The following is a 72,089-nucleotide window of genomic DNA, read 5'->3' as shown; positions in this document are numbered from 1 at the left end:
CCAGCTCTCCAGTCCAGCTCACCCTACATGAGACTCTGGTTAGAAAAAGGAAGTACTTATCCTCGCATCCGCGTACACAGGGTTTTAACGCCCACATAGCTAGACTAATCTCGTTAGAGATGATGCCCTACCGGTTAGTTGAAAGCGAAGCTTTCAAAGCCCTGATGGAGTACGCTGAACCACGATACGAGCTTTCCAGTCGACACTTTTTTTCCAGAAAAGCCATCCCAGCCCTGCACCAGCATGTTAAACAGCGCATCGTCCATGCACTCAGGCAATCTGTGAGTACAAAGGTGCACCTGACTACAGATGCATGGACCAGTAGGCATGGCCAGGGACGTTATGTGTCCATCACAGCACACTGGGTGAATGTGGTGGATGCAGGGTCCACAGGGGACATCAATTTCGGGACAGTTGTGCCTAGCCCACGGTCTAGGAAACAGTTGGCTGTAGGCGTTTGCACCCCCTCCTCCTCCTCCTCGTCCTCCTGCAGAAGCGATAGCTCTTCCACAGACCACAGTCGGCCAACCACTCCATCGGCAGATGATACTGTTGCACACCAGTTGTCCCATTATGGGCCAGCTACTGGCAAGCGTCAGCAGGCTGTATTGGCTATGAAGTGTTTGGGCGACAACAGACACACCGCGGAAGTTCTGTCCGAGTTCTTGCAACAAGAAACGCAGTCGTGGCTGGGCACAGTAGATCATGAGGCAGGCAAGGTAGTGAGTGATAACGGAAGGAATTTCATGGCTGCCATCTCCCTTTCCAAACTGAAACACATTCCTTGCCTGGCTCACACCTTAAACCTGGTGGTGCAGTGCTTATTGAAAACTTATCCTGGGTTCTCCGACCTGCTCCTCAAAGTGCGTGGACTTTGCTCACATATCCGACGTTCGCCTGTACACTTCAGCCATATGCAGACCTATCAGCGGTCTTTGAACCTTCCCCAGCATCGCCTAATCATAGACGTTGCAACAAGGTGGAACTCAACACTGCACATGCTTCAGAGACTGTGCGAACAGAGGTGTGCTGTTATGTTTTTGTGGGAGGATACACATACACGGGCAGGCAGTAGGATGGCAGACATGGAGTTGTCTGGTGTGCAGTGGTCGAAGATACAAGACATGTGTCAAGTCCTTCAGTGTTTTGAGGAATGCACACGGCTGGTTAGTGCAGACAACGCCATAATAAGCATGAGCATCCCCCTAATGTGTCTGCTGATGCAAAGTTTGTTGCACATAAAGGATCAGGCGTCTGCACCAGAGGAAGAGGAAAGCCTAGATGACAGTCAGCCATTGTCTGGTCAGGGCAGTGTACAGGACGAGGTAGCGGGCGAAGAGGAGGTGGAGGACGAGGAGGATGATGGGGATGAGTATATTTTTAATGAGGAAGCTTTCCCGGGGACACTAGAAATTGGTTGCGTGGCAAGGCCGGGTTCTGGTTTTTTGAGGGACACAAGGGACGTAGATTTGCCTGAAACTGCCCCTCAACCAATCACAACCGGAGATTTGACAACTGGAACTTTGGCCCACATGGCGGATTATGCCTTACGTATCCTAAAAAGGGACACACGCATTACGAAAATGATGAACGATGACGATTACTGGTTGGCCTGCCTCCTTGATCCACGCTATAAAGGCAAATTGCAAAATATTATGCCACATGAGAACTTGGAACTAATATTAGCAACCAAACAATCAACTCTTGTTGACCGTTTGCTTCAGGCATTCCCAGCACACAGCGCACGTGATCGTTCTCACACGAGCTCAAGGGGCCAGCAGACTAGGAGTGTTAGGGGTGCACACATCAGAAGTGGCGTTGGACAGAGGGGTTTTCTGACCAGGTTGTGGAGTGATTTTGCTATGACCGCAGACAGGACAGGTACTGCTGCATCAATTGAAAGTGACAGGAGACAACATTTGTCCAGTATGGTTACTAACTATTTTTCATCCCTTATCGATGTTCTCCCTCAACCGTCATTCCCATTTGATTACTGGGCATCAAAATTAGACACTTGGCCAGAATTGGCAGAATATGCATTGCAGGAGCTTGCTTGCCCGGCAGCTAGTGTCCTATCAGAAAGAGTATTCAGTGCTGCAGGTTCAATATTAACCGAAAAAAGGACTCGTCTGGCTACCCAAAATGTTGATGATCTAACATTCATTAAAATGAACCACAAGTGGATTTCGAAATCTTTTGCCCCACCTTGCCCGGCCGACACCTAGCTTTCCTATGAAAAGCTCTTGCCTGTGGACTACTGTGAATTACTTTTCTAATGTCTAATTTGCTGCAGCTGATTGTCCAGCATACGACATGTTTACACCTCCCTAAATGGCCAAACTCCCCACACGGGGCCGTGGTATCGCGACTTGGCGCAAGCACCCGTGAGACTGCTGTTTGTCTGAAGAGGTGGGTGTGCTCGCTTTTGGTCGACAGCATTGCTACTGGGTCCCTCATAGTACAATAAAGTGTCTCTGGCGGTGGTGGTGCGCACCCAACGTCAGACACACTGTTGTAACATGAGGGGCCCTGGGCCTGTACCGCCGGCCACAAGAGAGTTCACCCACCCCCAGGTCAAACATTGCTCTACCACTTCCACAGTTATCTCTCACACTTCCACCAATGTTTAGTCTATGCGCTGACATCCTTCCATACCTGCCACTGACAATACCATTGTGTTGACATGTATGATGGTACTTAACATAGTCATGGGCAGTGTCCTCTATTTACCACAGTAAATACTTTGCGCTCAATTAGTAGGTCTGAAACAACGCAGAGGATCCCACCCCTGAACCTAATGATTGCACCCTTTAGTGTTTTTGTTTTGTTTTAATGCGAGACATTCACATTTATTTGTTGTTTTGGACTACTAACTGGCAGACACTCATTACAATCGGCCTCCGTTGACCAGACCACTGCTGCCCGTGTACCCCTGGAACCAATTATAAAGTGCCTACAGCCAGCCCATTTTATTATGTTAGGCCTTCGAAGCCTGTCTGCGGTCCCTCCTTCCACTAGGCCTCCACTGACCAGACCACTGCTGCCCGTGTACCCCTGGAACCAATTATAAAGTGCCTACAGCCAGCCCATTTTATTATGTTAGGCCTTCGAAGCCTGTCTGCGGTCCCTCCTTCCACTAGGCCTCCACTGACCAGACCACTGCTGCCCGTGTACCCCAGGAACCAATTATAAAGTGCCTACAGCCAGCCCATTTTATTATGTTAGGCCTTCGAAGCCTGTCTGCGGTCCCTCCTTCCACTAGGCCTCCACTGACCAGACCACTGCTGCCCGTGTATCCCTGGAACCAATTATAAAGTGCCTACAGCCAGCCCATTTTATTATGTTAGGCCTTCGAAGCCTGTCTGCGGACCCTCCTTCCACTAGGCCTCCACTGACCAGACCACTGCTGCCCGGGTACCCCAGGAGCCAATTATAAAGTGCCTACAGCCAGCCCATTTTATTATGTTAGGCAATCGAAGCCTGTCTACGGTCCCTCCTTCCACTAGGCCTCCACTGACCAGACCACTGCTGCCCTTGTACCCCTGGAACCAATTTTACAGTGCATAGCGCCTATTTTTTTATTTTATTTAATATTAATAAAGCCATGATGGACTACGCTGTACCACGCTATGAGCTACCCAGTTGACAATTCTTTTGCGAGAAAAGCCATCCCACCCCTCCACCAGCATGTTAAAGACCACATTGTCCTTGCATTCTGTCAATCTGTGAGTCCAAAGGTACACCTGACAACAGACACATGGAGCGGTAGGCATGGCCACGGAAGGTTACGTGTCCTTTGTGGTGCAATGGGTTAATGTATTGGATGCATGGTCCACACAGGGGACAGCCTGGTAAGTCTGTCTGCAGTCCCTAATTCAAGTTGTCCTCAACTGAATAAAGCTGAGCTTCCACCTTCTGGCTCTCTTTAAGTGCTGTGTTTTTAAAAATAGGTGGTTATGGGCCTGCTAACGGTGTCTGCCCCTGCCTGGTGTTGTCCTCAACTGAACAAAGCTGAGCTTCCACCTTCTGCCTCTCTTTAAGTGCTGTGTTTTTAAAAATAGGTGGTTATAGGCCTACTAACGGTGTCTGCCCCTGCCTGGTGTTGTCCTCAACTGAATAAAGCTGAGCTTCTACCTTCTGCCTCTCTTTAAGTGCTGTGTTTTTAAAAATAGGTGGTTATGGGCCTACTAACGGTGTCTGCCCCTGCCTGGTGTTGTCCTCATCAGATGGCTGAGACAGGAAAAGATCAGAGTTGTAAGCTTCTTTGATGACCTGCAACAAATCTTGGTTATGAATGACACCTACAAAATTGCAATCAGAAAGTATGGTCTTAGGTGGAGCATCTGGAACAGTGTCAGTAGAGTACATCCGGGATAGAGCATCTGCTTTTCCATTGCGAGAACCTGGTCTATAAGAGATTGTAAAATTGAATTGGTTAAGGAAAAGACTCCAACGGGCCTGCCGTGGGGTCAGGCATCTTGCTGACCTGATGAACTCAAGGTTGCGGTGGTCCGTGAGGACAATGATCGGTTGTGAAGCTCCTTGCAGAAGATGTCTCCACTCCTTGAAGGCGGCGATGATAGCCAGTAATTCTTTATTTCCTACATCATAGTTCTTTTCGGCAGGAGACAGTCGCTTGGAAAGAAAAGCACAAGGATGAAGTAAATCTTTCTCACCTGTTCTTTGGGACAGTATAGCCCCGACAGCACAGTTTGAGGCATCTACTTCAATAATGAAGGTGAGTTCCGGGTCAGGGTGGATCAGTACTGGTGCTGACGTGAACTTGGTCTTGAGTCGAGAGAATGCTTCTTGGGCTTGAGGGGACCAAATAAATGCTGTCTTCTTCTGTGTCAACCGGGTGATGGGTGAGACGATGTCAGAGAAGTTCTTGATGAAACGTCTGTAGAAGTTAGCAAATCCGATGAAACGTTGGACTTCCTTGACGTTCTTGGGGATTGGCCACTCCTGAATTGCCCTGATCTTGCTGTTATCCATACTCAGACCCTGTGGAGAAATTACATAACCTAAGAATTGGATCTCCGACTTGTGAAATTCGCACTTCCCCAGCTTGATGTACAGATGGTGTTCCCTCAAACGCTGCAAGACAGTCTTGACATGTTGCTGATGTTCCTCCATGGAGCTAGAAAAAATCAGAATGTCATCCAAATAGATTACGACAAAAATATCAAGAATGTCTCTAAAAATATCATTTACTAGGTGTTGGAAGGTTGCTGGGGCATTGCAAAGTCCAAATGGCATGACCAAATACTCAAAGTGTCCATATCGAGACCTAAATGCTGTTTTCCATTCGTCTCCAGGTCTTATACGGACTAGATTGTATGCCCCGCGTAGGTCCAATTTTGAAAAGACCTTGGCCTGCCGAACTCTCTCGAGAAGCTCCGGAATTAATGGCAGGGGGTAGCGGTTCTTGATGGTTACCTTGTTAATTTCCCGGTAATCAACACAGGGTCTGAGAGATCCATCCTTCTTTTTAACGAAAAAGATGGGTGCACCGGCTGGAGAGGACGAGGGGCGTATGAACCCCTTAGACAGGTTCTCGTCAATATATTCTTTGAGAGTCTTGAGCTCAGGACCGGACAATGGATAAATATTTCCAAAAGGAATGGTAGCAGCAGGCAGAAGCTCGATTGGACAGTCATAAGAGCGGTGTGGTGGCAATTTGTCTGCATTCTTTTTATCGCACACATCCGAAAATTCTTTATAAACTGTCGGTAACTTTAGGTCTGATGATGGGTCGCCCGGAGATGGATCAATCGAATTCACAGAGGTTACCTCCTTAGAAGGGAAGCGCAATCTCTTTGTCTCCCAGTCAATGATGGGATTTTGAGCCTGCAACCAGGGTAAACCCAAGATAATAGGGAAATGTGGAGAGGAAATCAGAAGGAAGGGCAATTTCTCCTGGTGATCATCTCCCATGAGGACCTTCAGTGATTCAGTCTGCTGGTCTACTGGCCCCGAGGTCAAAGGGGATCCATCCACAGTCTCCATCAGAATTGAAGATACTCTCCTCTGTGATCGGATTCCATATTTCTTAGCAAAAGAAGTGTCCATGAAGTTACCGCTGGCCCCAGAGTCTATCATGGCGGAACTGTTCATCCAACGGGAGTCAATCCAGATCTTGATAGGGAGGTAACAATGTGAGTCTTTTTTTTTATTGACAGGGTGTGAAACTGCAGAAGATAGAATAACAGCATTGATGGGTAGTACCGTTTCGGATGTAACAGAGTTCATATCTGAAAAGTCATAATCCGGAACAGTTGCTGCAATCTCGGGTGGCCCTGATTCGGAAGTCACGGAGTATGATTCAGAGAAGTCGCGTTCTACCACGGCTGCGGTGGTCCTGCGAGAACGACTGGGACAGTTGATAATAAAATGTCCTGACTTCCCGCAGTAAAAACACAAATTCTCCTTGAAACGAAATTCCTTCCGTTCATCACTTACTCGACTTCGTAGGGAATTTACCTGCATCGGCTCGGGTGCGGACTCCTGAGGACTTGAGTCTGGAGTCTCCTTAGGAAGAAAAGGAAGAAGCGATTTATTGCTGCGGTTCATCTCAGTCCACCTTTCTAGTTTTCGTTCAGAGATTCGAGCGTCTAGGCGAATACAGTGATTGATGAAATCTCCTAGAGCAGTGGGAGCCTCCGCACGTGCAAGCTCGTCCTTGATAGAACTGGACAACCCCTTCTTAAATATTGAGTACTTTGCTGCACTATTCCAGGTGGTATCCTGAGCCCACCTTCTAAAGTCCATAGCATACTCAGTCACTGGGCGTTTACCTTGACGCAAATTCAGCAGGGCCGTCTCCGCTGTAAGGCAACGGTTCGGATCATCAAACATCTGCCCCATGGCAGCAATAAACATATTAAAGTCATTCAGACATGCATCCTGCGATTCTATCAGAGGGTTTGCCCAGGCAAGAGCCTTGTTAGTCAGCAACATGATAATAGTCAATACTTTGGATCGGTCCGTAGGAAACTGTGTGACATGTGCAGCAAAGTATAAACGACACTGGTTCAGAAACCCACGGTATTTGTCTCGGTCGCCACCAAACCTAAATGGCGGTAGTTTGGGGATGGCAGGAACAGAAGCCTGAGATTGTGCCTCCAGAGCCGCAACTCGACCACGCAATTCCTGAAGGGTCTGACTGAGCACTTGTATATCATATTTAGTCTGCCCCTCTAGGCCTTCTATTCTGCTCTTCCATGTCTGCACTTCAGCGTGTACAGTGGCAGTGATATTATTTAGCTTCTTAACACGCACCTCTAAAGTCTCTGACCCAGCGGCATCCATTTTTTTAGGCTTGTGTATCCTGTCACGATACTAGTGGATACAACTGGACACCAGTGGCTAGGTCAAAGAGACTGCAGACACAATGGTTTGAACAAGCAAGATTGTATTTGTGATCTGAATGCTATATAGCATGTAAGTCCAGATAAATGTTCAGTCAATCTGATAAACAGTAATAGCAGAGCTGATACTCTGCGACACAGCATGCAAAGTCACTGAGCAATGAGTGCACAAGACACAGTCTCTTGCAGAGCAGAGGAACACATTAGCTGGCTGGAGTTCTTACTTCACCGCAGGTGTGGTCAGGCAGAGATTTCTGATGTCAGGTGTTTAGCAATCACTTGGTCAGCAGGCAGGGATCCAGACGTGCAGGTTGGCAGAGGACTCCGCCGTTAGGAAAGGACCCACAGGGATTGTAAGTCCAGGCTTGGGACTGCAGAGGAACAAGGTCCAAAACATAATACACAAGCAATGAAACAGAGCAGGTGCTGGCTTTATATACAACTTTGGCAGGAAGCAAGATGGCCGACGTGAAACATCAAGATCCATGTTAACTAAGGGCAAGTCTAAGGGCAAGAGAAACAGATTCCAGGACTAGATACTGACATTACTCCCACCTCAAGAACGGCCTCCGGACGACCCAAAACCAGGTTTGCCAGGGTACCTTTGATGGAACTGCTCAATCAGTCGGGAGGCGTTAATATTGTTCACGGGTTCCCAGGAATTCTCCTCTGAAGAATAGCCTTGCCATTTAATCAGATACTGCAATCGATTTCTGTAGATTCTTGAATCCAGAATCCTCTCAACAATGAACTGCTCTTGACCATCCACAAGAACGGGATTGGGCGGAGGAGATGAACGTCCTGGAAAAGGATTTGGTACTACAGCCTTTAGGAGGGAAGTATGAAAGACAGGATGTATCTTCATTGTTCCTGGGAGTTTTAAGCGACATGCAACAGCCCCTACCAGACCACTGATCCTATAAGGACCGATGTACTTCTGTCCCAACTTAGGAGAAGGGATCTTCATCTTTAAATTCTTTGTAGATAACCAGACTAAATCTCCTACCTTAAATTTTGGTGTTGGTTTGCGAAATCTGTCAGCTGCATTCTTGTACCTATCTTGTGCGGAACCCAAAGTCTCTTTCAGAAGTTCAAGGTTCTGTTGAAGTGAAGAGATCCTGTCGGCAACTGCTGGTAAAGATGTATCTACCGGTAATCTGGGAAGAATGCTAGGGTGATAACCCAGGTTAGCGTAGAATGGAGACTGCTTGGTGGAGGCACTCTGAGAGTTGTTGTAAGAAAATTCAGCCAATGGGAGTAGCCTTACCCAATCATCTTGCAAATGGCAAACGTAGCAGCGAAGGTATTGCTCCAGTGTTTGATTGGTACGTTCTGTCTGCCCGTTGGACTGTGGGTGGAAAGCAGAAGATAAGTTAACTTCTATGCCTAGTGCCGAACAAAAGCTTCACCAGAACTTTGAAGTAAATTGAACTCCACGGTCCGAAACAACTTCATCCGGAACCCCGTGCAGACGAAAGATGTTCTGGATAATTAGATCAGCAGTGTCCTTCGCAGAGGGTAAACCGGAACAAGGGATGAAATGGGCCGCCTTGGTCAGGCGATCGACCACCACCAAAATTGTACTCTTTCCCTCGGAAAGGGGCAGTTCTACAATAAAGTCCATAGAAATGGATCCCCACGGGCGAGACGGCACCGGCAAAGGCTGTAACAGACCAGTAGGGGAGGCACGTGGGACCTTGAATTTGGCACATACCTCGCAAGATGAAACGTACTTCTGAACATCCTTCCGAAAACCTGGCCACCAGAAGAAGCGAGATAAGAATTCTTGAGTCTTCTGAATTCCTCTGTGCCCTGCAACCTTAGAGTCATGAACCATTCTCAACACTCTTAACCTCACAGCTTCAGGAATGTAGAGGCGCCGTTCCCGGGTCCAAACTCCATTCCTAAATGGCTGGTGTTGTCCTCAACTGAACAAAGCTGAGCTTCCACCTTCTGCCTCTCTTTAAGTGCTGTGTTTTTAAAAATAGGTGGTTATGGGCCTACTAACGGTGTCTGCCCCTGCCTGGTGTTGTCCTCAACTGAATAAAGCTGAGCTTCTACCTTCTGCCTCTCTTTAAGTGCTGTGTTTTTAAAAATAGGTGGTTATGGGCCTACTAACGGTGTCTGTCTGCCCCTGCCTGGTGTTGTCCTCAACTGAATAAAGCTGAGCTTCAACCTTCAGTTCCAAATTACCATTTTTAAAAATGCAATTGGCTGTTCCGGCCTACTAAAGGGGTCTGCCCCTGCCTGGTGTTGTCCTCAACTGAATAAAGCTGAGCTTCTACCTTCTGGCTCTCATTAAGTGCTGTTTTTTAAAAAATTGGTGGTTCCGGCCTACTAACGGTGTCTGCCCCTCCCTGGTGTTGTCCTCAACTGAATAAAGCTGAGCTTCTACCTTCTGGCTCTTATTAAGCTTTTTTTTTTTTTTTTTTTTTTAATTGCTGGATGGGGCCTAATACCTCTGTTTGCTGCTCCCTGGTGTTTGTCCTCAACTGAACAAAGCTGAGCTTCCACCTTCTGGCTCTCTTTAAGTGCTGTGTTTTTAAAAATAGGTGGTTATGGGCCTACTAACGGTGTCTGCCCCTGCCTGGTGTTGTCCTCAACCAAACAAAGCTGTGCTTCCACCTTCTGCCTCTCTTTAAGTGCTGTGTTTTTAAAAATAGATGGTTATGGGCCTACTAACGGTGTCTGCCCCTGCCTGGTGTTGTCCTCAACTGAATAAAGCTGAGCTTCTACCTTCTGCCTCTCTTTAAGTGCTGTGTTTTTAAAAATAGGTGGTTATGGGCCTACTAACGGTGTCTGCCCCTGCCTGGTGTTGTCCTCAACTGAACAAAGCTGAGCTTCCACCTTCTGCCTCTCTTTAAGTGCTGTGTTTTTAAAAATAGGTGGTTATGGGCCTACTAACGGTGTCTGCACCTGCCTGGTGTTGTCCTCAACTGAATAAAGCTGAGCTTCTACCTTCTGCCTCTCTTTAAGTGCTGTGTTTTTAAAAATAGGTGGTTATGGGCCTACTAACGGTGTCTGCCCCTGCCTGGTGTTGTCCTCAACTGAATAAAGCTGAGCTTCTACCTTCTGGCTCTCATTAAGTGCTGTTTTTTAAAAAAATGGTGGTTCCGGCCTACTAACGGTGTCTGCCCCTCCCTGGTGTTGTCCTCAACTGAATAAAGCTGAGCTTCAACCTTCTGGCTTTTGGCCTACAGTAGCAAATATTAAACTGCATTTGGCCTATTAGTGTGTTTGGGCCCTTAAAACAGTGTCTGCTGGTCCTGGGTTTGCTACTCCACTCAACAAAGCAATGCCGCCTGTTTAGTCCTGTTACCAATTTTGAACTGCATTTAGCCTACTTTATTCTTTGGCCCTATATCTGTTTCCTCCTCATCCTGCCCATTCCCCAGCCACTGCTAGATGAGTCTGCTGGTACATTGACCTAGACCACTACATTCCCCTTGCACTCTACACAGCCAGAATCTGACCCTGCTGAAAGTAAGGTTCCCCTTCCCGCATGTTATACCACCTTACACAGGGACAAAGAGGAAGGTGCAGATGAAAGTGCAGGTTCCTTCATCAGGTGGGGGGGGCATACTCGTTGGCGACGTCACTGGCACAGGGCCCCTCAGAGTACGCAAAAGTGTCGCTGCTGGTGGGAGGCGCCCCTGCCGTGCAAACACACACCGCTGTACTTTGAGGGGCCCTGTGCCAGTGCCAATGCCAACGAGGGGGCCTCCCTGCTTGCTTAGGATCACAGCACTTGCAAACTTGACATACTTACCTCTCACTGCTCCACCGCCATGATGTAGTCCACGTTTTCTGGGCCCACTGAAAGCTTGAACCAGCCCTACCCTCCACAACTTTTGCAAAATGACCCCCAAGTTCCAATGCCCAACTATTATTATAAAGTTAATTAAGATTGACTAGCTTCAGAAACAAGAATGGATGTTTTTGGCATTAAAATGGGCACTGTAGGTGTTTTCCTGGCCTCCACTCACTGCCGACTATGCTTCCCCATTGACTTGCATTGGGTTTCGTGTTTCGGTCGATCCCCGACTTTTAGCGATAATCGGCCGACTGCACTCGACTCGACTCTGGACAAAGTCGGGTTTCACAAAACCCGACTCGATCTTAAAAAAATGAAAGTCGCTCAACCCTAGTCCAGAACACTCTGGAAGAGGTTTTCATCCAGGAAATTTCTACAATAGTTTTTTTCAGTCAAGATGGGGTGCAGACTGTACATTAATGTTAAAAAAATGAACTTTTTTGAATTTACCAAATGGCTGCAATGAAGCAAAGAGTGAAAAATGTAAAGGGGTCTGAATACTTTCCGTACCCACTGTATATACAGTGGGGAAAAAGTATTTAGTCAGCCACCAATTGTGCAAGTTCTCCCACTTAAAAAGATGAGAGAGGCCTGTAATAAACATCATAGGTAGACCACAAGTATGAGAGTCAAAATGAGAAAGCAAATCCAGAAAATCACCTTGTCTGATTTGGCAAGATTTATTTTGCAAATTATGGTGGAAAATAAGCATTAACAAAGTTCATCTCAATATTTTGCTATATATCCTTTTTTGGCAATAACAGAGGTCAACAGTTTTTTTAAGTCTTAACAAGGTTGGCACACACGGTTGGTAGTTTGTTGGCCAATTCCTCCATGCAGTTCTCCCCTAGAGCAGTGTTGTTTTTGTCACTGGGTTTTCTATGGGGTTGAGATCTGGAGACTGGCTAGGCCACTCCAGGACCTTCATATGCTTCTTACGAAGGCACTCATTCGTTGCCCTAGAGGTGTGCTTGGGATCATTATGCTGAAAGACCCATCCACATTTCATCTTCAATGCCCTTGATGATTGAAGGGGGTTTGCACTCAAAATCTCACGATACATGGCCCCATTCATTCTTTCATGTACAAGGCGCAGTCGTCCTGGTTCCTTTTCAGAGAAACAGACCCCGAAGCATGATGTTGCCATCCTCATGCTTCACAGACAAGGTGATTTTCTGGATTTGTTTTCTCATTTTGACTCTCATAGTTGTAGTCTACCTGTGATGTCAAATACAGGCCTCTCTCATCTTTTTAAGTGGGAGAACTTGCATAATTGGTAGCTGACTAAATACTTTAGGCCATGTGCAAACGCTGCGGATTCCATTGCGGAATTTTCCGCAGCGGATTTGCAAAATCCGCAGTGAAAAACGGCTGCGGTTTTTACTGTGGATTTATCGCAGTTTCTTTTGCGGTTTCCTCTGCGGGTTTTCACCTGCAGATTTCTATTGGAGCAGGTGCAAACCCGCAGCGGAATCCGCACAAAGAATTGACATGCTGCGGAAAATAAACCGCTGCGTTTCCGCGCGTTTTTTTCCGCAGCATGTGCACAGCGGATTTGGTTTCCCATAGGTTTACATTGTACTGTAAACTCATGGGGAAACCACTGCAGATCCGCAGCTGCGGAAATGCTGCAAACTCCGCAGCATGTGCACATACCCTTATTCCCCATTGTATATACAGCTCTGGCAAAAATTAAGAGACTACTGCAAAATTTTCAGTTTGTCTGATGTTTCCCTTTATAGGTATATTTTTTAGTAAAATGTAAATTGTTCTTTTATTCTATACACTACTGACATCATGTCTCCAAAGTTCCAAGCAATAAATTTTGTATTTATCATCTTAAAATGAGAAATGGTAAAGAAAACAAAAAATAGTGCTTTCAGACCTCAAATAATGCAAAAAAACAAGTTCATAATCATTTAGAAACAACAATACTAATGTTTTAACTCAGGAAGAGTTCAGAAATCGATATTTTATGGAATAACCATGATTTTAAATCACCGCTTTCATGCGCCTTGGCATGCTTTCCACCAGTCGCACCTATGACATCTTTATGACATGCGTATGGCTTTACATTTCTCACTGCTTTTGCCCATTGAATTTAATGGCTCAATGGGCTGAAATTAGAAAAATGTCTGCTTTTTTGTCAAAAGCTAGATGGATGGTCCGTGTGGCATCCGAGTCTCTCGCACCCACAGGCTTGCATTGGCGAGACTCGGACAATATACGAGTGCAATCATAGCCTGCTGTGATTTTACATGCACGTCGAATATGCCTGAGAAAAAAACACAGTGATGGGAGCTGCCCCATAGATTAACACTGGTCCAAGTGCTATGAAATGTTTTCTTGCATAGCACTTGTCCGTATTCTAAGGTAATGTGACTCAGGCCCAATAGTGTGACTCCAGCCTTAGACTGTGAAATATGTATGTGTTGACCCAGTCTAACAGTAGAGTTTACGATGAAATGCACTGGAGTAAGGCACATGCTACTTAATGATTGTATTCCATCATGTGTTACCCATTCACCACAAACTGAAATCGGCAGCTACAGATGTAGCAATTATTATTACTAGGTATGCAACATCATTATTGTAGCTCACCTATGCAGTTTGCATGACTAAGAAACTCATTTGCTTTTTATTGAAGAGGCATTTTGCATACTTTTAACAGCTGCAACACTTGTATGAGCTTGTATGTATTTCCACTAGATTTTATGACAATTTTCTCTGAAATCAGTAATAGATCTGCCATGCCACAGTTGGTCATACCCTCTCAAAAGGCCCACTCACTCTTTTAGAACAGAGGTCAGAGAAGTGTAACAAAGGGGGGGAAAAGTTTTATATCAGTTACAAACATTCCTCCTTATTTCCAGGAAAGCAAAACAGTGCTATGAAAATTACAATTCCATGGATGATTTAAGATACTGTCCCTGATGTGTCACTCATCCATGACGGTCAATTAATATTTTGCTTTTTGCGACTGGTATATTTTTCAATTGCCTGGTTTTAGTTTGCTGATACAGCTATTCTAAAAGCGGTAGATTAGTCTTAGTGGTGTAACTCTGCATGTCAGGAATCAGTCTGTCATGAAAACATGTCAGCTGCATATTCAGAACCAATACCATTTTCATCATATAGTCAAATATATGCAATATTCTACAGATCCGTTGTGGAGAAGCTCTTGACAAGCAATGACGTGTGATGTTCAGATAGCAGTGTTAGATCTTTCCCAAGAGATTTTTTGCAACAAATACATTTATATCAATTCAAGTTATGTCCCAGCAATCATTAATTCACTTGATGATGCATTTTCTTAGCGTCTTTCAAGGTTTGTTATTTTTATATCATTATACTTATAGCTTTGATATATCGATAATAGACAGGTAGATAGATAGGTAGATATATAGGTAGAGAAATTAAAAGTAGGCAGCACTCCAATTTTTGCAAAGAAGAAAGTGGACTTTTATTAGCCCTTGTGGTGTGGAGACATTAGAAGGTATTGATCCCATTGTTTACATAAATAGACCATATGAAATAATTCTGAAGTGCAAAAATGTGTTAATAATATGTTATTAGATGAACATGTTTGAATAATCTGAAGGATAACTCACCCGTAGCTGAGATGTTACTACAATGATAAAGTTTAGGCCATACTCGGCAGCCAATAGGCACCAATGTGCATGTCAGCGTGGGTCACAGTAGGTTAGCCAATAGAGAAACAATGTGCTTAGAGAAAGTTAGCGCATGCACATTTAAGGCCCACAGATTATGGGTTCCATTTTGGATAAAGAAGATGTTCCACATGTAATATGACAATTGTGTATGCGTCCACAGAAGCAGATGCAAAAAGTGCCATCTTTGTGAAGGTACACATATCACCCAACAGTTTAATTGAGTAAATATAAAGTAGTAGATAAATCTATTCATATTTGACATAAAGTGTATAAGGAAGATGTAACATTGTATATACGGACCACCCTCAGCATAGGTGCTATGACTGTCTCCTTCTCTGGAGAAAATCTCAGATACCATATGTACCATATTTTTCAGGCTGTATGACAAACTTTTTCCCTAAAAAATGTTGTACGAAAGTGGGAGCTGTGTCTTATTAGTCTGGATGTACCTTATTTTATAGTCCGGCTGTGGATGGGAGGGGCAGTAGCTGAGGAAGAACAGGTCACAGGAGGCAGGAGCTGGCACCTGCAGTTAACACTGTGCTTGCTGCAAAAGAAAATGAATCATCACTGCTCGCACACTGTTAGACGCAGTCGCCGGCTTCCTACAGCTAAGGGTGGCGATCATGCGTGCCCGCTATTAAAGAGAATGAATATTCACTGCTCTCCACTCCCATGTGGCATGGAGATCAGTTTATATTCATTCTCTTTAAAAGCAGGCACACATGATCACCCAGCTGCTGCTGCAGCAGTCGGCGGCTCTGGCTAACAGTGTGCCTGTTATTAAACGAAAAGAATATTAACTGATTCCCACACCCATAGTCCTGGGCGTGGGGAACAGTGAATATTCCAGCAGCTGATATTGGTATATGAGAAGTGAATAGAATCATTTTTTTGTACGTATGCAATATGATGGGGGCCATATTTACTAGGATGGGGATGGGGCCATGTTACCAAGATGATGATGAGGGGGCCATGTGTACCAAGATGGGGATTGTGGGCATGAATACCAGGATTGTGATGTTGACCATGTATACCAGGATGAGGATTGTAGACATGTATGCCAGGATGGGGATGGTGACCATGTATGCCAAGATGGGGATGGTGACCATGTTTACCAGGATGGGGATGGTGGCTATGGATATCAGGATGGGCATGATAGCCATGGATACCAGGACGGGGATGTATACCAGGATGAGGATTGTAGACATGGATACCAGGATGGTGATGATAGCAATGTATGCCAGGATGGGGATGGTGACCATGTACACCAGGATGGGGATGGTGGCTATGGATATCAGGATGGGGATGATAGCCATGGATACCAGGATGGGGATGGGAGCCATGAATACCAGGATGGGGATTTTGATCATGGATACCAGGATGGGGATATGGGCCATGGATATCAGGATGGAGATGGTGACCATGTATACCATGATGGGGATTTTGACCATGTATACCAGGATAGGGAGATTATATGTAAATATATATATATATATATATATATATATATATATATATATATGTATATATATATATATATATATATATATATATATATATATATATATATATATATATACAGGATGGGAGATATTAGTACAGAATTGGGGGCCATTACCCCTATAATAATGTCGGTAGCAGATCCCCTCATAACAGTGCGTAATGACCACATTTTTTGCTTCAATTTTTTCTTTTCCTCCTCTAAAAGCTAGGTGCGTCTTATGGTCAAGTATGTCTTATAGTCTGAATAATACAGTACATATAGTGGGAATCAAAGCTCTCTTGGTCCAGGTTTTCCTGCCAAGCCCTAAAGGTGACTATATGTGGATGATTATAAAATCACAATAATTGCAGAAATAGTGACCAATAAAATTTCCACCCCTGAGGAAAGAAATTGCATTTATAAATGGCACAAAAAATCTTTTATTAATGAATAAGGAAGGCAACGTATATAAACCTTTGACTAAGAAACTGACAAAATGTTAATACTTTTTTTTATAGATAATAAGTAAAAAAAAATGAGTGATAATCAAAGGAGAAACTACGCTAAGGTGAATGGATGAGTCAATTTCTTCACAAAATTCAGTGTTCCTCGGTGACTCGTGATTGATAAAAAAGAAAAAAAAATATTTACATTTTTTAAACCTATCACAGTCCTGTTAGAAAAAAAGACAAAAACAAAATCTAAGAGATATATAGGCATGTATAAATACATATGCATACATATTAATCCTATATGACCTATAGCTAATACTTGCTTGGTCCCATTCCGTGCAATCAAATAAAACAACAGAACCACATAAACTCATAACATGGCTCAAGGAATGAAAAAATACAATTTTATTGACATAATCTGGACATAACAATAAAAACAACAAAACCAAAGTACCTCACAGTGCAATTAAGCCATCACTCAAAACTGAGGCACTATACATATATACTTCTTATTGCACAACCACATTCCCAATAAATACTCCTGATCTTAGTGATAATAACACTTAATGATAATGGTCTGAACCTTTGTTAAAATTTCAAAGACTATCACTGGTAATTAAACCTAAGTGAAAACAAGCCTATTGACGGTCCTTCTGCTAGGTTACAAGTCAAATCAGGGACGCTAAAATGCGGGTATATATGTGCAGAAATAAATATAACTGTAATTACCTAGTGGCGTGCCGAGACCTGAGCGATTGTCCCACCCCTGGGTAATTACAGTTATATTTATTTCTGCACATATATACCCGCATTTTAGCGTCCCTGATTTGACTTGTAACCTAGCAGAAGGACCGTCAATAGGCTTGTTTTCACTTAGGTTTAATTACCAGTGATAGTCTTTGAAATTTTAACAAAGGTTCAGACCATTATCATTAAGTGTTATCACTAAGATCAGGAGTATTTATTGGGAATGTGGTTGTGCAATAAGAAGTATATATGTATAGTGCCTCAGTTTTGAGTGATGGCTTAATTGCACTGTGAGGTACTTTGGTTTTGTTGTTTTTATTGTTATGTCCAGATTATGTCAATAAAATTGTATTTTTTCATTCCTTGAGCCATGTTATGAGTTTATGTGGTTCTGTTGTTTTATGTATAAATACATGCATGTTACTAGAATAAGAAAGTACTTATTTACATCACTAGGGGATCAGAGATGAATTTGACGATAAGGGTAAGCAGTAGTGTTGAGCGATACCGTCCGATACTTGAAAGTATCGGTATTGGAAAGTATCGGCCGATACCGGCAAAGTATCGGATCTAATCCGATACCGATACCCGATACCAATACAAGTCAATGGGACACCAAGTATCGGACGGTATCCTGTATGGTTCCCAGGGTCTGAAGGAGAGGAAACTCTCCTTCAGGCCCTGGGATCCATATCAATGTGTAAAAGAAAGAATTAAAATAAAAAATAGGGATATACTCACCCTCCGACGCAGCCTGGACTTTACCGCCGTAACCGGGAGCCGTTGTACCTAAGAATGCGCGCTTGAAAGGCCTTAGATGAGGTCACTGCGCTCTGATTGGTCCGTAGCGGTCGCGTGACCGCTACGCGACCAATCACAAAGGAGTGACGTCACCTAAGGTCTTTCAAGCGCTTGAAATACCTTAGAAGACGTCCGCAGCTTCTGATTAGTCGCGTAGCGGTCGCGTGACCGCTACGCGACCAATCACAAAGCAGTGACGTCACCTAAGGTATTTCAAGCGCTTGAAAGACCTTAGGTTACGTCACTGCTTTGTGATTGGTCGCGTAGCGGTCACGCGACTGCTACGGACCAATCAGAGCGCAGTGACCTCATCTAAGGCCCTTCAAGCGCGCATTCTTAGGTACAACGGCTCCCGGTTACGGCGGTAAAGTCCAGGAGCCGCCGGAGAGGTGAGTATATCCCTATTTTTTATTTTAATTCTTTATTTTACACATTGATATTAATCCCGATACCGATTCCCGATACCACAAAAGTATCGGATCTCGGTATCGGAATTCCGATACCCGCAAGTATCGGCCGATACCCGATACTTGCGGTATCGGAATGCTCAACACTAGTAAGCAGCGTTCCTGTTATTGAGTTTATCTTGAATTCTACATTAACCCCTTAGTGACAGAGCCAATTTGGTACTTAATGACCGAGCCAATTTTTACAATTCTGACCAGTGTCACTTTATGAGGTTATAACTCTGGAACGCTTTATCGGATCCCGCTGATTCTGAGAATGTTTTTTCGTGACATGTTGTACTTCAAGTTAGTGGTAACATTTCTTCGATATTACTTGCGATTATTTATGAAAAAAATGGAAATATGGCGAAAATTTTTAAAATTTTGCAATTTTCAAACTTTGTATTTTTATGCCCTTAAATCAGAGAGATATGTCACAAAAAATAGTTAATAAATAACATTTCTCACATGTCTACTTTACATCAGCACAATTTTGGAAACAATTTTTTTTTTTGTTAGGGAGTTATAAGGGTTAAAAGTTGACCAGCAATTTCTCATTTTTACAACACCATGTTTTTTTTAGGGACCACATCACCTTTGAAGTGATTTTGAGGGGTCTATATGATAGAAAATAACCAAGTGTGACACCATTCTAAAAACTGCACCCCTCAAGCTGCTCAAAACCACATTCAAGAAGTTTATTAACCCTTTACGTACTTCACAGGAACTAAAACAATGTGGAAGAAAAAAATTAACATTTTACTTTTTTTTGCAAACATTTTACTTCAGAACCATTTTTTTTAATTTTCACAAGTGTAAAAACAGAAATTTAACCACAAATTTTGTTGTGCAATTTTTCCTGAGTACGCCGATACCCCATATGTGGAGGTAAACCACTGTTTGGGCGCACCGCAGAGCTTGGAAGTGAAGGAGCACCGTTTGACTGTTTCAATGCAGAATTGGCTGGAATTGAGATCGGACGCCATGTCGCGTTTGGAGAGCCCCTAATGTGCCTAAACAGTGGAAACCCCCCACAAGTGACACCATTTTGGAAACTAGACCCCCCAAGGAACTTATCTAGATGTGTGGTGAGCACTTTGAACCCCCAAGTGCTTCACAGAAGTTTATAACGTAGAGCCGTGAAAATAAAAAATCGCATTTGTTTTCACAAAAATGATTTTTTCGCCCACAAATTCTTATTTTCACAAGGGTAACAGGAGAAATTAGACCACAAAAGTTGTTGTGCAATTTCTCCTGAGTACGTTGATACCCCATATGTGGAGGTAAACCACTGTTTGGGCGCACCGCAGAGCTTGGAAGTGAAGGAGCACCGTTTGACTTTTTCAATGCAGAATTGGCTGGAATTGAGATCGGATGCCATGTCGCGTTTGGAGAGTCCCTGATGTGCCTAAACAGTGGAAACCCCCCACAAGTGATACCATTTTGGAAACTAGACCCCCCAAGGAACTTATCTAGATGTGTGGTGAGCACTTTGAACCCCCAAGTGCTTCACAGAAGTTTATAACGTAGAGCCGTGAAAATAAAAAATCTCATTTTTTCTACAAAAATGATCTTTTTGCCCCCAAATTTTTATTTTCACAAGGGTAACAGGAGAAATTAGACCACAAAAGTTGTTGTGCAATTTCTCCTGAGTACGTCGATACCCCATATATGGGGGTAAACCACTGTTTGGGCGCACCGCAGAGCTTGGAAGAGAAGGAGTGTCGTTTTACTTTTTCAATGTAGAATTGGCTGGAATTGAGATCGGACGCCATGTCACGTTTGGAGAGCCGCTGATGTGCCTAAACAGTAGAGACCCCCCACATATGACACCATTTTGGAAACTAGACCCCTTAAGGAACTTATCTAGATGTGTGGTGAGCACTTTAAACCCCCAGGTGCTTCACAGAAGTTTATAACGTAGAGCCGTGAAAATAAAAAAATCGCATTTTTTCTACAAAAATGATCTTTTTGCCTCCAAATTTTTATTTTACCAAGGGTAACAGGAGAAAATGGACCCCAGAAGCTGTTGTACAATTTGTCTTGAGTACGCTGACACCCCATATGTGGGAGTAAACCACTGTTTGGGGGCATGGCTGAGCTCGGAAGCAAAGGAGCGCCATTTGACTTTTCAATGCAAAATTGACTGGAATTGAGATCGGACGCCATGTCGCGTTTGGAGAGCCCCTGATGTGCCTAAACAGCAGAAACCCCCCAAAAGTGACCCCATTTTGGAAACTAGACCCCCCATGGAACTTATCTAGATGTGTAAAGAGAACTTTGAATGCCCAAGTGCATCACAGAAGTTTATAATGCAGAGTCGTGAAAATAAAAAATATATATTTTTTAACAATAAAGATTTTTTAGCCCCCAAGTTTTTATTTTCACAAGGGTAACAAGAGAAATTGGACCCCAAAAGTTGTTGTCCAATTTGTCCTGAGTATGCTGGTACCCCATATGTGGGGGTAAACCACTGTTTGGGCGCATGGCAGAGCTCGGAAGGGAAGGAGTGCCATTTTGGAATGCAGACTTTGATAGAATTGTCTGCGGGCGTTATGTTGCCTTTGCAGACCCCTAATGTACCTAAACAGTAGAAACCCCCAACAAGTGACCGCATTTTGGAAAATAGACCCCCCAAGGAACTTATCTAGATATGTGGTGAGAACTTTGAATGCCCAAGTGCTTCACAGAAGTTTATAATGCAGAGTAGTGAAAATAAAAAATATTTTTTTTCCCACAAAAAAGATTTTTTTAGCCCCCAAATTTTTATTTTCACAAGGGTAACAAGAGAAATTGGACACCAAAAGTTGTTGTCCAATTTGTCCTGAGTATGCTGGTACCCCATATGTGGGGGTAAACCACTGTTTGGGCGCACGGCAGAGCTCGGAAGGGAAGGAGCGCCATTTTGCAATGCAGACTTTGATAGAATTGTCTGCGGGCGTTATGTTACGTTTGCAGACCCCTAATGTACCTAAACAGTAGAAACCCCCACAAGTGACCAAATTTTTGGAAACTAGACCCCCTAAGGAACTTATCTAGATATGTGGTGAGAACTTTGAAAGCTCAAGTGCTTCACAGAAATTTATAATGCAGAGTAGTGAAAATAAAAAAATATATTTTTTTCCAACAAAAAAGATTTTTAGCCCCGAAGTTTTTATTTTCACAAGGGTAACAGGAGAAATTGGACCCCAAAAGTTGTTGTCCAATTTATCCCGAGTACGCTGATGCCCCATATGTGGGGGTAAACCACTGTTTGGGTGCACGGCAGAGCTCAGAAGGGAGGGAGTACCATTTGACTTTTTTAGCGCAAAATTGGCTGTCGTGTTTGGAGACCCCCTGATGTACCTAAACAGTGGAAACCCCCCAATTCTAACTCCAACCCTAACCCCAACACAGCCCTAACCCTAATCTCAACCCGATCCATAATCCTAATCACAACCCTAACGATAATCACAACCCTAACCCCAAAACAGCCCTAATCTCAACCCTAACCATAACCCTAATCAAAACCCTAAATCCAACACACCCCTAACCCTAATCCCAACCCTAACCCTAATCCCAACCCTAATCCCAAACGTAACACTAATCCCAACCCTAATCCAAACCCTAACCCTAATCCCAACTCTAACCCTAACTTTAGCCCCAACCCTAACTTTAGCCCCAACCCTAACCATAACTTTAGCCCCCGTCGTCACAAAAAAAGTTCAATGTAACCTTTTTTTTGTACGTCGCGTCCGCCATTTCCGCGGATGCGTGGCCGTAACTCTGCCCCCTCCTCCCCAGGACATAGACTGGGCAGCGGATGCGTTGAAAAACTGCATCCGCTGCCCACGTTGTGCACAATTTTCACAACGTGCGTCGGTACATCGGGCCGACGCATTGCGACCGCCCCGTACCGACGCAAGTGTGAAAGAAGCCTTAGGCTACTTTCAGACATAGCGCATTTTTGAGCGCTATTTTGCGGGCGCTTTTCAAAAATGCGCAATGTCATTTTCGTCTGCCGGCAAAGTGAATGAGAAATTCACTTTGCCGTTCAGACACACCGCAAAAAAACGCGGCGCTTTTGTCTGCAAACACGCCGGCGTAAAAAGAATTGACATGTCAATTCTTTACGCAGCGGCGTGTCTTCGTATCCCCCTAGGGCCCCATATTACCTTCCACACACAGCGCCTTTGTCCTGGGTGTCGGCGTCTTTGTACGGAGGGGTTGACACCCAGGACCGGACGTGACGTCGGACAGGAAGAGGGAAGCCCCCGCCCCCCAGTGAAGCAGCATGGAGTCCTTCTGTGTGTGTGTGTGTGCGTGTGTGTGCGTGTGTGTGCGTGTGTGTGTCCCCATGCGACGCTAGTGCCACCATTGTGCTAAGTCGCCGTATGGGACTACTACTCCCATCCGGTATTAGGATGGGAGAGCTGTCCCTGTGTCCGGCGACTTAGCACAATTGTAAAGTTACACAAAACACCTACACACAATACACATACATGACACACAGTACATACAACATATAACACAGAGTATATACTCACCAACAGCACACTTGTAGGCGAAGCCCTCGATCCTCCAGGAAAAAATCCAAAAATAATAAACCAAATTCATACTCCCTGTCCGCAGAATCCATAAAACGAGTGTCCCACGCCGATCGGCTGCTCTCCGGCGATACACTGCCAGGAGCGAAGCTCCTAGCAGTGTATCGCGTACTGTTCCGGAGTTCAATGACTCCGGCGTCTCGGTTAACAGCAGTACAGCTGCGTTGAACTTTCCCACGCAGCACTGCCGTTAAGCGAGAGTGCCGGGGTCAATGACCGCCGGTAAACTCGCTCGCGCATGCGCAGTGACACACCGACAGGAACTATGGCTCCTGTCAGTGTGTTGCTGCAGCCGTGGAGAGCAGACATATCTCTGGATGTGTCTGTTCTCCATGGAAAATCTTGATACGTGGCACTTAAATATGTGGCAATTAAATACGTGACACGTGGCACTTATACGTGATACGTGTCACTTAAATACGTGGCACTGAAATACGTGATACGTGGCACTTTGATACGTGGCACGTGTCACTTAAATACGTGGCACGTGGCACTGAAATATGTGGCACGTGGCACTTTGATACGTGGCACGTGTCTCTTAAATACGTGGCACGTGGCACTGAAAGATGTGGCACGTGGCACTTTGATACGTGGCACGTGGCACTTTGATACGTGGCACGTGGCACTTTGATACGTGGCACGTGGCACTTTGATACGTGGCACGTGGCACTTTGATACGTGGCACTGAAATATGTGGCACGTGGCACTTTGATACGTGGCACGTGTCACTTAAATACGTGGCACGTGGCACTGAAATATGTGGCACGTGGCACTTTGATACGTGGCATGTGTCTCTTAAATACGTGGCACGTGGCACTGAAAGATGTGGCACGTGGCACTTTGATACGTGGCACGTGGCACTTTGATACGTGGCACGTGGCACTGAAATATGTGGCACGTGGCACTTTGATACGTGGCACGTGGCACTTTGATACGTGGCACGTGGCACTTTGATACGTGGCACGTGGCACTTTGATACGTGGCACTGAAATATGTGGCACGTGGCACTTTGATACGTGGCACGTGTCACTTAAATACGTGGCACGTGGCACTGAAATATGTGGGACACGTCGCACAAAAAAGTTACATGTAGTTTTTTTTGTGTCGACGGTCCGCCGAAGCACGACGCATCCGTCGCACGACGGATGCGACATGTGGCAATCCGTCGCAATGCGTCGCTAATGCAAGCCAATGGAGAAAAAACGCATCCTGCAAGCACTTTTGCAGGATGCGTTTTTTCTCCAACGACGCATTGCGACGGAAGCCAAAAAACGCTAGTGTGAAAGTAGCCTAACCCTAACCCTAGCCCTAACCCTAACCCTAAATTTAGCCCCAACCCTAACCCTAACTCTAACCCTAACCCTAACCCTAACTCTAACCCTAACCCTAACCCTAACCCTAATTTTAGCCCCAACTTGTCTTCTCCTGCCGGCCGGCAGATGGCAGCAGATGGCGGGCGCACTGCGCATGCGCCCGCCATGATGAAAAAGCCGGCTGGCAGGAGAAGACAGAAGAGGACCCAGGGACCCCGGGTGAGTATGATAGGGTCCCCGAATCCCCCTATTTCTCTGTCCTCTGATGTGCGATCACATCAGAGGACAGAGAAATAACTGATCGCTTTTTTTTTTTTTTTTTTTTGCGGTCGCCGGTAAACTGTTAATTACCGGCGATCGCAAAGCAGGGGTCGGTGCAAATCGACCCCGATCATGTTCTTTGGGGTCTCGGCTACCCCCGGCAGCCGAGACCCCAAAGAACATCCGGGCGGCGGGCGCACTGCGCGTGTGCCCGCCATTTTTTCCCGGAAAAAAGATGGCGGCGCCCATGGGGACCCACGAGGAGCACCGGGGGAGGTAGGTAAGTATTGGGGGGCTATTGGGGGCCATCGGGGACCACATTTCTCTGTCCTCCGATGTGCGATCACATCGGAGGACAGAGAAATTAAACGGCAAATCGCGTTTTTTTTTTTTTTGTTGCGACCGCCGGTAAACGGTTAATTACCGGCGATCGCAACTCGGGGGTCGGTAAAACCCCCCCGAATCATGTTCTCTGGGGTCTCGGCTACCCTCGGCAACCGAGACCCCAGAGAAAATCCGACTCTGGGGGGCGCTATTCACTTTTTCCACAGCGCCGTTAATTAACGGCGCTGTGGTTTAAGTACCCTTAGCGGCCGCCGTTAAAAGGCGTATCGGCGGTCGTTAAGGGGTTAAGGCAGCGGTTTTCGTGTCCATGTGGCAATGAGGCACTGACCAAAGAAAGTTCAAGTTAAGCGTCTTTATTTTCAATCTCACAAAATAAATCCAGAACTTTTATCCTCTGGTTCGCAGCCGAAGCATCTATATTAGTCTGTTACCATGTACAACTGCACCACTGTATCACTCGTGGGTGCGTCAGTAGCTTTGCCTTCTCTGGCCTGAGTTCAGACTCACACAGGCCTGTATTGCATTGAGTTTCCAGCTCTGTTGCAGTCAAACCAAACACTGACACACTAAAACATTAACTGAAACTTGAAATGGGTTTTGTGGACATGGGCTACTCCCAAGACCCGCAGTGGAGGGGAGATCTGCTCCACTACCATCCTGCAGGTCTCTTTAAAAAATAAAAGTCCATGTCGGGTCTTCCTAAATCTTACTTGGTCAAATATTTTGACCAAATCCACTCTCTCTTTTATTTTGCATTGTAAAGGCATGGCTTTAATTACAATGCTCTCCAGAGGGTTCAGTATGCCTCTATGCACATCCTTGAGGAAACATTAAGATGTGTGTGTGTGTGTGTGTGTGTGTGTATATGTATAATTTGTATATGTATATAGAATGCTCAAAAAAATGAAGGGAACACTTAAACAACTCCAAGTAAATCAAACTTCAATGAAATCAAACTGTCCACCTAGGAAGCAACACTGCTTGCCAATCAATTTCACATGCTGTTGTGCAAATGGAATAGACAACAGATGGAAATGATTGGCAATTATCAAGACCCATTCAATAAAGGAGTGGTTCTGCAGGTGGGGACCACAGACCACATCTCAGTACCAATGCCTTCTGTCTGATGTTTTGGTCACTTTTAAATGTTGGTTGTGCTTTCACACTCGTGGTAGCATGAGACGGACTCTACAACCCACACAAGTGGCTATCATTCAGGATAGCACATCAATGCGAGCTGTGGCAAGAAGGTTTGCGGTGTCTGTCAGCGTAATGTCCAGAAGCTGGAGGCGCTACCAGGAGACACACCAGTACACCAGGAGACGTGGAGGGTAACAACCCAGCAGCAGGACCACTACCTCAGCCTTTGTGCAAGGAGAAACGGGAGGAGCACTGCCAGAGCCCTGCAAAATGACCTTCAGCAGCCACAAAAGTGCATGTGTCTGCACAAACGGTTAGAAACCGACTCCATGAGGATGGTCTGAGTGCCCAATGTCCACAGATGGGGTTGTGCTCACAGCCCAACACCGCACAGGATGCTTAGCATTTGCCACAGAACACCAGGATTGGCAAATTCGACACTGGCGCTCTGTGCTATTCACAGATGAAAGCAGGTTCACACTGAGCCCATGTGACAGACATGACAGAGTCTGGCAACGTCATTGAGAGTGATCTGCTGCCTGCAACATCCTTCAGCATGACCGGTTTGGCAGTGGGTCAGTAAAAGTGTGGAGTGGCATTTCTTTGGATGGCCGCACTCCATGTGCTCGCCAGAGGTAGCCTAACTGCCATTAGGTACTGAGATTAGATCCTCAGACCACTTGTGAGACCATATGCTGGTGCGGTTGGCCCTGGGTTCTTCCTAATGCAGAACAATGCGTGACCTCATGTGGCTGGAGTGTATCAGCAGTTCAGCAAGATGAAGGCATTCAAGCTATGGACTGGCCCGCCCGTTCCCCAGACTTGAATCTGATTGAACACATCTGGGACATCATGTTTCGCACCATCCACCAACGTCATGTTGCACCACAGAATCTCCAGGAGTTGGTGGATGCTTTAGTCCAGGTCTGGGAGGAGACCATCCACTGCCTTATCAGGAGCATGCCCAGGCATTGTAGGGAGGTCATACAGGCACGCGGAGGCCACACACACTACTGAGCATCATTTCCTTGTCTTGAGGCATTTCCACTGAAGTTGGATCAGCCTGTAACTTCATTTTCCACTTTGATTTTGAGCATCATTCCAACTCCAGCCCTCGTGGAATATTAGTTGTGATTTACGGTGATAATTTTTAGGCTTTATTGTTCTCAACACATTCCACTATGTAATGAATAAAGATTTACAACTGGAATATTTCATTCAGTGATATCTAGGATGTGGGATTTCAGTGTTCCCTTCATTTTCTTGAGCAGTGTAGCCGGAGAGCTAGACGAGTCTGGCTAACCAGCTACCTCCCATCAATGGGTGTGTCTCATGGGATATAATGAGACTGTTGTTTGGTCACATGGTCTCTCTGTATTGGAAGGTCCTGAATGAGGACAGGTTTCCTGGATAGCACATGGAGGAGGACATGTGTCTGCAGAGTCCGTGATGGCTATGTAAGTTGTGGAAACTACCATCCTTCTGAGGGTCTGGAACTGACAGGTTGAAGCTTGTTGAGCAAGCCAGTGTACAGCTCAGTGATCCCAGTTAGGCTGTTCCCCTGGAAGCCAGAACTGACAAGAAGTCAGTGGGTGGAGCAGAGCTCCAGGAAGGTTCCGATGATATAATGAAATGGACTTTACTTTATGCAGTTTATGCTATGTAAATAAACCGAATAGACTGTTAAGTGGAAAACCGTTCCTGTGTGCCTTAATCCTGCTGCCAATTGAGTGTCCCCCAACACATTCAGTGAGCCCTAGGTCACTATATATACATACTGAAGGCATCAAAACTATGAATTAACAACATGTGGAATTATATACTTAACAAAATAGTGTGAAACAACAGAAAATATGTCTTATATTCTAGGGTCTTCAAAGTAGCCACCTTTTGATTTGATGACTGCTTTGCACACTCTTGGCATTCTCTTGATGAGCTTCAATAGGTAGTCAACGGAAATGGTCTTCCAACAATCTTGAAGGAGTTCCCAGAGATGCTTAGCACTTGTTGGCCCTTTTGCCTTCACTCTGCGGTCCAGCTCACCCCAAACCATCTCGATTGGGTTCAGGTCTGGTGACTGTGGAGGCCAGGTGATCTGGCGTAGCACCCCATCTCTCTCCTTCTTGGTCAAATAGCCCTTTCACAGCCTGGAGGTGTGTTTGGGGTCATTGTCCTGTTGAAAAATAAATGATGGCCCAACTAAACGCAAACCGGATGGAATAGCATGTCGCTGCAAGATGCTGTGGTAGCCATGCTGGTTCAGTATGCCTTCATTTTTGAATAAATCCCCAACAGTGTCACCAGCAAAGCACCCCCACACCATCACATCTCCTCCATGCTTCACGGTGGGAACCAGGCATGCAGAGTCCATCTTTTCTGCGTTGCACAAAGACAGGTTGCTTGGAACCAAAGATCTCAAATTTGGACTCATCAGACCAAAGCACAGATTTGCACTGGTCTAATGTCAATTCCTTGTGTTCTTTAGCCCAAACGAGTCTCCTCTGCTTGTTGCCTGTCATTAGCAGTGGTTTCCTAGCAGCTATTTTACCATGAAGGCCTGCTGCACAAAGTCTCTTCTTAAGGTTATGTGCACACGTAAGAAAAGAGGTGCAGAGTTTTCTGCACAAAATCCGCATCTCCTGACAGAATCCGCAGCCGTGGATTTGCCATGGTTTTTATGCAGATTTTGTGCGGTTTTCATGCGGAATTGCTGCGGATTTTGTGCGGATTTTCTGCGGTTTTTGCCACTGCAGATTTTTAACATGGAGGGGTGCAGAAACGCTGCAGATACGCACAAAAGAAGTGACATGCACTTCTTTGAAATCCACAGTAATTCCGCACTGATTTTTCTGCACAATCTGCACAGCTTTTTTTTTCCATAGAATAACATTATACTGTACATCACAGTGCGGATCTGCAGCGTTTCTGCGTGGAAAAATCTGCTGCGGATCTGCAGCAAATCTGCATCGTGTGCACATACCCTAGCAGTAGTTGTAGGGATGTGTCTGCTGCTAGAACTCTGTGTGGCATTGACCTGTTCTCTAATCTGAGCTGCTGTTAACCTGCAATTTCTGAGGCTGGTGACTCGGATAAACTTATTCTCAGAAGCAGAGTTGACTCTTGGTCTTCCTTTCCTGGAGCGGTCCTCATGTGTTTTCCCAATTTTTCAGACTGACTGACCTTCATTTCTTAAAGTAATGAGGGTCACTCATTTTTCTTAGCTGCTTTTTTCTTGCCATAATACAAATTCTAACAGTCTATTCAGTAGCACTATCAGCTGTGTATCCACCAGACTTCTGCACAACACAACCGATGGTCCCAACCCCATTTATAAGGCAAGAAATCCCACTTATTAAACCTGACAGGGCACACCTGTGAAGTGAAAACCATTTCCGGTGACTACCTCTTGAAGCTCATCAAGAGAATGCCAAGAGTGTGCAAAGCAGTCATCAAAGCAAAAGGTGGCTACTTTGAAGAACCTAGAATATAAGACATATTTTCAGTTGTTCCACACTTTTTTGTTAAATATATAATTCCACATGTGTTAATTCATAGTTTTGATGCCTTCAGTGTGAATGTACAATTTTCATATTCATGAAAATACAGACAAATCTTTAAAAGAGAAGACATACACATACACATTTCCCCTCACTGCTTCACAAAGGCCATTGAGTTTCAAAGTATTTAATTTATGTATGCATTCAAGTTCCCTATGTTTCAAGAGTTAGACTCTATCACCGCCTCTTTTCTGTGGAAGGACAATATCAATTATCCTTACTTTAAGCTGCTTCTCTGTGTGCCCTATTCCAGGCTGTATTCCCAAGCTTAAGGGTATGTGCACACGCTGCGGACTGGTGTGCGGATTTTTCCGCACTGATTTTGATAAATCCGTAGGGCAAAAACACTGCGTTTTTCCTGCGGATTTATCGCGGATTTTCTGCGGTTTTTCCACGGTTTTTGTGTGGAATCTACTGCGGTTTTACACCTGCGTTTTTTTAATATGGAGAAGGTGTCAAACTGCTGCGGATTCCGCACAAAGAATTGACATGCTGCGGAAAATAAACCGCAGCGTTTCCGTGCGTTTTTTTCCGCAGCATGTGCACAGCGGTTTTTGTTTTCCATAGGTTAACATGGTACTGTACACCGCATGGAAAACTGCTGCGGATCCACAGTGTCAAAAATGCTGCGGATCCGCAGTAAAAACCGCAACGTGTGCACATACCCTAACTCATCTCCCTCTTTACACTGTGTACTTTCAACAGTGGTGTTGAGAAAGTTGAGATTATTTTGGAGATAGAGAGTAAGCTTTAGGCCAGGGTCACACAAGTGTTGATTCTGCTGCACATATACTTAGAAAAAAAGGCCAACTTGATGAGTATTGAGAATAATGGGTAAAAAGGCAGAGATAGAAGAGGTGGTGTGATGTGCCATGATATAATGCAGAAATCAGGACAATACCAACAATAAAGTAAGAACACCGAGGTACTGCAACGTGGCGTGCAGCAGTAGCTGTGGGTGAGGTGCTTGTCTTTAACGCCTTGGCACGTAACATGAAGGTAGAGGTCCTGGCTGGATGTGTGGGCTGTTGCTATGGAGGCGCTTCGACCTTGCAGGCAGTATGCTACCGATGACTTTAGTTGGCCAGGAATAGATGTTAAACAGTTCAATGAGGGAGACCACCAGCCAAAAATAAACAATCTTTTACTGAACTGTAACTTGATGGGAACTATTTACAATAGATAGCTAGTGCATAACTTCACAAACGTTTCTTTTACAACACAAAGCATTTTCACACACAGTCTCTTTATTTCTGCCAAACTTGCTGGCTTCTGCCTCACCTAGTCCTATTTCCTTTACCGCACCCCAGTGCAATACTACAGTCCAGGTAGTGAGAGTCCTATTCTTAACCCGAGGTTCTGCATCCTCACTTTCTCTTAAAGAACTAGTTTGCCACTATGGCCGATGCTTAGCTTATCTGCTTCTGGTGCCTTGCAACTCCCACCCTGAGTATTCTCTTCTCTAAACTCAAGGCCGTTCTGCTAGGCGTCCTGTCCCAGGACCCATCTCCGATTGATCACTCTGGCCTTCTGTCAGTTTTCTTTCCTTAGGACCATGCTATCCACTGTCTATCTTCTCTCACTTCAGGGGCACACATGTCATGTGGCTCTGCTAACTGTCCAAGTCAGCTTCTACTGCACGCTGGGCCCTATCTGACTCTTCACAGCAAACTGTCTCTGTCCCTTCATCTTAGTCTTTTCCACCCTGGGCTAGTCCCAAACATTAACCTTAATTGTCCTTAGTAACTACCTCTGGCTGTAAAGAACACATCTCTATTACTAATAATGCATTAAAATTCACATTAAACAACAAGGTTCATTTACAATTATACATGTGTCTTCATGGGTGAACGTGGGCAGCATGTCCATCTTCTTACAATACAACAAGACAGTACTATGGCATTTAGAAAGTGCTTGTTGGACCACAAGTCTGCAGTATTGGACAGAATGCATATAATTTTGATAACTCCCTTTACTTTGATGTTGGAGCTGAACCTGCATTCAGCTATTCCCAGATTCTGATAGTAAATGGAAAACTACCACACTGTCAGATCAAGGGACCACCAAAGCAGATAATGCAGGGTTAAGAGCACTTTACAGGGCTAGGTAATACAACTAAAGAGATACTACAGACACTAGACAGTGGAGAAGGTTTGTGACATAGGGGATGAGAACAATCAAAGCAACAGGTTTCCGGCAGTGTAAGCAGGCAATATGAGCCAGCGACCTCTAACCTATAAAGAAAACCTCTTGTCGGCCTACAGAATGCAAGTAGCTCATAATGCCTCATGAGATGCAGTGCAAACCAAGGAATGGGAAACTATATAGTTTGTACATAGGTTTTCACATTATAAATAATGCAATTCATAGATGACATATAATGTGAAAAAAAAAACAGAAAAACATGCAAGATGCACCAAAAAAAAAGCATTTATTTGTTATCCAAAGAAAACAAGGGAGGTTTTCAGAAGAAAATAAAAACAAAGACTGACAATAAAACCACCCAACCTACTGCATGCTTTGATTGTACAAACAATAAAAAGCTAATAATGCAAGACAACTGAAAAAACACAATACAGTAAAAAAAGCAATGTATGTATTGCAGTTTTTACCACTGTCTCATAAACAATCTAGCACTACAATTTTAAAACAAAAGCACAGGTAAAGATCACCATGTAAGAAAAAAAAGAAAAAAAAAAGAAAAGAATTTGGATGTTAGCAAGACAATATGATATAAAGCAAAACAAGGAAGAGAATCGCAGAATAAACAGCATTAAAGAAAAATCAAACATTGAGAACGTGCGAGAATATGATAAATTTAAAAGGGTTTATGGAGAGAAAAAAAATGATGCTATAATACAAAACGTTTTTGTTTCAAGAAGGATTTTATTGATTGTTAGTGATAATACAGATTTCAGAATAACACCACAAACAACAGTGGTGCAATTTACAATGGTTTAATTGGTCAGTGTTGCGACTGACTAAGGCCGGCCTCACACTGGCGAGTTTTACGGACGTATGAGCGCAGAAAATACATCCGTAAAAAACGCATAACACACAGCCCAATGATTCTCTATGGCCCAGCTCCTATCAGCCGTAATTTACTGATCCGTATTATACGGTCTTCTACGGCCGTACAAAATCGCAGCATGCTGCGTTTGTCACCGTATTGCGCAAAAATATCGCCAATGAAAGTCTATGGGGGCGAGAAAAATACGGATTACACACGGACCAGCAGTGTGACTTGCGAGAAATACGCCAGACATCTCCAGACATCGCCAGGTGCAAGGAATTGAGCCAAGCCCTCAAACCTGAATCCCAGACATGCTAATTAGCTGAAAAAGACACACAGACATCCCGGAAGTCTTGTGGTCGCCTCCACAGAGTGGAATGCATCATGGCCAGGATAATTAATGTTGACATGCTCCTCATCCTGGTCAAAGAAAGGCCAGAAATATGGGACCAGCGGGATCCCAACTACTCAAACCGGGCCAGGAAAGAGGCAGCTTGGAGGGCAATCTGTGGTCTTCTATTCCCTGATTATGCCCAACGGCCACGTGCGGAGCAGACAAGTCTATGTAAGTACACTCATGTATTACCAAGATTTTACTTGACAAGATGCTTTCCCTACATGATTACTTGACCACTCATTTTCATATATCTATGTCATTTATGGCCATTTTTGCCAATTCCAAAAGCTGATTAACATGCCCAAGTGTTTATGTACATAGGTAATCTTGATTTTGTGATGCTAAATATTTCATTGGACTCATACCTCGTCCAGAGGGGTGTTGCCCCTTGTCTTTATTTTTCATAAATTGTCACATTAGGCTAATTATTGCAGAAGGCATTTTTATTTCACATTCCAAATATTACCTAATGTATGTTTGCAAGAACAGGGTTCTCTCCCCTCTGTACCAGTCTGTGACTGTAAAGTTGCCAACTGTGACCGATATATCGACCACTGCATGTAACCCCTTTAACATCTGCAGCACCATGGAAATAATGGTGCAAGAACAAAAAATATTAAAACTAAGAAGAATATATCACAGACAACTGTAATAAGCTATGTTCAGAATGATATTGAACAATATTTGGGACCATGTAATGGCAGTGGATGATGTCATGACACGATGGCGCAGCATCCGGGACCAATACCGGCGTGAAAGACAGCAGCGGTCAAGAAGTGGGTCATCAGCCCCACTCAAGAAGCGGAAATATATCTACTATGACCGTCTATCATTTTTGGATGTCAGTATGAATCTTAGGCAGTAAGTAATAACTTCTCAACACATTTTTAGTCATAAGCAATCTTAGTACTTATTTTTTGTTAGGGTTATTACATTGCTAATTACATGTAAGGATGTGTAAATATAGTGCAAACAAGAATGTAAACAAGGCTAAATTCAAAAAGGGTCCTGGAGGAGAGAGGACCCTGGCCGCCAAGCATCACTACCTACTACAAGGGATGGGTGAGAATGTAGTAGGCGAGATTCTAGATGTTCATGCAGTGGTTTATTGGATGGGTTGTTAATGCATGTCCTGTGATTGTTTGAAGAGGTGGGTCTTGATGGTTTTGTTGGAGCTTGAAATAGTATGCGACATTATGATGTGTTGTGATAGTGTTGTTAACTTTTGGGGTGATCCACAAGAAAAATCTGGTATATTATTGTGTGAATCTGAGATAAGACTGGAGTAGAGAAGGAGATGTTGTGCTGATCTGAGATTGTGTGTATGTTTTTTTGGTTCATATAGCTCACAGATGTGTAATTAAACAATGGCCCAAATAATTTTTTTTTTTTTTGCCTTTTATTACCAGAACACAGTCTAACCTCACAGAGAGGGAGACCGGGTCGGAATCGGAGGCTGTGATCGATCCAGTAAGTGTGGATGAAGAGGTGGCAGGCCCATCTTTTCAATCTTCAGCATCCATCCTTGAGGAGCCATCAGAATCATCATCACTGCAGGCAGCAGCAAGTGAGGAAGATGCAGCACCACCACCATCATCAGCACATGATGCAGAAAGGCATGAGGAACATGCCCAGAGCAGTAGCCCTCCACGACCACTGGTGTCATCCCCACAGGCAGCTGGGCCTTTACGGAGAGCCCGCCGAAGGAGAGAGCTGCAAGCCACAAGACATGATGTTGACGCTGGGGTCCTCAATTATTTAGCCAGGGCAGCAACGGATGATGGAGAGGAGGCCTTTGCCCGCAGCCTTGCCCGTTACCTTAGACCCCTTCCACGTGAGGTGAGGCTACGTGTGAGAGGGTGTATGCAAATCCTGATTGATTTAAGCACAGCTCCAAATAACCCCTATGAGGTGTTTGAATTTCTGGAGCGAAGGCAGCTTTCCCAAACCAACCTCTTGCACCTTCAATTCCCTCAACAGGAGCAGGATCAATCAGGATTTGCGGCACCTCCTCCACATATACCTACACCTCAACCCCTTCCACCACCAAATATACAAAGGCCATCAGTCTACCAAATGGCAGCCTACAACCCCCAATCCCAATATGGCCACTTTTCCAGACCCAGTGATGGAGGCTGGTCCCAAACTGGGTTTGGACAACATGGCCATTTTGGTGTTGGATATGATGCAAGCCAATATGTCCGTCAGCATGAGGCACAGAGACAATTGGCTTATGGACACCACCCAACTGGCCAATATGGACAAGGCCAGTATTCTGGGCCACAAGCCACTGCATCCTCACAGGATGAAGTCCCATTGCCCCAACAAAGGCCCCCTGACCAGGACCCGGAGCTGCCACCATCTCCCCCGCCAACTTACAGGGATCTGTAATGTGTTTTTGTGTTTGCTTCATACTCTTTATTTTTGTGAGCTGCCTACCATGTTTGTTATTTTTTGGGGCAACAGTTCCACTTTGTTGTGTTTTCTTGTTTAAAAATACCATACAAAAAGAAAATATAACATATGACAAAAATATGTTATCAAGGAAAACAAAAAAGGCTTGGTATTTAAGTAAAATTTGATGAAAAAAGCCAATTGATGTTTGTGCCCAAATCATTATTGCATTACACACATATTCTAGAAACATAAACATATGGTCATTAAGGAAACACAACACACACAGTACTGTTTCTGGGGCTGAAAATAGTATATTTGGAAAAGCAATCGAGAAAATAAGGAAATCACAACTGAGAAACAGCATAATCTTGCCAGGGAGTAGAACCCTGAGGAGACACAAAATAATTTGTCAAAACATCCCTAACTTTTATGCCAGAAAGGGGACGGCGCGGAGGAGGGCCATGTGGTGTTGGCCTAATTCCACTACGCAACATGTGTTCATCATTACCATCTGAGAAGCAATCATGTATGCGGGTATAGTTGTGCAAAATTACTGATGCTTTGAGAACTTCATAGACTGTAGCCTCACTGAGCTGTATGGCAGTCTGTAGGACACGCCATTTGGCCACCAGAATACCAAAGGCGCACTCCACCAGTCTCCGCGCCCTAGAAAGGCGCAAAATAAATATCCTCCGACGGTGGTCAAGGTTGCGCCGGGGATAAGGCCTCATCAAGTGTCTGGTAAGTTGGAACGCCTCATCACCAACCAAAAAAAAAGGCATTGCTTCTGCAGTGGAGCCTGGGAGTTGTTGTGGGGGTGGGAGATGTAACTGGTTCTCACGTAGCCTCCGACCCATTATAGACGAATTGAAGACCCTAGAGTCTCCAGTTCGGCCATAGGCCCCAATGTCTACAATTATAAACCTGTAGTTACTGTCAACTACAGCTAACAGAACTACAGAGAAAAACTGCTTATAGTTGTAGAATTGGGAGCCAGAGTTCGGCGGCTTACGTACCCTGATATGTTTCCCATCCACCGCTCCAATGCAGTTTGGGAAGTCACAATTCACCTGAAACCCATGGGCTATTTTGAGCCAATCAGCCTCTTTGGGCTCAGGCATCACAAGGTCCTTGAGTCTCTCCCATATTTGCCGACAGGTTAAACGCACAATGCCTGAAATTGTTGATTGGCCAATCAAAAACTCCAGGTGGAGGCCCGCAAAGGACAATCCAGTGGACATGAATCTGAAAGAGAAACCCCCCAAAAAATTATGTAGGTTTCAAGAGTGCACACAAAACATGAATGAGCACAATCATATTTGCTTTTTAAAAACCACCCAAAAAAACCAGGAAAAATACAAAGTTCCAAAGGGTGCATAACTATTCTCTTTTCGGAACTTGATCACATCTACTTGTGACATAATGTACACATATTATGGTCTAAAAAAAAGGAAACTAACCCATAAAATAAAAAAGAACAGCAACATACAGTATGTGAAGATGTAGAATACATACCGTAATGTAAGGAGAAGACGTTCCTCGGCGGAGATGGCTTTGCGCATCCTTGTGTCCTGAAATGTTATTCCTGGGCGTAATATCTCCAACAATCTGTCAAATGTTTGGATTGTCATGCGACAGTAGAGATAGAACTTTTCAGGATTTTGACGCAGAGCTGTATATAGCCGATGAAAATGGCCTTTAGTGAGGCGTTGGGTCAACAGAGGATGCACCCACATTCTTCTGCTCCTCCTTCGCGGATCCACAATCACAGGGTATGGGTGGCCAAACCGACGCGACAAGACCCAGTTAAACAAAACCCGCTGCGTTGGGGTGAACTGCAGGTGGTCAGACATGGTCCAAATGTTAACACTACACTCCAACAGATGTCAAACCACAAAATGACTATATGGGAGGGAGCCACCTGTTGTAGGGGCCTTAAATAGGATTGATGAGGGTAATTGCAATCAAGTTCAGCTTCCAAAACCGTTAAATGTCCATTTTGTCAGGTTGCGTGAAAAAAACGCATTACAGTGGCCATACGGATTACATACGCAACATTACCTGCGCAAAATACGCAACCACACCTTGCCTACGGAGTTCTTACGGATCACCGTATTTTGAAGCTGAAGGCGTATTACGGCCGTAAAAAACGGACCGTATTTTTATACGCTGAGTGTGAGGCCGGCCTAAGGGTACTGTCTCACAGTGGCACTTTTGTCGCTACGACGGCACGATCCCTGACATTCCAGCGATATCCATACGATATCGCTGTGTCTGACACGCAGCAGCGATCAGGGACCCTGCTGAGAATTGTACATCATAGCAGATCGTTTGGAACTTTATTTCGTCGCTGGATCTCCCGCTGTCATCGCTGGATTGGTGTGTGTGACACCGATCCAGCGATGCGTTCGCTTGTAACCAGGGTAAACATTGGGTTACTAAGCGCAGGGCCGCGCTTAGTAACCCGATGTTTACCCTGGTTACCATCGTAAATGTAAAAAAAAAACAAACAGTGCATACTCACATTCTGGTGTCCGTCAGGTCCCTAGCCGTCTGCTTCCCGCACTGACTGACTGCCGGCCGGAAAGTAAAAGCAGAGCACAGCGGTGACATCTGTTAAAAACCTGAAGGTGAAACCTGCATATAGATAAGGTGGACCAACAATGATTGGCATAAATTGTCTAGGGACCTGGTAGTCAAGATATCCTTATATCTATATTTATGCTCCCAGAATATCAGATTGGTTGTATTCACTGCACTTTTTTTGGTTGGTTTTGTATATTGCTGTCCTACTCCCCTTTTTTTTGGTTATAATCAAGAAAAGTCATTGTGTGCTGTATCCCTGTGTAGTGGCATTTTTCCTGAATCCCCTATTGGTGTATATACAAGGGATTTGCTAGAGAGATAAGGGCAAGCCGCCGAGGAGCGGGGGCGCCACATTGCGTCCAAGAGGGTGCCAACCTCCGCAGACAGGTAGGGTACAGATAGGGATTATTAGGGTGTAACAGGGATACCCATCCCCCATGCCCACCTGCGAGTGTTGTCTAGTATAGTTGATTAATTATTGCTTGGTGTGGTTTGTTTTTAGGTCATTGGTTATTTTTTAAAAAGCAGTTTAATAAAAATTATTTTTATGGTATTAGTTTTTTTGGTGAAACGTTGTTTACACTAATCCAGCAATATAGGTAATATACTTTTTTTCATAATGGATAATTAGAACATCATAGGAAGTAAAATTCACATCTCTAAGGAACAATAAATGAGAAAACTGCCGAATTAGCGTACACTGATATACTAGATGTAACGATCTTAACATTTTTGGTTCGCTGCAGATATAGATGTAAGAGAGAATATTATTTTGTAAGAGATAGTATTTCATAGGTACAAAACCCTCTTTTGTGACTACAGGTGCCTGATGTACAGACCTTGTGCACAAATAAATCCGAACAAACAAATCCAGGAAGGGTTTACTTTTACTAGATACATTTTTTCTATTGCACAGTTCATGTTCTGTAAGTAATGTTTAATAATGCCTTAAGGAGAATTCATATAAATTTCCAATAATTTTGGCAATAATTATTCCCATCTAATAGTAAATAGGGATAGCAATCAGGATAACAATATGCATTTTATTATGATTTTCAATCAGTAAACGCTTTATTACACGGTCATGTAAGGTTTATGTTCTACAGATGGACAAAACATCAGTCTTCAGAAACTTCTGTAGGTTTGGGTCAGATGGAAATGTTATTTTTATTGTTTCAGAGATTATAGTCACCTATATAAAAGCTGCAACCCATGGGAGCCTTTAGGGATAATATAAAATTACTACCATACAAACAGTCTGATTGGTCCTATTGTAAAGTTGTTCCCATAGTTGGTACTCACCTTAGCTTCAAGAACTAGATTAACTGTTTCTCCACTGACTAGGTAAGTCCATGACGCATGTAGTGTACAGTAGTTCAGAGAATAGCAGATCAATGTGGAATATTCAAAAGACTAATATTATACACACAGCGGCATATTAGAAAAATACACCAACATATTTTATCATCATATTTCATCCCATGTACTAATTTTCAAGTAGGAAAAAATATAAAACTATCAGCAAATGTGATTTTAGGAGGTGGAGCCGCATATTCATCACTGTAATGAGCGGCACCACGTGACCGCTCATACAGGAAGAGCTGCGACGCTGAGAGGAAGCATCGAGGGAGCTGGGTGAGTATTTTATTTCCAGCGGGCGGGCGCACAGGGGGTGGGAGGGGGGAGATTACCGGGAACATTATTTTAACAACGAAAAAAATAAAAAAACAATGATTTTTCATTCCTTCTCTCCAGCGAACGCTGCTGGAGAGAAGAAATCAATGGCGGCTTCAGCACCACAAGCTGGGGGGAAAACGCTTACTGTAGTGCTGTCTCCTGCATGGCACACGGACGGCACACGGACAACATCCATGTGCGGTACGTGTTTTACACGGACCCATTGACTTTAATGGGTCCGTGTGATCCGTGCACTCCCACGAACACTGACATGTCTCCGTGTTTTTCAAACGGACACACGGTCCGTGAAAACACTCTGACATGTGCAGAGACACATTGATTTTAATGTGTCTACGTGAGTCAGTGTCTCCGGTACGTGAGAAAACTGTCACCACACGAACCGGAGCCACTGTCGTGTGAAACCGGCCTAAACTCTCAAACTTGTCCAATAAATAAATGGAGGAGTTAAAAAAAAAAAAAAAAAAAGCTTGTACTCACCTAAACGCTGATCTGACCCACCACCGCCCAGTCTGAGTTAAAGACCAAAACGTTATAATTCTATTGGGATTATTCTACTACAAATAAATATTTATTTTTTTTATGCCAATTTAAGAGTGCCAGATTTTTTTATTCTAATATTCGATTGGGAGTGGTATCCTTTTTCTGTGCACCAGATTTTTGAACGGAATGACGTGTAATTCTGTCTACAATATTCTGTGTCTTCCTTCATTGTGCACTGAGCAGGTCTCAGATGATGGGTAATGCACATTGTGAAATCACTAAAATACAAAAAAAAATGGATTGGGATGAATTTTTGTGAAATTAAATTTGCCTTGAACAAAGAAAATCATCTGTAATGAGTTTGCATTATTATATTCAGGGTCTGTACTTTTGCAAGATCCAAATAAACTATCCAGGACCCTTTTGCCATAAAAATAGAAATATATAGTAAAACTGATGAAACTGACAATACTTTATTGAGGAAGCGACAATCACGCTTGCAAAATGCGCGTCGGGGTGAGTGGTCGCCCCCAGGACTGGATTGAAACAGAGATACCATCATGGGTAATTAACCCCTTATTTAGTTTATGTTTGTGTATTTCTCTGAAACAGCGCTGCACTACGAGAAATGTATTGTGTCCTTTTGGCTTTGGGCTAATTCTATGGCTTAAACTACCACTTTGCTTTTACTTTTTTCCTATTGTACTGGAATTGTGAGCCTATGATTTGACACATTGTTCATGTAGTCATAATTCTCAGTGCTGTGTTACATTTGTCCTGGTTGGCGGCCGCTCTATGTTGTCACCTTTCACGATCAATCTCTATGAATATGACATTCAATTAAACATTGTATTTATTTATTTATATAATCTTTGTATCATGTCTACTATTTACATTTTTGACATAAATATATAATATAATTTTTTTATATATTACAACTCTAGTTCTCTTATTTTATCAATATCAAGTTTGAGTTAATATATTGGTGACTTTTGTATTTAAATGTGGCTGGTTCTATATATTACATGACAATACTTTATGTTTGACTGCTTGCACAATGAATTTCAATCTGTAGTAACAGAGAAGAGACAGAGTGGATTTGCACAGTGCAGAATGTGCAGTGATGCATAATTTCATCAGTAGGTGAGACTATTTTGCAGAAAGACCCCATCTGCAATGACAGGCCATTTAAGGGTAAAAACACTTTTTTTCTCATTTTGGATAACCTTCTTAAAAAGGAACTACCACAAGGTCAATAGTGGACAAGCTTTGCTCTTAATTTGTTTTTTTCTTTAATCTGCCATCTGGTTCCAGTGTTATGGGCCTGGGCATTGCTCTCTGTGTAATCATGCAGAGAGGCCTAAAGCAACATCCCCTTAAGGCCCCGTCTCACATAGCGAGATCGCTAGCGAGATCGCTGCTGAGTCACAAGTTTTGTGACGCAACAGCGACCTCAGTAGCGATCTCGCTATGTGTGACACGTACCAGCGATCAGGCCCCTGCTGTGAGATCGCTGGTCGTGTCGGAATGGCCTGGACCTTTTTTTGGTCGTTGAGGTCCCGCTGACATCGCTGAATCGGTGTGTGTGACACCGATCCAGCGATGTCTTCACTGGTAACCAGGGTAAACATCGGGTTACTAAGCGCAGGGCCGCGCTTAGTAACCCGATGTTTACCCTTGTTACCAGCGTAAATGTAAAAAAAACCAAACACTACATACTCACCATCTGTTGCCCGTCAGGTCCCTTGGCGTCTGCTTCCTGCTCTGACTGAGCCGCCGTAAAGTGAGAGCACAGCAGTGACGTCACCGCTGCGCTCTGCTCTCACTGTACGGCGGCTCAGTCAGAGCAGGAAGCAGACGGCAAGGGACCTGACGGGCAACAGATGGTGAGTATGTACTGTTTGTTTTTTTTTGTAACCAGGGTAAACATCGGGTTACTAAGCGCGGCCCTGCGCTTATTAACCCGATGTTTACCCTGGTTACCCGGGTGCTGCAGGGGGACTTCGGCATCGTTGAAGACAGTTTCAACGATGCCGAAGTCGTTCCCCTGATCGTTGGTCGCTGGAGAGAGCTGTCTGTGTGACAGCTCCCCAGCGACCACAGAGGGACAAAACAGTGACGCTGCAGCGATCAGCATCGTTGTCTGTATCGCTGCAGCGTCGCTGTGTGAGACGGGGCCTTTAGTAAAGACCATAAAAATGGCACTAAATAAAAAGGTCCATGTCTCTGGAACCATATGGTGGATTTAAAAAAAACAAACTGAATACTTAGGGGAGCAGCAAGAATAAAATAAGTATTTTATTGACCTGGTGACAGCTCATCTTTAAAATATATCTAGTAAAGGGTTTTATATGGAGATGGTGTGAATTGATTTGCAGGACCCAGTCCATTGGACATGTTAGTATTCTGTGAATGAGATCCCTGAGAACCACCTCTTACTTGACTGGATACTTGGCTCCTCTTTAGGCTAGTTGGCTTGGCACAACTATGTACCAGGTTGATTAATCAAAAAAAGAGCTCCGGATGCTGCCACTGGTAAGAGGTGATTCTGAGAAGTCTTGCACAGTGGTCACAAATGAATAAATTTGCACAATCTCTACTTTTATTCATTTAGTATGCTTCTTTCTGTAAATAGGTATAAACTGTATATATTTTTAAATATAGTTTAACAAAACTAATCACCAACTCAGGGCCGTATTTGCAACTAGGCACTTGAGGGCATGTGCCTAGGGCAGAACGATGCAGGGGGCGGCACCTGAGCAAATTTTTCTTTTTTTTTTAAAATAAAGTCCGGGGTCAACTCCCACCCCCGATGCTCCCACCCCCCAACCGTCTGCCTCCTTGAAGACGTCATACTCACCTACTCCAGCGATGCCTGGTCTCAGCGCCGACAGCTCATCCTGTGTGAGCGGTCACGTGGTACCGCTCATTAAGGTGATGAATATGGATGCATATTCATCACCTTAATGAGCGGTACCACGTGACCAATCACTCAGGGAGAAGGTGCTGCACCCGCGCCGGGACAGAGCTGGAGGAGTGTTCAGTGCCGTGTGAAAAAGGTGAGTATGCCAGCCAGGAAGGATGAGGAGGATGAAGGAGGATGGGGAGCCAAGCCATGCAAGATGGGTGCGTGGAGCCAATGAGCCATGCATACAGGAGGGGGGGAGATGAGCCATGCATACAGGGGGAGATGAGCCATGCATACAGGGAGAGGGGGAGATGAGCCATGCATACAGGGAGGGGGGCGATGAGCCATGCATACAGGGGGTGGACCATTACTGTATACAGTATGGAGCATCATATGTGGGGTCATTATACAGTATTACATAGTTACATAGTAAGGCTGAAAAAAGACATTTGTCCATCCAGTTCAGCCTATATTCCTATATTCCATCATAATAAATCCCCTGATCTACATCCTTCTACAGAACCTAATAATTGTATGATACAATATTGTTCTGCTCCAGGAAGACATCCAGGCCTCTCTTGAACCCCTCGACTGAGTTCGCCATCACCACCTCCTCAGGCAAGCAGTTCCAGATTCTCACTGCCCTAACAGTAAAGAATCCTCTTCTATGTTGGTGGAAAAACCTTCTCTCCTCCAGACGCAAAGAATGCCCCCTTGTGCCCGTCACCTTCCTTGGTATTGAGCATCATGTGTGGCCATTATACAGTATTGAGCATCATGTGTGGCCATTATACAGTATGGAGCATCGTGTGGCCATTATACAGTATGGAGCATCATGCGGGGCCATTATACAGTATGGAGCATCATGTGTGGCCATTATACAGTATGGAACATCATGTGTGGCCATTTTTTGTTTATAATTATTGTTTATGAAACAGTGTGATCAGCAGTGCTAAATGGGTGTGCCTGGGATGTGGATATGGGTGTGACTAGTTGTGAAATGGGTCTGGTCAGAGGCGTGGCCTAAAATTTTCTGCTGCGCGCCGCAAACTTTATCCCTCTTACACCTCCTTTGAAAGTTGGGAGGTATGGTACCGCATTTGCCGGATCACAGCAAATGCCGCAAATCCCATAGGGAATTAATGAGGCCAAACGCAGTGTTGCTGTAAGTGATCCGTTATGTGGCAGATGCGGAAAAACCGCTGGATCTGCTCCAAAAGGCTACTGACACATCAGCGATTTTTGCCAAAAGTCACTGCCGATAGTGTCATGCTCACCAATGGGGGAGGCAGCACTAAAAGTGCCTAGGGCAGCATAAACTCTAAATATGGCCCTGCACCAACACTGCATATAGGTTTAGCATCATCAGCTTCAACTTATATAATACTGCAGAATTTAATGTCAGTAGTAGAGATGAGCAAAAGTGTTCAGAAAACTTTGGCCAATCTCAAATTGGGCACAAATGTAGCACATTCGGATTCATTTTTGGATGCCGAGTTTTTTCCCTAAAAATTGGCAAAATTCAGTAAATCATCAACTTCACTAAGTGTTCGTTCAGACATCAGTGTTTCCAGTAGCAGCACGGCCCACAAAACGTCTGTGCGTTATCAGTGTGAAATTTACCGGCACCTGGGAATCAGTAGTACTGTTCATTCTGTTCCCGGGCGCCGGGTGCTGGAATGAAGATTGCTCACATCACTGTCCCATGCTCGCATTGCAATCAGCGCTAGCATGGGACAATGTTGAGAGTTGTATTCAGTTGAATAGCCTTCGCTATACAGTTATATGAAAAAGTTTGGGCACCCCTATTAATCTTAAGCTTAATGTTTTATATAAATTGTTTTTTTTGCAACAGCTATTTCAGTTTCATATATCTAATAACTGCTGGATACAGTAATGTTTCTGCCTTGAAATGAGATTTATTGTACTAACAGAAAATGTGCAATCTGCATTCAAACAAAATTTGACAGGTGCATAAGTATGGGCACCCTTATCATTTTCTTGTATTAAATACTCCTACCTACTTTTTACTGACTTACTAAAGCACTTTTTTTTGTTTTGTAACCTCATTGAGCTTTGAACTTCATAGCCACGTGTATGCAATCATGAGAAAAGCTACTTAAAGTGGCCACTTGCAAGTTGTTCTCCTGTTTGAATCTCCTCTGAAGAGTGGCATCATGGGCTCCTCAAAACTACTGTCAAATGATGTGAAAACAAAGATTATTCAACATAGTTGTTCAGGGGAAGGATACAAAAAGCTGTCTAAGAGATTTAACCTGTCAATTTCCACTGTGAGGAACATAGTAAGGAAATGGAAGAACACAGGTACAGTTCTTGTTAAGGCCAGAAGTGGCAGGCCAAGAAAAAGATCAGAAAGGCAGAGAAGAAGAATGGTGAGATCAGTCAAGGACAATCCTCAGACCACCTCCAGAGAGCTGCAGCATCAACTTGCTGCAGATGGTGTCACTGTGCATCGGTCAACTATACAACGCACTTTGCACAAGGAGAAGCTGTATGGGTGAGTGATGCGAAAGAAGCAGTTTCTGCAAGCACGCCACAAACAGAGTCGGCTGAGGTATGCAAAAGCACATTTGGAGAAGCCAATTTCTTTTTGGAAGAAGGTCCTGTGGACTGATGAAACCAAGATTGAGTTGTTTGGTCATACATAAAGGCATTATGCATGGTGGCAAAAAAACACAGCATGCCAAGAAAAACACTTGCTACCAACAGTAAAATTTGGTGGAGGTTCCATCATGCTTTGGGGCTGTGTGGCCAATGTCGGCACCGGGAATCTTGTTAAAGTTGAGGGGCGCATGGATTCCTCTCAGTATCAGCAGATTCTTGACAATAATGTTCATGAAAGAGTGACAAAGTTGAAGTTATGCAGGGGATGGATCTTTCAGCAAGACAATGATCCTAAACACCGCTCCAAATCTACTCAGGCATTCATGCAGAGGAACAATTACACTGTTCTGGAATGGCCATCCCAGTCCCCAGACCTGAATATCATTGAACATCTGTGGGATCATTTGAAGAGGGCTGTCCATGCTCGGCGACCATCAAACTTAACTGAACTGGAATTGTTTTGTAAAGAGGAATGGTCAAAAAGACCTTCATCCAGGATCCAGAAACTCATTAAAAGATACATGAAGTGACTAGAGGCTGTTAATTTTGCAAAAGGAGGATCTACTAAATATTAATGTCACTTTTCTGGTAAGGTGCCCATACTTATGCACCTGTCAAATTTTGTTTGAATGCAGATTGCACATTTTCTGTTAGTACAATAAACCTCATTTCAAGGCAGAAACATTACTGTGTCCAACAGTTATTAGATATATGAAACTGAAATAGCTGTTGCAAAAAAAACAATTTTTATAAAACATTAAGCTTAAGATTAATAGGGGTGCCCAAACTTTTTCATATACAGTGGGGCAAAAAAGTATTTAGTCAGTCAGCAATAGTGCAAGTTCCACCACTTAAAAAGATGAGAGGCGTCTGTAATTTACATCATAGGTAGACCTCAACTATGGGAGGCAAACTGAGAAAAAAAAATCCAGAAAATCACATTGTCTGTTTTTTTATCATTTTATTTGCATATTATGGTGGAAAATAAGTATTTGGTCAGAAACAAACAATCAAGATTTCTGGCTCTCACAGACCTGTAACTTCTTCTTTATGAGTCTCCTCTTTCCTCCACTCATTACCTGTAGTAATGGCACCTGTTTAAACTCGTTATCAGAATAAAAAGACACCTGTGCACACCATCAAACAGTCTGACTCCAAACTCCACTATGGTGAAGACCAAAGAGCTGTCAAAGGACACCAGAAACAAAATTGTAGCCCTGCACCAGGCTGGGAAGACTCAATCTGCAATAGCCAACCAGCTTGGAGTGAATAAATCAACAGTGGGAGCAATAATTAGAAAATGGAAGACATACAAGACCACTGATAATCTCCCTCGATCTGGGGCTCCACGCAAAATCCCACCCTGTGGGGTCAGAATGATCACAAGAACGGTGAGCAAAAATCCCAGAACCACGCGGGGGGACCTAGTGAATGAACTGCAGAGAGCTGGGACCAATGTAACAAGGCCTACCATAAGTAACACACTACGCCACCATGGACTCAGATCCTGCAGTGCCAGACGTGTCCCACTGCTTAAGCCAGTACATGTCCGGGCCCATCTGAAGTTTGCTAGAGAGCATTTGGATGATCCAGAGGAGTTTTGGGAGAATGTCCTATGGTCTGATGAAACCAAACTGGAACTGTTTGGTAGAAACACAAATTGTCGTGTTTGGAGGAAAAAGAATACTGAGTTGCATCCATCAAACACCATACCTACTGTAAAGCATGGTGGTGGAAACATCATGATTTGGGGCTGTTTCTCAGCAAAGGGGCCAGGACGACTGATCCGGGTACATGAAAGAATGAATGGGGCCATGTATCGTGAGATTTTGAGTGCAAACCTCCTTCCATCAGCAAGGGCATTGAAGATGAAACATGGCTTGGTCTTTCAACATGACAATGATCCAAAGCACACCGCCAGGGCAACGAAGGAGTGGCTTCGTAAGAAGCATTTCAAGGTCCTGGAGTGGCCTAGCCAGTCTCCAGATCTCAACCCTATAGAAAACCTTTGGAGGGAGTTGAAAGTCAGTGTTGCCAAGCGAAAAGCCAAAAATATCACTGCTCTAGAGGAGATCTGCATGGAGGAATGGGCCAACATACCAACAACAGTGTGTGGCAACCTTGTGAAGACTTACAGAAAACGTTTGACCTCTGTCATTGCCAACAAAGGACATATTACAAAGTATTGAGATGAAATTTTGTTTCTGACCAAATACTTATTTTCCACCATAAAATGCAAATAAAATGATAAAAAAAACAGACAATGTGATTTTCTGGATTTTTTTTTCTCAGTTTGTCTCCCATAGTTGAGGTCTACCTATGATGTAAATTACAGACGCCTCTCATCTTTTTAAGTGGTGGAACTTGCACTATTGCTGACTGACTAAATACTTTTTTGCCCCACTGTAACTATAAATAATTAAATTTAAAAAAGTGTGGGGTTCCACTGTATTTTTGATAACCAGTAAAACAAAACTGACAGCTGTGGGATGCAACCCTCAGCCATCACTTCAGCAAGGCTGGTTGTCAAGAATAGAGGGGTCCCCACACCATGTTTTTTAATTATTTCAATAATTACATAAATAATTTAAAAAAAAAAAAACATTGTGGGAGCCTGCCCATTTTAAACAACCAGCCAACATGAACTTTGAAAGGTTCGGTCATCTCTAGTCAGTAGGATAAACTCTCCTAAAACGTCTACATGGGCATGCAGGTCAGAGAAAGTTGAATAAAATTATACATTTACATCTATGGTCCGATGTCTTAATCCAAAGAAATCAATATTTTTCTTAATATGCAAATGAGCTGTAAAGATCTATGGGCTGGACATAGATCTCCTTGAGAATTTGTCTACTGAGCTTATTTTAAATGAAAAGGGGCATTATCAGTGTGAGACATTTAATGACTGACAGCCTGGTCTCCTGATCTACATGTCTCACACTGATAATGTGCTTCCTTTAATTTAAAATGAGCTGTGGAGACAGATTGTCATGCAGTTCAATATCCGGCCCATAGTCTTGAACAGCTCATTTACATACAGAAAAAATATTTAAGCAAGCAATGTTTCTTGAAATTATGTTTTTTGCTACAGCACAGAAAGTTTGGACATTTATGTTTTAATGATAATTTAATCCAAGATTTCCTACAATGAGGAATTATTGCTAAGATTTTTTTAATTTGGTCTACGTTTTTTTCCTATCACCAAGTATCCTTCCTAACAGTTTATCTCTTCCTAGCTTTGCACATTGTCATTCCTAAAATTGAATTAATCTCTCATAATTAATTTTCAATTAGAATAAAATGAAAAAGTTACAGGTAATACAACAGGATGCATTTTCATATTATCATTAAGTTGCTGCTGTGTTTCTTTTTTTATCTGATATATATAAATTGTCTTTGAGCAGAGAAGCCACAGACAAGTTTTAATTAATGCGAGTTACAATTAAATTCCTTTTGTGACCAAAGTCCTTTTCTCTTCAGACTCTTGTAGGTTCCAAATCCCAACTGTCAGATTGTCTCTGCTTCCTGAACTTGTCTGTGGAGGTGGAGTATCATCGCTTGCAATTAGCACGGCCTTTCAGCAGTAAGTATCACACCACAGTTATTACGTTTGCACGTTCAGAGGAGTTTAGAGCAAGGTTATGATCAAAAAAGAAACAACTTTAATTTAATAAGTATATTTCACATAGTATGGAAGTTCTCCTAATTATGATCTGCATACTGAGTTATACTGCAGATAAATACAGTCTAGTTGCACTTTAGTTGTTTGCTTAACATAACTGCACTTAAGGAATGCAGGTAAAGCTGCATCAGGTCTTATGGAGATGCCAGAGCCACATGTTGGAGGCTGCATGGATGTTCACAGGAGCCAACAGGGACTCTGTGTGCCACCACTTGGAGAGCAGAATGAGCATAGCTCATTTTACTGAAAATTATTATTATTTATTTAAGTAGCACCATTAATTCCTTTTTGCTGAACATGAGACGGGGTTGCATCAAAATGCAAATATCACTTACAGTAAACAAAACTAACAATGTCAGACTGATACAGAGCGGAGATGACCCTGCCCTTGTGGGCTTACATTCTACAGGATTTTGGGGAAGGAGACAGTAGGTCGGGGGTTGCAGTAGCTCCAAAGGTGTTGAGGTGGTCATCACAGGTTGTAAGCTTCTTTGAAGAGATGAGTGTTCAGGTGCCATTTGAAGGATCCAAATGTGGTGGATAACCGGACGTGTTAGGGCACAGAATTCCAGATGATGGTGGATATTAGGGAGAAATCTTGGAGGCAATTGGGTGAGGAGTGAATAAGCATGGAGGAGAGAAGGAGGTCTTGGGAGGACTGGAGATTACGCGAGGGAAGATATTGAGAGATTAGTTTGGAAATACACGGAGGAGAAAGATTATGGATGGCTTTGTAGGTCAGTGTTAGTAATTTAAACTGGATACGCTGGGAAATTGGGAGCCAGTGAAGGGATTTGCAAAGAGGGGAAGAAGGAGTGTAGCGAGGAGAGAGATTAATTAGCAGAGTTAAGGACAGACTGGAGGGGTGCGGGAGTGTTAGAAGGTAGGCCACAAAGGAGAATGTTGCAGTAGTCAAGGCGGGAGATCATTAGGGCATCCACAAGCATTTTGGTAGAGTGAGGGTTGAGGAAAGGACGGATTCTGGAAAAATTTTTGAGCTGGAGGCGACAGGAGGTGGTGAGAGCTTGGATATGCGGTTTAAAGTACATGGCAGAGTCAAGGGTTACTTGGAAGCAGCGGATTACTGGTACGGGGGAAGTGTGAATTCATTTATTGTGATAGATCAGGTAGGGAAGGTGTGCGAGATGGAGGAAAGATAATTAGTTCGGTTTTGTCCACATTGAGTTTGAGGAAGCAAGAGGAGAAGAAGGAGGATATGGATGATAGACACTATGGGATTCTGGAGAGCAGAGAGGTGACATTTGGGCCAGAGAGTTAGATCTGAGTGTCATCAGCAGATGGTACTGGAAGCCATAGGTCTTTATGAGTTGTCCCAGGTCAAGGGTATAGATTGAGATGAGAGGAGGTCCTAGGACAGAGCCTTGAAGGACACCAACAAAGAGGGGGCGAGATGAAGAGGTAGTGTGGGAGTAGGAAACGTTAAATGTGCGGTTGGTGAGGTATGAGGAGATCCAGGATAGGGGGAGTTCTATGGCACCAAAGGAAGAGAGGATCTGTAGTAGGAGGCAGTGGTCAACTGTGTTTAAGGCAGAGAACAGGTCTAGAAGGAGAAATAGAGAATTGTCTGTTAGCTTTGGCTGTAAGTAAGTCGTTCATAAGTTTGGTCAGGGCAGTCTCAGTGGAATGTGGAGACGGATGTCAGATTGTAGGTTGTCAAAGAGAGAGTTAGATGCAAGGTGAGAGGAAAGTTCAGTATGGACATGCTGCTCAAGTAGTTTGAAAGCAAATGGGAGCAAAGATATGGGGCGGTAGCTGGACAAAGCGCTCGAGTCAAGGGAAGGCTTTTTGAGGATAGGTGTGATTGTGGCATGTTTAAAAGCAGAGGGGAAGGTACCAGAAGTTAGTAATAGATTGAAGAGATGGGATTATTGTAGTGGTGAGGTAGGGAAGGAGGTGGGATGGGATGGGGTCAAGTGCACAAGTGGTGAGGTGTGATTTGGAGAGAAGATGAGCAAGCTGTCCTTCAGTGATTTTGGAGAGGGAAGTTATGGGGTTAAGGCATTCGTCTGGCATACAAAGGGGTTGTGGTGGTCAGACAACAAAGACTTGCCTTGTTTCGTCTCTTTTATTTTTAAAGTGCGTGCAAAGTTCTCAGCAGAGATAAAGGAAGTCAGAGGGGGCAGTGGTGGGCAGAGAAGGGAGTTAAAAGTGTTGAACAACCGTTTGGGATTGTGGGATAAAGAAGATACGAGGGATGTAAAGTAGGCCTGTTTAGCAGAGGTGAGAGCTGATTTGAATGCGAGTGTTGCTTGTTTGAATGCAGTAAAATCATCTTGCAAATTGCCATTCTGCAATTCTGGATACTTGCCGAAGCTTTTCAGTGATGTCATTGTGCCAGGGTTGTCTATTGATTCGTTGCACTCTCATATGCATGACAGGGCGACCGAGTTGATGGCTGATGCCAGAGTGGCATTGTAGAAACTAGTGGCAGTGTCCGTTGTGGAGTGAAGCTACGGAGCACAGTTGCTGAATAGAGTCAGAGTATGCGAGGGTCTAGATGTGCGAGGTTTCTGCAGGGGTGCGCATGTTGCTGGATATGGGTGACTGGTGTGGAGGACAGTATGAGAAAGTGAGTAGATTGTGGTCAGATAGAGGGAGAGGGGAGGTTGTGAAGTTAGATAGGGAGCAGAAATTGGTGAAGACCAGGTCTAATGTGTATCCGTCTGTGTGGCTGAGGAGGACCACTGAGTAAGTCCAAAAGATGAAGTAAGGGACTGGAGTTTAGAGGCTGCAGACTGGTGGGTGTCAATGGGGATGTTGGTGTCACCCATGATGGTGGTGGGAATGTCAGCAGCCAGAAAGTGAAGGAGCCAGGTGGATAATTGGTTAATAAAGGCAGTGGTCGGGCCCGAGGGTTGGTATATAATGGCCATTTGGAGGCTGGAGGGAGAGTAGATGCAGACAGAGTGGACTTCAAAAGAGGGGAGGATAAAGAAGGGTAGAGGTGGAATTGGGTTAAAGGTACAGTTGGAAGAGAGGAGAAGGCCCACTCCTCCACTGTTGCCAGAACGAGGAATGTGGGTGAAGTGGAGGCTGCCATAACATAGCACAACAGGGGAGGCTGTGTCAGAGGGTGTCAGCCATGTTTTGGTGAGGCCCAGGAAGGAAAGATTATGAGAGGTAAAGAGGTCTACCTGATCATGATTTTGTTTTTATAGAGCCCCTGATTTTCTATTTGTTAATCACAGTTTGAATGCTGCTGACTGGCATCATCAATTCCTTGGATATCTTTTTGTATCATTTTCTTGTTTTCTACAGTTAAACTACCTTTTCCCATACATCCTTTGACAATTCTTTTGCTTTCCTCATGACTCGCAATCCAGAAACGTCAGTGGCTGGATGAAATATGTAAGAGTCTGTCTGGATCCCAGAAACTCACTCAGCTTTTGTGGACAGGTAAGGGTGGGACAGGGCGGCAGCCGTTGCTGAGGTAAAAGTCTCTTGCACACCCTGACCTCCCCTCACATACCCTACACGACTCTCAGTCATTATACCTGCAGCTCCTTTTCCTTTGGGGCATTCTATAAAGATCTGCACTTTTTCCTCAGCCGAATCAGAGTCACTGTCCCGTTCAAAGCTTGAACAATGAACTTTTCTTGAAACAGGCACATAACGGTTCTTTTCAGCATTTACAGCAGGCTTTACAATACAGTTTCTTCTCTGTTCCTGTCTCCTCTCTTTGTCAGCATTTACATCAGGCTTTGCATTACACAGCTTCTCCTCTCTCTGTCTTTCCATCATCTCTACTAAGCCCGCTTCTGGAATGGACCGTGCTTACTGGTTCTCCAATGTCCTCTGTGCCCAGCCTTACTTTAGTAAGGATTCCTCTAAACCATTTCACCCTGGTCCCGAGTACATCCATCCACTTAGCAAGCCACCACATTCTGAGTGACCTGTCTGTACTGCTTAGTTCTTTTCTAGCACCTACAGCTGCAGTCCCACTTATACTGCACTGTCAGTGACCCTTTCAATGCCTTCCTTCTTTCTCTTGTAGCCTTCCTGGCCCTGATGCTGTCTGACTGGATCTTGGGCTGCTGCGGAGCTGACTGCCCTGACAGGGTGCTCCCACCCATCTGATTCAAATTTCCAGATATTTCCCAGGTTAACTGCTGTTAGCTCCTCCCATTTAACTATTTAGAAGCTGAATAACTCTGCACCCCCATCTAGTGGCCAAACCAGGGTACTACGCTTTCCCTAAAACTAACAGTAATTTACACAGCAGGGAAATGCACAACATGGACACTTACAAAGAATGTATACGGACAGCTCCTTGTGTCCCTTACACACACACACACACACACACACACACACACACACACACACACACACACACACAATGATTACAAGCAAACAGGTCACAGGTGAGGATTTTACCTTTAGTAGCCATTCAAAGCCATTTGTGTCAACTTCTGGGCATGTTATCACCCCAAAATCACCAGGGTATGTGAACTTTTGATCTGGGTCGTTTGGATGTTTTGCGTTGTCGCTATGATTTAAAAAGAGAAAACACAGTAGTTTGACAATAAATGGCTTCACCCAACCGCTAACCATGAGTGGAGAAAAAGTTTTGGTGTTATCATTCATATTCAAAAATTCTGCCTGGGTATATAAATGCACAGAATGGTCTGATTTTGGCAACACAAAAGTTTTGTCGCACACAGAAAGTAATGTGATATTTAAACAAATAATTAACTTAAAATACAAATATATGTTGCATAACATTGCTGAATGAAGTTGTGGTGCTATTAGAGTCAAATTTAATATTTTGTTTGACTTTCATGAGCTTGAAGGACTGCATCCATGCAGTTCAGCAATGATTCATACAATTTATTAATGAAGTCATCAGGAATAGCAAAGAATGCAGTCTTACATTCCTCCCAGAGTTCATCTAGATTCTTTTGTTTTGTCTTCCAAGCTTCCTCTTTCATCCTACCCCAAACATGCTCAATGATGTTCATGTCTGGTGACTGGGCTGGCCAGTCCTTGAGCACCTTGATCTTTTTTCCCTGGAGGAACTTTGTTGTAGAGATGGATGTATGAGATGGAGCACCATCCTGCTGCAGAATTTGACCCTTTTTATGATTTGGAATATAAGAGGTAGCTAATACTTCTTGATATTTTAAGCTATTGATATTGCCTTCCACCTTGCAAATGTTTTGCACTCCCCATACTGAATGTAACCCCAGACCATGATCTTTCCACCATCAAATTTAACTTTTCTGGGTGCATTTTGGATCCACACGGGCTCCAGTAGGTCTCCTGCAGTATTTGCGGCGGCTGTGGTGTAATTCTACGAAGATTCATCAGAGAAATCCACCTTCTGCCACTTTTCCAGCGTCCATCTATTTAGCAGGCTGTGGGACTTTGCAAATGCCACACAGTTTTTTATTTGCCTTTTGTTTAGTGCTGGCTTCTGGGCACTGATTTGACCATGGAGGCCATTTTGAGGCAGAATCCTACAAACTGTTCTAGTTGACACAGGTACTTGAGGTGACCAAGCTTGTTGGAGCTCTGCTGCAGTAGAAGAGGGGCTTGCTTTGGATTTTCTAACCAACGTTCCTTCTGAGCAGTTTTCTTGCAGGGTCTGCTGGACCTGGGCTTGTGAAACACATCTCCAGTCTCTTCAAATCTTTTTTTAATTCTTTGTACTTGACGCTGAGACACATTAAAGGTGCCAGCCACCTCTGCAGTGGATCTGGTCTTCAGCCTCTTGATGGATTTTTGGCCTGTTGTCAGAGCTCAAGTTGCAGTTCAAGTGAAGGTCTGGGGTGCTGGGTTTTTTTTTTTTACACACACACACACACACACACACTAATTAACCGATCATTTACGACCAGGAGACAAAACTTTTGTCTTGCCAAAATCTGACCATTCTGTATCCTTTAACAGATCAACATTTCTGCATTGATGCCAATTTAGTTTCTTGAAATAAACCACATTTCGGAGGGTTTCAGCTTTCAAAAGAATAATTTATACAACCAATGGATGAATTTAACATCAGGTTATAAGCTTTTCTTTACATAACATGGATAAGCGACAACTTCTGTCAGGGAGTGTATACGGGCTTCATCACAAAAGTGGTGAATTCATATGATCTTATCAATTTTTAATTATTTGATCCCATAAATTTAATTTATGGTTTATATTTTTCTAACTTCACTTCATCAACATTAGTGCTGACGCATCGCATACAAATCGGATTACAAAAATATTTATACACAGGTCTTAATGTAAAAGAAAAAAAAAATGGTAAAAGGTCCAGGGATTGAATATTTTCACAAAATATTGTACCTGCAAGAAAAGGGATAACTTCTTTATAAGTGGGAGTCCAACTGCTGAAATTCAGCTGATTGCCAAACTATGGCTCTTGTTTTCATTACCGTAAATCCATTCAAATGTATGAAAGTTAGAACAGGTCCTTGTAGTGCTGTTCACTTTACCAGTGATTCTAGAAAGCAGAAGAAAGGCAGAAAATCTACTTACAGATGGAGCTTTCCAAAATTCTATAATCTTTTCTTTTTATAAAACATGCACAACTCCATATTGCCATCCTTTCTTCTACTGAATTACTGAAATGGCTTACAATAGAAATATGTCCAGCAACAGCTCTGAATACTGCAATGGAAAAATGAGGGAATCATTGTAAAGTTAAAAGTTCAGTACATCATCTCTAACAACGTTGTGTTTTCTTTTAAAGATACAAACTCCTTGCAGAAGTTGTCCTTTGTGGGATTTGAACCCATAACTCCAGTGCTGCAAAGCAACAGTGCTAACCACTGAGCCAACGTGCTGATAAAACAGGTAAACCTGTTTTGAGGATGTCATCAGTACAGAACTGTCAAATACTGAATTTTACTCTCTTTTAAGAAAAATCAAATCTTTTAAGAGAATATGTAACATCAATATTTAACCCAGAAACAATTGTTCCATGCTTGCCATCTCCTATAGTAACAGGCATTGTAGTCTTATATCGTAACAACTCGATGAATTAATCCTACTGTTCTTCAGTCCCCTCTACTGTCCATGTTTGGAGCCATAATGGACTTCTGACTTGATTAAAATGATTGCAACTCAGATTCCCTGAGATATGCATTTTATACCAATCACTAATTTCAATTATGCAACCATTTCCCTGAAACCTTATACATTCCAGTTTCCATTTGGCAATAGATGTTCTCTGAATTTAACTTTGTGGTTGTTACTCAGCATCTATAATAAAAAATAAAAAAACACTCTACTAATAGATGAAGACATTGATCAAGACTGATAAGGAAATGTCACAAATTAAATTCTTTAACCGACCACATTCCACACTGGGAAGTAAGGTATTGCAGAAAGTTTCAATTTATGGACAACTGAAATGTCTTCTTTGTGGACAAGGAAATAATACTTAGGCCTCCAGAAGCAGGCAAAGCTGTGAGCATGGGAACACAAAGGCTTTATGTGTCCATATTACAAAACTCCAGGCATCCAAGAATGCAGCTCACTCAATGGTCTTCTACAGCCACCCACAAAGATGGTCACACACTGGACCTCATCTTCACCCGCCTCTGCTCCCTATCTACCACTCTAACTCACCTCTCCCTCTCTGACCACAACCTTCTCACATGCTCTTCCCTCTCCACTCCATATCTACAATCCCCACCCCACAAACTTTCACACCCTCGCAGAAATCTTAAACATCTTGACCTACATTCATTCTCTGAATCCCTCCTCCCTCTCACAGATATAAGTTCCTTACACAATGCAGATGATGCTGCCGCTCTATATAACACCACAATAGCTGTAGCTTTGGAATCTGCTGCCCCACTTACACATACCAAAGCTCGCAAAATCAACAGACAGCCCTGGCACACCAGCCTGACCAAAGACCTGAGGCGAGCTTCCAGGGCTGCTGAGCACAGATGGATAAGATCCCACTCCAACGAACACTTCATCGCATTCAAATAGCCCCTCACTACTTTCAAGACCACACTCGCTACAGCTAAACAAACCTACTTCTCATCTCTCATATCCTCCCTGTCTCACAACCCTAATCAGTTATTCAACACCTTCAATTCTCTCCTTCGTCCCCCAGCACCTCCTCCCTCCCCACTTATCTGAGCTGAAGACTTTGCCTCATTTTTCAAGCAGAAGATTGATAACAGAGACAGTTTTGGTCAACAACCCCCACAGCCCTTCCTCCCGACTTCCCAGCCCTCCAGCTCCAAAACCAACTTCTCCACATTTACAGAAGATCAACTCTCCACTCTACTCTCAAGATCGCATCTCACCACCTGTGCACTTGACCCGCTACCATCTGACTTCATCCCAAACCTCACCACAGTCTTCATCCCAACCCTAACCCATCTCTTCAACCCATCACTAACAACTGGTGTTTTCCCCTCAAGCTTTAAACATGCATCCATCACACCTATCCTCAAAAAGCCTTCTCTTGACCTATCCTCTGTATCTAGCTATCACCCTATATCACTTCTCCCCTATGCCTCCAAACTACTGGAACAACACGTCTACCTTGAACTGTCCTCCCATCTCTCTTCTTGCTCCCTCTTTGACCGCTTACAATCTGGCTTCCGGTCACACCATTCCACTGAAACTGCCCTAACTAAGGTCACCAATGACCTCTCAACTGCCAAGAGCAAGCAACACTACTCTGTCCTCCTCCTCCTCGACCTGTCGGCTGCCTTTGACACAGTGGACCATTCCCTATTATTACAGACCCTCTCATCACTTGGCATCACAGACTTGGCCCTATCCTGGATCTCATCATACCTAACAGACCGGACATTCAGCGTCTCCCACTCACACACCACCTCCTCACCTCGCCCCTTATCTGTCGGAGTCCCACAAGGTTCAGTCCTAGGGCCCCTGCTCTTCTCCATTTACACCTTTGGCCTGGGACAGCTCATGGAATCTCATGGCTTTAAGTATCACCTCTATGCTGATGACACACAGATCTACATCTCTGGACCAGATATCACCTCCCTACTAACCAGAATCCCTCAATGTCTGTCCACTATTTCATCCTTCTTCTCCGCTAGATTTCTGAAACTTAACATGGACAAAACAGAATTCATCATCTTTCCCCCATCTCATGCGACCCCCCCCAACGAACCTATCCATTACAGTAAATGGCTGCCCACTCTCCCCAGTCCCACAAGCTCGCTGCCTCGGGGTAATCCTTGACGCTGATCTCACCTTCAAACCACATATCCAAGCCCTTTCCACTTCCTGCCGACTTCAACTCAAAAATATTTCACAAATCCGTACATTTCTCAACCAAAAATCTGCAAAAACCCTAGTCCATGCCCTCATCATCTCTTGCCTTGACTACTGCAACCTCCTGCTCTGTGGCCTCCCCTCGAACACTCTCGCACCCCTCCAATCTATTCTAAACTCTGCTGCCCAACTAATCCACCTGTCCCCCCGCTATTCCCCGGCCTTTTCCCTCTGTCAATCCCTTCACTGGCTCCCCATTGCCCAGAGACTCCAGTACAAAACCCTAACCATGACGTACAAAGCCATCTAAAACCTGTCTCCTCCATACATCTGTGACCTCGTCTCCCGGTACTTACCTACATGCAACCTCCGATCCTCACAAGATCTCCTTCTCTACTCCCCTCTTATCTCCTCTTCCCATAATTGTATGCAAGATTTCTCTCGCGTATCACCCCTACTCTGGAACCCTCTACCACAACACATCAGACTCTCACCTACCATCGAAACCTTCAAAAAGAGCCTGAAGACCCACCTCTTCCGACAAGCCTACAACCTGCAGTAACCACCGATCAACCAAACCGCTGCATGACCAGCTCTATCCTCGCCTACTATATTCTCACCCATCCCTTGTAGATTGTGAGCCTTCGCGGGTAGGGTCCTCTCTCCTCCTGTACCAGTTAAGACTTGTATTGTTTAAGATTATTGTACTTCTTTTTATTATGTATACCCCTCCTCACATGTAAAGCACCATGGAATAAATGGCGCTATAACAATAAATAATAATAATAATAATAATAATAATAATAATAATAATGCAGCTAGAGTCATGTGGATCCCAGGGCAACCTATGGTGCTGAACCCTGCTCACCACTACATAGAAATGAGCGAATATCGTCGGCTCCCTCCTTATTCGGCTCGCTAATAGAGCTTACCAAATAGCTGCAGTGGAAACCCGGATTGTTATGACCCCAATGGCAGAGGGTCTCAGAAATAATAACTAAGTCTGCAAACACAAAAAACCAGCTCATAGGGCAGTGGTAACTGAGCTGACCATATATCTAATCCTAGCACCACAAATAGCAGCAGCCGGGGAACGTGCCTACGTTGGTTCTAGACGTCTCGCGCCAGCCGGAGAACTAACTAACCCTAGAAGGGAAAAGAAAGACCTTTCTTGCCTCCAGAGAAAAGACCCCAAAAGTTGGATACAAGCCCCCAACAAATAAGAACGGTGAGGTAAGAGGAAAAGACAAACGTAAGAATGAGCTAGGTATTTAGCAAAGAGAGGCCCACTAGCTAATAGCAGAATATAGTAAGATGACTTATATGGTCAGCAAAAACCCTATCAAAAAATCCACGCTGGATATTCAAGAACCCCCGAACCGTCTAACAGCCCGGGGGGAGAACACCAGCCCCCTAGAGCTTCCAGCAAGGTCAGGAATCACATTTAGTACAAGCTGGACAAAAATGAGAGCAAGCAAATAACCAAAAAACAAAGAAGCAGGACTTAGCTTAATTTTGCACGAACCCGGACCAGCAGACAAGAGCAAACAGAAAGGATCTGATTACAACGATGCCAGGCACTGGACTAAGGATCCAGGAAGCTTATATAGCAACTCCCCTGGACTAACGACCCAGGTGGGTGCCAAACTGAGGAAAGACAATCCCAGAGTCATATCACTAGTAACCACAAGAGGGAGCCAAAAAGTCTAATTCACAACAGTACCCCCCCCTTAAGGAGGGGTCACCGAACCCTCACCAAGACCACCAGGGCGATCAGGATGAGCAGCGTGAAAGGCACGAACTAAATCGGCCGCATGCACATCAGAGGCAACCACCCAGGAATTATCCTCCTGACCATAGCCCTTCCACTTGACCAGATACTGAAGCCTCCGTCTGGAGAGACGAGAATCCAAGATCTTCTCCACCACGTACTCCAACTCGCTCTCAACCAACACCGGAGCAGGAGGCTCAACAGAAGGAACCACAGGTACAACGTACCGCTGCAACAAAGACCTATGGAACACGTTGTGAATGGCAAATGACACCGGAAGATCCAAGCGAAAGGACACAGGATTGAGGATTTCCAATATCTTGTAAGGACCGATGAAGCGAGGCTTAAATTTAGGAGAGGAGACCTTCATCGGAACAAATCGAGAAGACAGCCATACCAAATCCCCAACCCGAAGTCGGGGACCCACACCGCGGCGGCGGTTGGCAAAACGCTGAGCCTTCTCCTGTGACAACTTTAAGTTGTTCACCACATGATTCCAGATCTTCTGCAACCTATCCACCACAGAATCTACCCCAGGACAGTCAGAAGGCTCCACATGTCCCGAGGAAAAACGAGGGGGGAAACCAGAGTTGCAGAAAAATGGCGAAACCAAAGTAGCTGAACTAGCCCGATTATTAAGGGCAAACTCAGCCAACGGCAAGAAGGTCACCCAATCATCCTGATCTGCCGAAACAAAACACCTCAAATAAGCCTCCAGAGTCTGATTCGTTCGCTCCGTTTGTCCATTAGTCTGAGGATGAAAGGCAGACGAAAACGACAAATCAATGCCCATCCTAGCACAAAAGGATCGCCAGAACCTGGAAACAAACTGGGATCCTCTGTCAGACACAATATTCTCAGGAATGCCATGTAAACGAACCACATTCTGAAAGAACACAGGAACCAGATCGGAAGAGGAAGGCAGCTTAGGCAAAGGCACCAAATGGACCATTTTAGAAAAGCGATCACACACCACCCAGATGACAGACATGCCCTGAGACACCGGGAGATCTGAAATGAAATCCATGGAAATGTGTGTCCAAGGCCTCTTCGGGACAGGCAAGGGCAAGAGCAACCCGCTGGCACGAGAACAGCAAGGCTTAGCTCGAGCACAAGTCCCACAGGACTGCACAAATGACCGCACATCCCGTGACAAGGAAGGCCACCAAAAGGACCTAGCCACCAGATCTCTGGTGCCAAAAATTCCCGGATGCCCTGCCAACACCGAGGAATGAACCTCGGAAATGACTCTGCTGGTCCACTTATCAGGAACAAACAGTCTGTCAGGTGGACAAGAGTCAGGTCTACCAGCCTGAAATCTCTGCAACACACGTCGCAAATCGGGAGAAATGGCCGACAAGATAACTCCCTCTTTAAGAATACCAACTGGTTCTGCGACTCCAGGAGAGTCAGGCACAAAGCTCCTTGAAAGAGCATCAGCCTTCACATTCTTTGAACCTGGTAAATACGAGACCACAAAGTCAAAACGGGAGAAAAACAATGACCAGCGGGCCTGTCTAGGATTCAGGCGTTTAGCAGACTCGAGATACATCAAATTTTTGTGATCAGTCAAGACCACCACACGATGCTTAGCACCCTCGAGCCAATGACGCCACTCCTCAAATGCCCACTTCATGGCCAGCAACTCCCGATTGCCAACATCATAATTCCGCTCAGCAGGCGAAAACTTCCTAGAGAAGAAAGCACATGGTCTCATTACCGAGCAACCAGGGCCTGGCATACTGTTATGACCCCAATGGCAGAGGGTCTCAGAAATAATAACTAAGTCTGCAAACACAAAAAACCAGCTCATAGGGCAGTGGTAACTGAGCTGACCATATATCTAATCCTAGCACCACAAATAGCAGCAGCCGGGGAACGTGCCTACGTTGGTTCTAGACGTCTCGCGCCAGCCGGAGAACTAACTAACCCTAGAAGGGAAAAGAAAGACCTTTCTTGCCTCCAGAGAAAAGACCCCAAAAGTTGGATACAAGCCCCCAACAAATAAGAACGGTGAGGTAAGAGGAAAAGACAAACGTAAGAATGAGCTAGGTATTTAGTAAAGAGAGGCCCACTAGCTAATAGCAGAATATAGTAAGATGACTTATATGGTCAGCAAAAACCCTATCAAAAAATCCACGCTGGATATTCAAGAACCCCCGAACCGTCTAACAGCCCGGGGGGAGAACACCAGCCCCCTAGAGCTTCCAGCAAGGTCAGGAATCACATTTAGTACAAGCTGGACAAAAATGAGAGCAAGCAAATAACCAAAAAACAAAGAAGCAGGACTTAGCTTAATTTTGCACGAACCCGGACCAGCAGACAAGAGCAAACAGAAAGGATCTGATTACAACGATGCCAGGCACTGGACTAAGGATCCAGGAAGCTTATATAGCAACTCCCCTGGACTAACGACCCAGGTGGGTGCCAAACTGAGGAAAGACAATCCCAGAGTCATATCACTAGTAACCACAAGAGGGAGCCAAAAAGTCTAATTCACAACACCGGATACATGGAGAGCTCCTGATAATCAGGTGTCCGGCGCCGCTGCTGCATGTGTCGCGGCTGTGTGACAGTCACAACACACAGGCTCTCCATGCATGTTTTTATTCAACTTTCTGTGACCTGCATATATGGCGTAGGAAGGTTGATCCTTCTGACAGATTCCCTTCAAATTCCTACTTTCTAGAAATAGCTCAGTCAGTCAGTACAGGCTAATGCTACAGTAATGTTGTAGCTATATGCAACTTCAACATTTATGAGATACAATAATGAAATTTTATTTTTGAACTAAAATTACAGCAAATAAACCAAGGAAAATTTGAAAAACTTTAAACTGCATATAATTTTAAGTTCAGAAAGCTACAAAAAAAAGCTATTGAACACAGAATAATACCCATGGCTATAACATGCAATACACCCCGATAGCACCTCCAGCTTTTACCAGATTAGGCATGAAATTAGCTACATGTCCCTTTTTTATATTATTTACAATTCAAGACAATCACTAGTATTGATGAACAACCAGAGGAAAAATTTGAAAACCTACAGAAATTCAGGAGTATTAGCCAAATTACGTAGATTAAATGTTTATTAGACAATTTAAGTATATATATATATATATATATATATATATATATATATATATATATACTAGATGGTGGTTCGATTCTAACGTATTGGGTATTCTAGAATATGCATGTCCACGTAGTATATTGCACTGCCCACGTAGTATATTGCCCAGCTACGTAGTATATAACCCAGCCGCGTAGTATATAGCCCAGCCACGTAGTATATAGCCCAGCCACGTAGTATAATGCCCAGCGACGTAGTATACAGCACAGAGCCACGTAGTATATTGCACAGCGATGTAGTATATTGCCCAGCCACGTAGTATATTGCCCAGTGACGTAGTATATTGCCCAGCAACGTAGTATACAGCACAGAGCCACGTAGTATATTGCACAGCGATGTAGTATATTGCCCAGCCACGTAGTATATTGCCCAGTGACGTAGTATATTGCCCAGCAACGTAGTATACAGCACAGAGCCACGTAGTATATTGCCCAGCCACATAGTATATTGCCCAGCCACGTAGTATATTGCCCAGCGACGTAGTATATTGCCCAGCGACGTAGTATACAGCACAGAGCCACGTAGTATATTGCACAGCGATGTAGTATATTGCCCAGCCACATAGTATATTGCCCAGTGACGTAGTATATTGCCCAGCAACGTAGTATACAGCACAGAGCCACGTAGTATATTGCACAGCGATGTAGTATATTGCCCAGCCACGTAGTATATTGCCCAGTGACGTAGTATATTGCCCAGCAACGTAGTATACAGCACAGAGCCACGTAGTATATTGCCCAGCCAAGTAGTATATTGCCCAGCCACGTATGTCACAGGTTAAAAAATAAAAAATAAACATACTCACCTTCCGATCCGAGGGCCCCTTGTAGTTCTAACATACTCACTATACTTGTAGTTCTGTCGCCTGCGCAGTACAGGCGGCAGATTCCGGTCCCTGGGTGTGATGACGTCGCGGTCACATGACCGTGATGTCATGGCAGGTCCTTCTCCCACACGATCATTCTACCGGAACCTGCCGCTTGCACGGAGCGGTTACCGGAGGGTCGCAATGACCGGGAAAGGCGGCGGAAAGTGAGTATATAATGATTTTTTTTTTTATTATTATTTTTAACATTAGATCCTTTTATTATTGATGCTGCATAGGCAGCGTCAATAGTAAAAACTTGGTTACACAGGGTTAATAGCGGCGGTAACGGAGTGAGTTACCCGCGGCATAACGCGGTCCATTACCGCTGGCATTAACCCTGTGTGAGCGGTGACTGCGGGGAGTATGGAGCGGGCACTGACTGCAGGGGAGTAGGAAGGGACTAATCGGACTGTGGCCATCGCTGATTGGTCGCGGAAGCCATGACAGGCAGCTGGCGAGACCAATCAGCGAATGAATAACCGTGACGGAAGTTGAGGACAGACAGAAGGACAGACAGAAAGACGGAAGTGACCCTTAGACAATTATATAGTGTGTATATATATATATATATACATATACACACACACACACACACATGCATACTGTATATATAATCTTTTACATTTTAAAAATAAAAAAAAAAATTGGGCAAATGCAAAAGTTTTTGCACCCTGCTTGGTTTGTATCTAGTAGCACCCACTTTTGAAAGTATCACAGCTTGTAAACATTTTTTGTAGCCAGCCAGGAGTCTTTAAATTCTTGTTTGCGGGATTTTCATCCATTCTTCCTTGGGGAAAGTCTTCCACTGCTGCTATTGCACTGCACTGCTATTTTAAGGTCTAGCCACAGATTTTCAATGATATTCAGAACAGGGGACTATGAGGGCCATTGTAAAACCTTCAGCTTGCTCCTTTTGAGATAGTCTATTGTGGATTTTGACTTGTGTTTAGCATTAACCATTTGTACATGCCATTCTCTTTTCAACTTCAGCTTTTTTTTATAGATGGTGCTATGTTTGAATGAAGAATTTTGCTATGGTGCCATGTTTGAATGAAGAATTTGTTAACATTTCAATGAATCTATTCTTCCCTCTACCTATGAAATGTTTATCGTGCCATTGGTTGCAAGACAAGACCAAAGCATGATTGATTCATGGCCATGCTTAAAGTTCTTTTCCTGAAATTCTGTTTTTTTTTTTCTGGACGGCATGTTTCAGCTCTTTCCAAAGATGCTCAATAGGATTTAGGTCAGAACTCATATAAGGCCAATTCAGAATAGTCAATTTTTTCCTCTTAGCCATTCTTGGGTGTTTTCAGTTGTGTGTTTTGGGTCATTATCCTGGGAGAATGTCCTATGGACAGATGAGACAATAATGGAACTTTGTGGCAAGACACATCAGCTCTATGTTCACAGACGGAAAAATGAAGCACATCAAGAAAAGAACACTGTCCCTGCTGTCAAACATATAGGAGGCTCTGTTATGTTATATGTCTGCTGTTCTGCATCTGGCACAGAGTGTCTAGAATCTGTGCAGGGTACAATGAAATCTCAAGATTATCAAGGGATTCTAGAGAGAAGTGTGCTGCCCAGTGTCAGAAAGCTTGGTTTCAGCTGGAGCAGTTTACTCTTGAGAAGTTGACCAAAATACCTGTTGAAAGGTGCAGAAGTCTCATTGACAGTTACAGGAGTCGTTTGATTGCAGTGATTGCCTTAAAAGGTTATGCAACAAAACTTTAAGTTAAGGGTACCATCATTTCTGTCCAGGCCAATTTCATGAGTTTTATTTATTTTTTTTTTCATTCTGTGGAAGCATGGCTGAAAAGCAATGTCTGACTTTCATTTGTTCATTTTCATAGATTTTTTTTATTTATTATTACTTTTGTCAGATTCAAGTTATTTCTCTGACCATTGTGGGTTTTTCTGCCATTAAACAGGGGGTATCAACAATTCTGACCACGTGTGTACGTGACATTGTACTTTATGATAGTGGTAAAATTTCTTCAAAATGTATTTTCTTGTTTGTGAAAAAAATTTACATTTGTCAAAAATTTTGAAAATGTCACAATTTTAAAACTTAATTTTTGTGTCCCTAAATTAGAGAATTATGTCACACAAAGTAGTTAATAAACAACATTTCCCACATGTCTCCTTTACATCAGCACAATCTTTGAAACATAATTTTTTTTTGTTTGGAAGTTATAAGGCTTAAAACTTGACCAGCGATTTCTAATTTTTCCAACAAAATTTACAAAACCATTTTTTAGGGACCACCTCAAATTTGTTTGGTGAGCACCTTGAACCCCTAGGTGCTTCACATAAGTTTATAACGTAGAGCAGTAAAAATTGAAAATCAAATTTTTTCCACAAAAATCATTTTTAGCACCAATTTTTTATTTTAAAAAAGGTAGCAGGAAAACATGAACCCCAAAAATTGTTGTGCAATTTCTCCTGAGTACCCTGACGATACCCCCATGTGTGGAGTAACACTACTGTTTGGGCGCAAGGCAGGGCTCGGAAGGGAAGGAGCAAGGTTTGACTTTTTGAGCACAAAATTGGCTGGAACCGAGAACGGACGCCTTGTCATTTTTGGAGGGCCACTGATGTGCCTAAACAGTAGAAACCCCCTACAAGTGATACAATTTTGGAAATTAGACCCCTCAAGGACCTTATCTAGATGTGTGGTGAGCATCTTGAACCACCAGATGCTTTACAGAAGTTTATAACAGACCTAAGAAAGTTTTAAAATATCATATTTTTCCCACAATTTTTTTTTAGCCCACAATTTTTTATTTTCTCAAGGGTAACAGAAGAAAATGGACCCCAAAATTTGTTGAGAAATTTCTCCACAGTATGCCAATATGCCATGTGTGGGTGAAAACTACTTTTGAGGCCCAGTGCAAAGCTCAAGAGGGAAGGAGCTCCATATTATAGTGCAGATTTTACTTTTATGGTTTGAGGGTGCCATGACCCACAGGGAGAACTCCTGAGATGCGAAAGCAGCAGGACTCCATATAAGTGACCCCATTTTACAAAACACACTTCTTGATGAATTAATCTACTGGTGCAGTGATCATTTTGACTCCATCGTTGGGTCACAGAATTTTATACCATTGCTCAGTGAAGAAAAAAAAATTACATTTTTAACCACAAAAAAAAAAAAAAATTGGTTTAGCCCAAGATTTAATATTTTCACACAATAAGTGGGTAAAATTGGCACCATATTTATCGCACAATTTCTGCTGAATATAGAAATATACCACATGTGGCTGTACAGTTCTGCTTGGCCATACAGAGAGTCTCGGTAGGGATGGAGCACTATTTGCTTAACATAGTAACAGTTAACAAGGCCGAAAAAAGACATCCAGTTCAGTCTATATTCTGTTAGAATAAATCCCCAGATCTACGTTCTTCTAAAGAACCTAATAACTGTAAGATATAATATCATTATGCTCATGGAAGACATCCAGGCCTCTCTTGAATTCCAGATTCTCACGGTCTAACAGTAAAGAATCCTCTTCTATGTTGGTAGAAAAACCTTCTCTCCTCCAGACGCAGAGAATGCCCCCTTGTGACCATCACCTTCCTTAGTATAAACATATTCTCGTATAGATATTTGTATTGTCCCCTTATTTACTTATACATAGTTATTAGATCACTCCTCAGTCGCTTTTTTCTAGACTAAATAATCCTAATTTTGCTAATCTCTCTGGGTATTGTAGTTCCCCTTCCCCTTTATTAATTTTGTTGCCCTCCTATGTACTCGCTCTAGTTCCATTGTATCCTTCCTGAGCACCGGTGCCCAAAACTGTACACAGTACTCCATGTGCAGTCTAAACAGAGATTTGTACAGAGGCAGTATAATGCTCTCATCATGTGCATGCAGACCTCTTTTAATGCACCCCGTGATCTTGTTTGCCTTGGCAGCCGCTGCCTGGCACTGGCTGCTCCAGGTATGTTTATCATTAACTAGCATCCCCAAGTCCTTCTCCATGTCAGAATTGACCAGTGGTTTCCCGTTCAGTGTGTAATGGTGATATTGTTTCCTTCTTCCCATGCGTATAACCTTATATTTATGATTGTTAAACCACATCTGCCACCTCTCGGCCCAAGTTTCCAACTTATCCAGATCCATCTGTAGCTGAATACTATCTTCTCTTGTATTGACTGCTTTACATAGTTTTGTATCATCTGCAAATATCGATATATTACTGTGTAAACCTCCTACCAGATTGTTAATAAATATGATGAAGAGAATAGGTCCCAAACACTTTTGAGGTACCCCACTGGTCACAGCGACCCAGTTAGACAATATACTATTTATATCCTCTTGGAGCACTGATTTTCCTAAAATAGTTTGTGGACTCCATATACAGAGCCACCTAAGTGCTAGAGAGCACAATTATCCCCACACCAAGTGGCCCCATTTTGGAAATTATACCCCTGCCAAATGTGAATGCTTAAGGTGGTTTATGCACACTGGGGCTCAGAAGGGAGGGGGGCATTTGGTTTTGGGAGCGCAGAATTCACTGATTTTCTTTTGGGGGACAATGAGCAATTTTGCTTTTCCAGAGCCTTTGTGCTGCCAGTAACGCAGAAGCCTCCTATATTTCCGTTAACAGAAGATGGACCTTAGTGAGGACTTGACTTTTTTGTGGATTGAGTTGAAGCTTTTATTGGGAACATTTTTCATAACGTTTGGGATCACATTTATCTGGCACTCTACACTGAGCATATACTTTGGGGTTTCAATCTAAATCTCCGAGTGACCTGACAAATTAAACCCCAGAGGGATCTAACAACTATAATGAGGCAGCAGAGTTACTTTGGACTCCATCTGGCCTCTGTTCAGTGTTGTCCTTCCTTTCAGACGTGCGCAAAACTATGGTGGACGGAGTTTTTATGCACACCTAAAAAGACGGACACCCCTGGATCACAGGTCCTACGGCGACCACAGTGCCTCATTATAGGGAATCTTCCGCAAGTGGTTCTTCCACGAGACATGCAAGGGCTTGTTTTTTCTGGAACAAGCTGACTTTTCATTGGTACCATTTTCGGGCACATTACATTTATTGATCGCTGTCTATTCTGGATTTTTGTGAAGGCAGAATGAACAAAAACCAGCAATTCAGGAATTGTTTTTTTTTGTTCTCCGTTCTGCGTGTGGTAAAATTGATAAGGCAGTTTTATTCTTCAGGTCAGTAGGATTACAGCGATTGCCATTTTTTCAGTATCATACCTATCTGCTATATCGAGCCTCATGATGAGCTGGCAGGCGAAATCCGTTGAGGCAATGCGGCTTCATGTATATCTGACAGACGGATAAGTACTATCTATTTTTCTTACCAATTTATACCCTGTAAATTCAGAGTTGCAGCTTATTGTTATTTGACTGCTAAGGGGGTATACTGGACTCTGCCATTTTATGTCATGGTGACAATTTGTGGGGTTGATTATAGAGGACTCACTTAAGAACAGGGTTATTGAGCTGCATATGTGGGAGCTAACGCTGTCATAAAATATCTGAGATTTAGAGACCATTAAATTGTTGGTACAACAGAGACCACTCAACAGTCAGTTGGTCCCTTCCGTCTGATTAATCTATCGACCTTCTACTGTATATTTGTTGTTTTTTCATTTTTTGCTGCTTGTCATCATATCCCACCTGAGCCTCCTGCACACATAGGTATTACTGGTTGGATACCCTTTTTTGTATGTCTTGGGCATATTATCTTATTAACCACCACTACCTGCTTCCTTCTACCCATTATCACATTGCTGGGTCCTATTTCTAAAGAAACAATGGCTTTGAAAGCCCTTCATGGGACTTTCACTTTTTTACTTTGATTGAAGTTATAATGCATTGCAATGCACAAGCATTTCACTGCGTTATACCTATACTGAAATCTTCTGACACCATGCTGTGAGCATGGTCTTAAAAGCTTTCTGTAGCTTGGTGACCTGTGGGTCGTCATGATGGCCCCAGGTCACCATGGCAACGATCGGGCCCACGTGAAGACACTGATCAGAAGGTAGAGGGAGCTCCTGTCCTGAATGCTGCGATTGTGCTCGATTGCAGCATTTAGGGGGTTAACAGCCAACTGACACTGCTCCTGGCTGTTAGAGGTGAGCTGCTGCAGTGGTCAGGCAGGAAAGAATGATATTTCAGCATCTCCTGCGCGATCATGCTGTGATCGGACTGTCAGATTAACTGACCCATGAAAGCGATCAGGGATAGATAGCATGGGTCCCCACACCTCCTCCCATGCCACTCAGCTGTCGGCACTGAACTGTCACTGCATGTTTACACGCATTAACAGGTTAAATGTATGACAGACACAGCCTGTCCTGGTGCAGGAGCTGACCTGGCCTTGACGGACTGTGTCCATCAGTGAAAGTTTAGGGGTTAAAGATATGCTACTAGACTCTTGTAGAAAGATTGTACTCTCTGGTAATAAAATGTGGAGAAAAAACAAGAAAATAATATGGTTAACCCCTTAACGACCGCCGATACGCCTTTTAACGGCGGCCGCTAAGGGTACTTAAACCACAGCGCCGTTAATTAACGGCGCTGTGGAAAAAGTGAATAGCTCCCCCCAGAGTCGGATTTTCTCTGGGGTCTCGGTTGCCGAGGGTAGCCGAGACCCCAGAGAACATGATTCGGGGGGTTTTTACCGACCCCCGAGTTGCGATCGCAGGTAATTAACCATTTACCGGCGGTCGCAACAACAACAAAAAAAAAAATGCGATTTGCCATTTAATTTCTCTGTCCTCCGATGTGATCGCACATCAGAGGACAGAGAAATAGGGTCCCCGATGGCCCCCGATAGCCCCCCAATACTCACCTATCTCCCCCGATGCTCCTCGTGGCTCCCGATGGGCGCCGCCATCTTTTTCCGGGGAAAAAATGGCGGGCGCATGCGCAGTGCGCCCGCTGCCCGGCCCCCGAAAGATCTTTGGGGTCTCGGCTGCCGGGGGTAGCCGAGACCCCAAAGAACATGATCGGGGTCCGTTTTTACCGACCCCTGTTTTGCGATCGCCGGTAATTAACTGTTTACCGGCGACCGCAAAAAAAAAAGCGATCTGTAATTCTCTGTCCTCTGATGTGATCGCACATCAGAGGACAGAGAAATAGGGGGATTCGGGGACCCTATCATACTTAGCGGTGTCCCTGGGTCCTCCTGCGTCTCCTCCTGCCGGCCGGCTTCTTCCTCGGGAAAGAAAATGGAGGGCGCATGCGCAGTGCGCCCGCCATCTGCTGCCATCTGCCGGCCGGCAGGAGAGACGAGTTGGGGCTAAA

This window comes from Ranitomeya variabilis, chromosome 5 (assembly GCF_051348905.1).
Source record: "Ranitomeya variabilis isolate aRanVar5 chromosome 5, aRanVar5.hap1, whole genome shotgun sequence".
Classification (NCBI taxonomy): domain Eukaryota; kingdom Metazoa; phylum Chordata; class Amphibia; order Anura; family Dendrobatidae; genus Ranitomeya; species Ranitomeya variabilis.
This window is presented reverse-complemented; position numbering follows the sequence as displayed.